Raw genomic sequence first — 60948 nt, forward strand, 5'->3', positions numbered from 1 at the left:
ATCCGTTTTCCCGTGATAGGTGAAGGAGGAACACTAGGGGAGATCGACACTGTGCACGCACGGCTGATCTGGTACGGTGTGTTAGACGACCGTCCGATCGGGTGGGTAACGGTCGTGATGGGTAGAGGGTGACTAGCTTGGATTTTCCACGCATGCGTGTAAAGCTAGCTAGCCTTCATATATACACATGGAATCGCATATGGTACGACGTACGAACTGTCGTGCGCCCATGATGTGGATCGAAGAAGATTCACATCGCATGCACTGATGCACTACGGCCGGTCTCTACACGCTTGCTTGGTTGGAGCGAGCTGGCTGGCTCTGTCTTGTTGTCGTCTTGGCCAAGACGTAGGTGTACGTATACGTCGTTGTATTATTGGAAATTTTGGTAAGAATCCAACAGCTATAGCCATCATGACATTATGTGGTTAAGTCTCTTCTCGAGGAGAAGATTCCTCAAGGGTTGGGTTTAGCAAGCGATCGACCGGACTAAGAAGCAAGAACCACGTATGTTTATGAGAAAAGTATATATCCAATGGAAACACCTTAATTAATTATGAGAGTGATAATCTATAATTAAACAGCACTCAAATTTCATGTTAATTTTTTTCTTAATTTCCTAAGAGAACAAATTATGTCAATATGTTGGATTTTCCTAAGGATCAATCACATGAAGACGTACATGCACACGTCGATCACAAGATTATTTGGGCAAGGCCGTGTAAACTTGTCCATTGATAGATCGATACATATCCATCTCATTTGACGCATCAATTTGTTACATGCCTGCCTTGAACAAGTTAATAATTTGCAGAAAGCTGCTAGATGCTTCCTGATTCAGCAGCAAGATCAGAAACGATGGGGGAAGGGACACTTTCTTTTCCTGATCCACTCACAAGTCACAATATAATTCACAATGTGTTTCTTAGTGAAGATGCAGAAGGTTGTCTCCTGGAGCTAGCAATATGGGTATTTTGTTTTTTTAGGGAAATGACGGTCATTCGATTACTAGGAAAAGCATTGTACAAAAGGGATCAGAGCAATATGGGTATAATTGAAAAAAAAAAACAAGTAACTAACTTTTCCTTCCCGGACACTTCAATATGAGTATTTTGATATGGTCATGATCGACTTTTCCTTCCCGGCCACTTTACTTCACGTATGGTTGGATAATTATCTATGGAATTCGATTTGATCAATCATATCTGCTAGCAAATAAAGGGTTGGAACTTGGAGTTCGCCCTTGGAATTAATTACTTTTGACATGCAGTGCCACTCCTATAGCTGCTCTGCTATGCGATTTTTGCTGGAGTTGCAAATTTATGTTATATATAGCTTACTTTTAGGATACACTAGCTAGTAGTTATATATTTTATACATTTTTTTTGACGAAACATATTTTATACATAATTTGTATCACTTATTTGCCACTTTTATCTTGATTCTTTATATGGATAAAAGAATTCAAGAAAATCTTGGTGCATTGATTGAACCAATGATGTATGGGAGCTCTTGATAATATTCACTTGATGATGGTCGGTACTATTCGCTTTTTGTTTGTTCCACTTTTTCCATTTCTGACTATAGCTTTTCTTTATGTGACTCTAGTTTTGTTGGATATATTCAACTAAAAAAGAGACAAAGTATATTTTCCGTTCCCAGATTATGCATTTTGTCTCTTATCTTTTTTCTAGATGTTTCTTCCTTTAATTGTCAAAACCAGACATTCTTGCACCCACTGAAAACGATATTGGTTTCAACATAGAGCAGTTTTACATGCCTACTGCCTGACCGTCCAGTCATCCACTAGGAAGTGGGAACACATGGGGCACCACACGTTAGCCCCTATGGTTCTCATGGTGCCTGGAGTTCCGTAAGATGATTGATTTTTAATAATATAATGACTGTGTGCAATGATCAATGCAGAGACCGGGGGTGTTCCTTCCGTTTCAAAAAAAAGAGACCAACAACATACTTTAGTTATAGTTTAGGACAAAAATTATACTTTTGTCATAAAAAGTAATATGGTTAATTATGAAATGGCATTGCTGCTAGCCTGCCTAATTTTTGTTTGAAGTGAATTTAATTTTCTCCTTAATTTTGCATGTAGAAAATTGTAATGAAAATATTGTTGGTTCAGAGATACGTAGAATTCCATGTCCAACTTGGAGGAAATAGGTTTTTTCCACAGGTCCGGCGCCCAAACAATTTCATTGCAGGTCAAAAACAAAAGGTACTGGGAGTAAAAGAAATTTTTCCACACGCTAGGGACTATCCATGGAGAAAATAATTAAGTGTGGTAAATTCTGCAAACATGTGGTTAAGTAATTATTCTCGCGTGTTTTGGAAGAATACGTGGTAAAATTAAATTCATGCATGTTGTTGACGCGGTAAAATAAAGTCGTCCTAGATATGAGTTGCTAATCCGTTTATTCTGTACGTGGTATAGAGACCAAAGCTCTTCATTTTGTTTCTATGTGACTGCCATTAATTTACTGAGTAATGTTGTATTAAAATTTTATAAAATTAGGGTCTTCTTTGATCTCAGGATAATGGTCGCGGCCGGCCGGGGCTGGGTTGTCAGGGCCGGCGGGAGCTGGGGGCTCGGGATCCGAAGGAGCAGGGGAGGGGGGCGCCGGCTTCGGGGCCGGAGGAGAGAGGGCTCGGGGCGTCAAGTCCGGCGGAAGGAGGAGGTCGTCCGGCGGCGCCGGTGAGGGGAGATCGGCCGGAGGCCGCGCCGGTGAGGTGAGGTGCGCGACGCTAGAGGCGAGATATTTTGACGGGCTCTCTGTTCGGGATGTGGCGGGGCGAGAAGAAACTAGAAAGTGAACCGTTTTGTGGCATTTGGTACGTAATATGTGAATTGGTGGGAGGGTATTTCGGTACATGGGGCGATTTTGGAGCCCAGCAGCTGCATGAAGCACCCATTCCCCAGCTTCCAATTCGCTGTGTATTGTGTTGGAGCGCTCTATAGGAACGGTTACGAGAATCCGGACGAAATCTGCTGTTTGTTTGGGCTTTGGATTTCACTGGGTATAAGCTGATGGAGCAGCTTCAAGAATCTCAAACAAACGGACCCATAGTCTGCCCTGAAGATGGATTCGCTTTTATCAAAAAACAATACTCCCTTCGAACCATAATAGATAGAAATTTAGTACAAAATTAGTACAAGTACAATTTTTTATCAAATCCCATGCACTTAATATATTACGTCACAAGATGAGAAAATAACCTCCACGTACCAGCATGCAAGTAGGGGCAAACCTAGACGGTTGACTGGGTGGGGCTCGCCACATCAATTGTTTTTTAAATCCTTTTTCGCTAGTAGAAATGATAATGTTAAAAATTCATTAAAAAAAATAGAACCAAAGTATGTCTTTGTCCCACCCAATACTGAAACATACTATTTGTCCCACCCAATATTGAAACACGCTGTTTGTCCGCCACTGCATAGAAGATGCAAAAGCTGTTGTCGACCCTCCGTTTTCCAGTTCTCAGACGTATGATTGATATAGGTTCGTCGCAATCAAGCGATGCTATATAATAGTCGCACCAAACAGATCGAGATCAATGAGCCGGTTACATGTAATGAATCAGACGGACGTGCACAGTTTGGTAAAGGATGGGATGCCCTCTCCAACCCCAGCTGAATTACTAACTAATCTCTGCTTGGACATGAGACATGATCTAAACGAATAACCCAATTAATGATCTCACGGTTGTCATGACCCATCCTTATTGTTGATGGACTATCAGTTTGGACTTTGGACCAATATAGTACTACTAGATGCAGCTGGCCGGACGATGGATGATGGACCATATCATTACTTACTGGTACGTAATTTGTTCCTGTCTATATATCGTTGTTCCGTTAAGTTATAAAGCGACCTGCTACCTCCTCCAGCAACGATTGCACCACCTCCGAATCGCGTACGTGCTACTCAACTGAAGATGGATCCCACTGCTGGATAGGCTACGTCTAGCTAGATATATACTGACAAGAAATAATATGTTTGCACCTGTATCTGTAATTCTGTATGGCACTGATAATAGCAGTACTAATTTCTTTAGATTGCTACGTACTAAAAAAATTAAACGTCTAAAAAGAATGTTGTACTACTATTATTAGTTATTATTTTAGATTTATAATTCATATACATTCTCATTTTGGATGCCAAATCAACCAGTGATACAAAAAATAGTGACGCTGTCCAAAGGTGACACGCCACCCACCACCAATTGTGTTTTTCTTTAGAACAATCTGACATATTTATTTAATAAATTTAGTACAACTGATCGGAAACTTAAGCAATAACAAAGATTCCGGATAAATCGGAAGTTACACCAAATACTTGTAATTCGCACCTCGATATATTTATCCAAATTTCTGATGATAAAACAACAGAACACCAAACTTGCACAATCCGTACTAACCTTGTAAGTTAGTGAATTTTATATTTATCCAAAGTTCCTAGATAAAACCGCAGAATATTAGATTGTGAATGCGCCCTGATTGAGGACGCACCCCTGACCCTCACAAGACATGCTGTCGAATCGTCCTTCTACCGACAAGGTAAAGGACCAAATCTTGAAATTACGACACTAGAGTAGACCATATATGATAGTCACATCAAGACAGGGATAGAAACTTGAAACCATTAATATTACATTTAATATTGTCTCAACCCGTCAACCGTCGGAATGTCACAGTCGGAGACACACAAAACCTTACACTGAAGATATCAAAACTATATCCCAGACAGACATCAATCCATGGTTCGTCCACCTCTCGTCCTCTCGACACCGAATAGGCAATCAGAGACAACAGGAAGTGCAGAGTCTGAAACGGTGAGTTTTTCTCCGGAAGCTAGCTATGGTTTGTCCTCCGTGTACGAACAGAAATGTTTTTTCAGAGAAAAATCAATATTGGTAAGAAAAAAAATCAATATTGTATTTTAAATAAAAACCAAAACCTTGGGGCTTAGTCTACACTAGTCCATCACGTGAGCAGTATTTTTTTTTCAGGGAGGTGAGCAGTATTGCCAGTATATATGACCAAACTGGGCCGTTCAGAAATGTGCCATGACGATACAAGGCTAGTTGGGCTGATTTCTTCTAACATACATGGACTTGGCATAAATAGCTGGTTTTCTTTTATTCCCGCCCTCATGAAAAAGAACAGAAATATCCTCAATTCCTCATTGGTACTCAGAAATTTTCAGATAAGGTACAAAGATGAACTCACAATGCAAAGAACCTGCCAACAGCAGGTGAATAATGAAGTTTAAACTTAAACCGGTTGATAAGTCTCAACTTAAAAGTGAATTGTGTTTATCCATAAGTTCATGTGCTTCTTTCACAAGGGAAGCGAGACTCTTGAAAGGCCTGGATGTCATCGCGCCATCCTCTGTGATGTCGAAAACCATGGAGCCGTCAAGAAGAAACATGCATTTCGAAGCACTGGACAATGCATCCATCAAGCTCTCCAGGTCTTCTTTGACATAGCTGCCTCTGTGTTTCATCATTGATATGAACATCTTACAGGCCAGCTTCACAACTGTCAGGCAGTCAGGCCTCGGGTGCGTGTTTTTTCTTACAAACTCCTTGAGCTTCCTTGGAAAGCTATATTCACCATCTCCAGGGTTAATGGCATCAAACTGATGAGCCAAGTCTTGATCTGCACTGATCAACGCATCACATACTGTTACACAAAAGGATAGCATGTATGGCACTGCAAACTCATTCAGCTCGCAGTCCTGCTGATCAGAGGAAGACGAGTTGTTGCACCAACCATTATATTGTGAATCACCACATTGGTTTTCGACGTCAGTTTCCTGTTTCCTAGACCTGAATTGGTCTACTGCTGTTCCTGTATGTGTTTCTTCTGATGCCCAACAAAATATCTCTCCAAGCACCTACAACGGTAAGAATATTTTCAGTTTGAAGGAGGCAATAATTGAAAGCAGGATCACGGCATATATATTTTTCTGAGAGCATGCAAGAGCATTGCGCATAAGACTGTTAAACGATATTGACCAAAATATTTGTTACATTCTCTAGTTCATTTTTTAATATTGCATTGACTGTCAAGGAGAGTAAATACAAATGGTGGCCCGGATTACCTTTGGAACTGCATCGGTTATAGCTTCCTTTAGCCTTATGCGACTTTCAACATCGTTGGTGTAATGAATACACAGATATTTCAGGATGTTTGCTGCCACTAATCGGTATCTGCTCTTTTTAACAATCATTGTAGTTAGATTAGCAAGAACATTATCATTTGCCTTCAAGATAATCATGGCACTTGTTTCCATTTGAGAAGATAGAGCCAGCAGTGCCTTGGCAGCCACCTCCCATTTTCTCTCCTTGTCCTTGTTATCATCGGTAGCTATGGTATCTAGCAGCATGCCAATAAATTTTTCTCTGCTTGCGGCCGCCAAAATCAAAGATGTATCCTGATATAGGTTTGAGAGAATCCAAATAACTTGTTTCTGCACATTCTCGTCGCATTTGTCACACTCAAGAATCATCTCCATGATGCTGATGGCTTCCTTACTGCTTGAGATTTCACTGCGTAGCTTCTTGCCTGTCTGCCCAGTAGCAAGTGTGAGTTGGCACATCACCTTCAGTGAACCCTCTACTATGCTGTACCATGCACCATGATCGATGTTGTGGAGTAGGTCTGTGGTCACTGGTGCCATGATCTTTCGGAGCAGACATGGGGTGTCGAGCATGACTCTGCAGTTTACATCGTTTTTCGCGAGCTTCCTAAGGATACGAAGGCCTTGACCCACAAGCTCCTTGTAGGAGTTCAGAAGGTCAATGTCACTGTCCTGTCGCTGATCCTCATCACTGTTCTCTTGCTTATCACTATCTGATGATGCCAGATAGAGAGCTAATCTATACCAATTTTGTTCAAATGTCTCGACTACCCAGTTTCGCTGATATGGTTGGAGTAGATGGTATATTTCGAATGTGTCGATGAGGGAAGATATGTAGAAGATCGCCCTTGGGAACTCCTCCAAACGGATGTCAAGAGCAATGTTGGCTACTATCCTCGCGGCACCCTCCCTTGTCTCTCTGTCATATACGCTTATGCGACCCAACGTCTGCAGCAATTTCTGGAGTACACCGGTAGAGGGTGCAGACATGATCAGATGTTTCATGAGTATATGCTCTTGCATGAATCTCTTCAACTCCTTCGGAGAGCATATGGTACTTTTCTCTTCCCAATTCTTGATGACTGTCTCCAGTCGTTTAGCGAATGCATCGAGGGTCCTTACCCCAGAAAGGTAGTCATTAGGTGACTTTGACCCCATCAGGTCCACAGCATACGTGATGAGATTCCTTCCTGTAGCGAACGATGGGTCCTTTTCACATCCAATCGTCATTTTCAGTACGTAATCCGAAATAGGAACACGAGTCCGGTCACTAAATCCTCTATGTTCAATTAGTGCATTCACTACAGATCCCTTTGCACAAGCAAAGATGGCCTTGTAGCAGAAAATCACAGCCTGGAGCAGAGCAAGGGAATAGAGGATTTCCAGAGCTGGCTTCAGGTTTACAACTCCATCAGCATCGCTCCCGTAGTCATGTTTTCTCAGACACCACACTGAAATACCGGCCGAGATTAACAACCCAAACATGTACACAGCTGCCAGAGGGCACAACAGAATCCAAAACACCACTAGTTGAACAGACGTTAGAACATTTTCTAATCCATGGCACTGATGCTGCAAAGTATTGCTTCTCACCATATGTCCAACAGCCCCAATGCCCCAAAATGAATTCCCAATATAGCTCAGCTTTTCAGCCAGAAAGACATCGAAGATCCTATGGTTGGTACCTCCATGTTAGAGACGGACAAGACAAGATTTGACAAGACAAATTACTCCCTCCATCCGGTATGAAGTGTCGCAATTTTGTCTAAATACGCATGTATCTAGATGTGTTTTAGTGTGTAGGTACATGCGTATCTAGAGAAATTGTGACACTTGATACCGGACGGAGGGAGTACTTTGCAAGCAAGAAAGAACAAAGTAAGACCATATACAAATTTGGAAGGTGACTCAGGAGAAGTACGAAGAAGTTAATTAGGCAGTAGTTATGCATGAATACAATGGTAAAAAGACTAACCCAGCTGTTTGCACCAGGGTAATGAATATAAGGCACCAAAAATCTCTCTTCTGCAGTGCAGAGCCGAAGCTACCGAGAAGAACCACGGTGGTCCAAGTAAGCACCAGGAAACCCAGACCCTTGACGGCCATGGACAGGTAACCGATGAACAGGGCATAGTTGTTGGCAAACATTACTTCCGCCCACCCGCTGTCATCAACAAGTTTCGCATGGTGTGTCATTCTTCTGCGCTGATAGAAGAGTCGATGTCAGTTCAATATGATTTAGCATGTGAATGCTCGATCGATCTGCCCTCCAAATTATTGATATAAGGGTCTTGGAAGATGAAGAAGATGATACTCTAGCTAACTATCTAGAACATGACATAAAAGAAAGCGAGAAAAGATGAGAAAATTGTATGCTCCTCATATGCACTGGAGGGAGATCTTACCTGCAATAAGTGGACCTCCTACTTAGGCTGCCACAAGGAGAGGAATATAACTCGAGTTCGACACAACACGAAGGGAACTAAAGAGCAGCTGCAATCCAATATATCAGCGATTTTTATGTCCAATTAACTAGTGTATTCAATGAGCAGAGCCATGAAGAAGCAGCAGCGAAACCGTTTTGGTGGGGCGCTCCTGTATGTTCTCTTGAAATCGGAACGTATGGAAGGAGAGAAACCATTAGCTGGAGGTGGCCTACAAAGCGTATCTCGTAAAGTGTGCTGGCTGGCGTTGAATCCTATTTCTTGACGTAGTCGCTGTTGAGTAGAGTTGTTTTATTTCTCTCTTTCTTCTTGTAGATATTCTGTACTTGGTTTGTTTGATTTCTCCTCAATAAAATGTTAAGAGCGTTTGGCCGTCTGCCGTTCCTTCAAATATATCAAGCTAAACAGGCCATCGATTTCAACTACAAGGCATGGAGCCATTAGAATATATCATTTGGTGTAAGGACAAGATTAGATCTCGACCAACAGCAAGCGAGCTCACCGTTAATTAACTAATACAACAGCCGGCATGCTAAGCCCAACGACAAGCTTGTTCCACTATGCCTGGGAAAGTACACCTTAGTACTAGTACCTTACTTTCTCTTGCTAAATTGACATATCTTACACCGCAACTTCGATAAAAAAATAAAAAAAATGCCCCATCTTAGTATTTTGATCATTTTGGATCTTCTGGTGCACAAACTCAACACGAAATGATCAGCTTACCCCTAACACGTGTCTCCCCATTTCTTCTTCTCGACCTCAGACGCCGGTGAGGTCAGAAGAAGACAACGAAATTGGAGCTACCACCACAAAGCAGCACACAAATTCAACACCCCAAAATGGTTCCTACCAATTCGACGAACTCGTATCTCTAGGCGCAAGAATCGGGCAACAGAAACGCGCTAATCCGAGCTAGATCGGGCAACAGAAACTCGTATCTCGGGTCAATCGAAGCTGCAGCGCACGAACTCGATCCCTCCCTCCCATTGTCATCGAAGTGAGGAGGAGCAGCCAGCTTACCTGGCGACGTTGGAAGCAGCGCGGGGACTCGGCGTCGTAGTCCTCCTTTCATGAAGACAGATGCAGGGGCCAAGCGCGGCGCACCGGGTAAGCTCCCGGAGGCGCGTGGGCGGCGACCGCATCGCCGTCATGGGTTGCGAAGGTGGCGAGGGTGGCCTCACAGGAGGTGACAACAGGACAGGCGGTGGTGGGCTCGCCCGGGGCGACGCGAGGCGGCGGGGGGGGGGGGGGGGGGGGTGTCGGGGGAACCAGGAAGCAGCGACGGATGCGCGGCTAGGGACAAGGGAGGGCGGCGACCGGCGGATATGGTCGCTGGCAGCGGGCTCACCAGCCGTGGACCGGCGGCGGCGGCGGCGGCGCTCCATGGAGAGGGTGTGGCTGGTGCCTGGTGGGGACAGGAAATCTAAAACTGCTTCAACCGGTTCACCCGATTTCAGAAGCATATCATAAGATTTTAAATCTAAAAGTAATTGAAATTCACCATATCAATAAATTTCGATTTAAACTTCGACTCACAACAGTCTCATCCTCTTCATCTTCATCAGAAAGAAAAAAAGGACGAATCATGTATGGGTTGGAAATTTAAAGGTGGTCACCTAATCGTATGCAATTTTTTATCCGAAAACAAAATATTTCCCTGGAGTCAAATTTCATTGAAGAAAATCATACTCCCTCCGATCCTAAATTATTGTCGAAATATTACATGTATCTAGACGTTTTTTAAAAATAGATACATTCATATTTAGACAAATTTGAGTGAAGAATTTAGGATCAGAAGGAGTACATGTCAAGGTTGGAATCCTCTAATCATACGCAATTTTTTTATCCAAAAACATAGTTTTATGCCTGTGCAAGAATCAATAAATTTAGTACACATTTGGGGTAAGATAGTACTACTAGAGAAACCATGGCATTTTTGTGAATTTCTCTTGAAGTTTGGGGCTATAACGCTTCTCTAAACTAAGTACAAATCAAACGTCTCCAAAATAATACGCTAAGGAGTAGTTACAAATAAAATCAAACTTGCTCGAGGCGGATTTACAGGAGTACGTAAACTCGTGTAGAAGGCGGAATTCACAAGCCTAAACCCCCCCGAACCGAAAGGGGCAGAAGCCCTGAAAGCCCTCTTTCCCGGCCACCGGGATGCAGCACCAAATACGGCGATGCGGCGGCGTCGCCTTCGCCGCGCTCCGGCGGGTCGGCCACTTTCCAGCAGCCGCAGCCGCAGCCGCAGCCACTCCGGCGGCATGGAGGCGCCTTACCTCTCCCCGCCTCTACTCCACCGCCGGTGAGCACCTCCCGCATCTCTCCTCGCTCGATTGCTCCATGACTCCATCCATCGCCGCTTCCTCCACGTTTTCCTTTAGCTCCAGATTTGTGTAGGACAGTAGAACCGCGCCGTGTGGTCCGCTACGAATTGGCGAGCTTTATTTTTTAGTTCTCTTGTGACATTTGCGCCGCTGCAGGAGGAGGAGAAATATTCCTCATTATTTCATCCAAGCACTAACATGTTCTGTCCCGATTTTGTACCAGACACGAGCCAGCAGCTTCCTGCGAACTTGGTGCAGATCATGGAGCAGAGGATGAAGTTGATAGAGCAGAGGAGTGCGTACCTCCAGGAGCAAATCAACCAGGTAATTTCGGATGAAAAGCCTCTTGGCCAATCCAGGATTTTTCAGTGGGGTGTAACACCGAAATTTTTCCATAACTAGCATGCAAATAGCTTAATAGTAAGGTCTTACAACATCATAAATTCTATAAGCTTGAAATTTGTAAAAGTTAGAACACAAATAATTCAAAGAGGAAATGGTCTTGCATGAATAGAAAATTACTGCACCAGACTACATTATGCTTTCTCATTGCCATAAGGTCATTCTTATGAAAATAGCATGCTCAATAAATCAGAAAGCAGTTTCAAGAGCTCATCACCAATGCTATTTCTCACCTTATCTTCACTAAACCTATTACAGAAAATACTTTGAACACTCCCATGCCACTGGTAAGATCAATACCATTTTGAGAAGTACACCAAGTCATAAATGACAACCTTTTGTGTCTCAACAAGTTTAGTAGTTGTATGCACCGCTGCCGTGGTGCGTCTCGCCTGCCACCTTGCATTCGGCCAGCAGTTCGCATTGACGTGATCGCTCGCTGTCTGTGCCGCCCAGCTACCGCTATGACCTACTTAAGCCTAGGCCGATGCAGGTGAGGCAGAGTCACACAGAGACCAAAGGAACCAGGGGAAGAGTACATGGAGAGGGAGAGAGTAGCTGAGTGCTGGATCGATCGTTTCGCTCAGGAGAGGCAAGACATGTGGTGGGACATGGCTGGGGTGGTTGTCAGGCTCTTTGTGGGCTAGTTCTTTCTTGGGTTTTCTGTTTTTTTTAATTGGGCTGAACTGCGTCCAAAAATTCTCAAATTGGCTATGACCCCCTTTGGATACGCCCTTGGTGCTTCTTGCACACTTCTGTTTGTTGCTACTGTATTGAAACAAAGTACGATCATCTTGGTTTGATTTGGGTGTGGTGTTAATGAAGTCAGCCGGCCGCCTCACCCGAGGAATATTCGAGGGCTAACAAGGAGTTTCACAAGCTGGAGAGCACCATGGAACTAATCAAGGAGCTGCAGTCAAAGCAGAAGGTGACAATCTCATTATCTTGTATGTTCTTTAACCTATCGTATGAAAGATTTTCAGTAGGCTCTTCATTGTTTGTAGGAAATTGAGGGTTTGAAATCGTTGGTGACAAACTCTGTCGAAGAGAAAGACATGCGTGAAATGGCTGCCGAGGAGCTCCTTGAGGCCATTGAGGAGGAGAAACAACTGCAGCATGGGTTGTTCAGAACGCTTCTTCCAAAAGATGAAGCTGATGAGAGGGACTGTATATTGGAAGTGCGAGCAGGTCAGACAGACTGTCCCATTTTCATCCATTAACATAATCCGTCCTTTTATCTGGCTGCTTCTGCTTTCGTTTTACTGCATCAGGATTTGTTGATGATGATATACTGTTGCAGGAACTGGAGGAGAAGAGGCTTCTTTGTTTGCTATGGATATATTCAAAATGTCTGGTGGATATTCATGTTTCTCTGGAGCAAATGTCTGTGATCGCTGGTCTGTGGTATTAACTAACTTGATTCTTTGATGTTATAGGTATGAGAAGTATTCCCAAAAGAATGGATGGAAATTTGATGTTCTTGACTTAATGGAGTCTGTTTCAAAAGGGTACAAGGTACGAATTTCTCGGTAGTTCCCTGTTATAAAATGCTCGTGGTTTATCATTGTAGCATAACTGTTGTTGTAATACAGATCTCCCCTTTAAGTCCTAACTTGCATTTTTCTGTCTATACAAAGGAAGCTAGCGGGACTATATCAGGCCCTGGGGCATACGGGAAACTTAAGTTTGAGAGTGGTGTTCATAGAGTTCAGGTATGATAACAAGTCATTTTCCGGATATCTATCACATTGCCCGTACTTTCCCTTTCAGTTTTTTACTAAACCCATTCCATGGCAGCGAGTCCCGGTAACTGAGAAATCTGGACGTGTGCATACTAGTGCTGTGTCAGTTGCTGTTCTTCCTCAAGCCGATGAGGTCGGAATTGGATATATCATTTTGATTGCTCTTTTTTTTCATCTCTACATTTATGGCATGACTAGTAGTTCTAAAAAAGGGTTCTGCAAGTGCAGGTTGATGTCCAACTTCGTAATGAGGACTTGAGAATTGATACCTATAGATCAGGTGGATCTGGTGGTCAGTCTGTCAATACGACTGATAGTGCTGTTAGGATAACTCATGTTCCAACTGGAACAGTGGTTGCAATACAAGATGAGAGATCGCAGCATCAGGTTGCAATACACTCTGATTTATTGCCTTTGTTGTAGGATTTCCTTTGAAATCAGAAAATTTATGCTTTAGATGACTCAGTTCTGTATTTTTATTAATGTATTGCCATGGCATTCATTTGTATTTTGTCTGATCTTTATTCACTCAATTCAATAGTTGTTGCCTTTATTTCCAGCAACCCGAGTCCACATCTCATGCTCATCTAGATAAATGAGTCTATGCCATTAATGTTATATTTACCTCTGTATAGAACAAGGCCAAGGCTCTCAAAGTTCTCCGGGCAAGATTATATGAAATGGAAAGGCATAGACTCCACGCTGACCGGTCAAAGCTCCGATCAGAGCAGGTACCCCACTATTTAATTTGCGTATCACATATTATTAATGTGATGATGGGATCTCTAAGCCCTAACTTGCTTGTAGATTGGAAGTGGTGACAGGTCCGAGCGTATCCGGACATACAACTTTCCACAAGGACGTGTCACTGATCACCGTGTCGGGATCACACACCACTCCATAGAGGACGTTATGGAGGGGGAGAGCCTGGACGTATTCATCGACGCACTGCTGCTGCAAGAAGAGATGGATGCAATTGCTTCATTTACATCCTAAGCCCTAATTTTGTGGATTGCTGGAGCAGCAAACCACGTCATACACACAGAATAAACCACTGTGAAGACAGGAAACTTTGGGATCCAATGCCCATTATTTATTTTTCCTGTTCTTGAGTTCAAAAGTTTTTCTGATCATAGTCATCTAGGGTTATGGTTGGTCAGTTGTAAGATCATTGATGTGTTGCCATTGTTCTGAAACCAGCCATGGTTATGATAAATTACATTTTTCTTTGTATTTGTTTCCTCATGCCCAGATTTTTTGCAGTTAGTTCTTGATTCATTTGTGAAGGTCCTCTGAAAGGCTAAATACTGATCAACTAGAACTATACTGTTGGTTAAGGCAATTTCCTGCATAACTGCATGGTACTCCCTCAATTTAGGAACGGAGGAATATGTCCCATGTGGAGAGAAGTCCACGGTACACCCTGAACTAACGCTGGAGTATAAATTTACAACCTCTCAAAATCGTTTAAAACAAGGGTGTACCTATGTCTCCCTCTTCCATCGTTCGTTTGGAATCTTAAAATACAAACCAGATCTTACGATTGAACAATCGACTGATCCCAAAGTTAAAATCGGGCAAGTTGGTCATAGCAAAACTGTTAAAATAAACACCGTCTCCAACTTGTTTTGGCTTAGTTGGTGCCGCGTAATCATGTCCACGTCATTTTTTTCATCTCTTATAGCATTGGCCTAGTTGGTCACGACGTGGCACCACGGCCAAAACAGCCGAGCTATCAAATTCTGAGAGAGGGGATGTGTCATGTATGTGTTGTGTTGGCACGGTACCGGATTAAAACTGGACACAACAGACCAGAAGTAATGGTCTAGTCTACTTTTAAGCCGACTTAGAAATTCTTATTTCCAAATTTGCTCAGATTTTTTGAACAAACGTTGACAAATGAAATTTTGCAGTTACATCTAAAAAACCCCTGCAGAATTAGTTCAACCAAAACCCTCCTGCGGCGTCCTCAACACAGCTCACACGAGCCGTTGGCATCTCTTCTCTCCGGACTCCAGTAGTCTCCCAACGGACCCGACCTAAACTAAACCCTCGTGCGCCGCCCGCCTCCGCCACCTCACCTCCCCTGCTCCCCCGCAAGCAGCTCCCGCCGTCTGACGGCGAGCCATCCTCCCCTTGCCGCCCCACGCGCGGCCCCGTTCCGGCTGCAGCGACGCCATCACCGCCGCCGCCGCCGCCACGCCTGTGCCCGACCTCAGCCGACGCCGTCAGCCTCGTCCCCCGACCTCCGGTGGCCTCGTCGGCCTCGCGACACGCGCCAACAGCCGCCTCCCGCTCTCAAGGTAGACGCCCTAAATACGTTCTTCTCTTCTCATTGAGGTTGAATCGAATTAACAGTACGGGAGATTTGAGCTTCATGCTTAACAAAATACCTCTTTTCTCTCTAGTACATGAGGTTAAATTCGAATTAGTTAGTCTGGGACATGCATGTCACGACCGCATCATAAAAACAACTAGTTAAAAGCATAAATCTAAAGCTGTCATCACATCACAACGTCTCAGGTGCCTGAGGGCAGATTAAGTAAGGTAGGCTGGCTAGGCTTAGATATGAGACTTGTCAAAAAGGTAAGCTTATGTCAACATGATAACAAGTTCAACACGCCCTCTAACGGTTCAACCAAGGACGCTGTTTGGACCTCTGTGCTCTGTTTACCGGAGCAGGGGATGCTGCCACCCACGGTACTAGGTCATACAAAAGAGAGACACGTTTTATGATAATTCCAAACTTGTCTCTGCTTTTGTGGACTTTTGGGAGATTATTTCTTGATTGCTATGTTTGGGAAACCGTTTTCTGAATCATATAAAAGGGACAACAATGGACAAGCTACTAGGTTGATTATCATTCATATCTAAGCATAAGAACTAAACCGGGGTTGCATACTTTTCCGTTTCCTATGGCTTAAGGGCATGGCTCTCTTGGATTTGGAATGCAACTACATTCTTGTTGTATGCAATCACAATTAATTTTAAAAGCCGCAGTTAACTGTAACACACATAGCTCTTTCATCTATACTGTCCTCTTTGAATGGACCTGAACATCTCCATCTATGTGTAAATAGACATGAGCCTCTGTTTTTATTCTTTATTGTTGGTGATTATGTGTATGCAGATGACCAGGTGGGATGAAATTTTGACCCTTCCAGTTCAGAACCCAACCACATTGGAGTTTTCAGCAGCAGAGATCACGTGGTCCATGGTCGAGGGCTGGAAGGACTCCATGGACAGGCTTGCACTCATTCCATTTTCCAGGGTGAACGACTTTGTCAGAGGAGAATCAAACAACAAAGTATGTCCGACGAGATTCCACGTTGAAGCACGGAGAAGGCGTCCTCCGACCATGAATTGCAAACCGAAAGTTGATGGGATACTCGAGTATATCTTGTAAGTAAATGGAGGCATGACTAGTGTTTATACTAAGGCATATTTTTAACCTGTTCATCTTGTCAACTGAAATGTATTCTATCTTTGCAATTGAGATATTCTTAGCAAAGGGCAGTAAGGTCACTGCTGTTTTATTATACTGCATATGTATTGTGTGAGTAGCTGGTTGTTTGTTCCTAGTTTTTTTTACCTTAGCTGTTTCCATTTTGAGATGCTAGAATTTAAACAGAGATGCTAGAGTTTAAACAGAATGTTTAATGGATGCGATGACATCATTGGATGCAGGTATTGGTGTTCTTTTGGCCCAGATGATTATAGAAAGAATGGTGCTGTCCGGCCTAGCAGGTCCTCTTGTGGAAAGAGAAAAACACCTGCTGGTCGCCCTAACACAAAGAGGGGATGTGTTTGTCATTTTATTGTGAAGCGTTTGATTGCTGAACCATCATTGGCTCTTGTGATATATAACCACAATAAGCATGTAGATAAGAAAGGCACACCCTGTCATGGTCCCATGGACAAGATGGCTATAGGGACGAAAGCAATGTTTGCACCTTACATATCTGATGAATTACATCTTGAAGTTATGTCTTTACTCCATGTTGGTATTCCTGTCGAGACTATAATGCAGAGACATAATGAAATGGTTGAAAGGCAAGGAGGACCATCAAATCGTGATGATCTTCTTACTCACAGATATGTTAGGAGGCTGGAAAGGAAAATACGGCGTTCTGTTTATGAACTTGATGATGACGATGCTGTTAGTATTAACATGTGGATTGAAAATCACCAGGAGTATACATTTTTCTATGAAGATTTCTCAGATAAGGATGCTTTTGTCTTGGGCATTCAGACAGATTGGCAGCTACAGCAGATGATTCAGTATGGTAACCGCAGTTTACTGGCTTCCGATTCAAAGTTTGGAACAAACAAGTTAAAGGTTTGTCAATGTCATTTCTCTTGCATTCTTGTTTTTGTAGTATCTCAAAGTTTGATTTGTTTTCATAGTAGCATTGTTGTTCACCATTTTGCAGTATCCTGTACATAGCATCCTTGTTTTCGACCAGCAGAAAAATGCAATTCCTGTTGCTTGGATCATAACTCCCAGTTTTACACATGGTGAAATATATAGATGGATGGGTGCTCTTTATGATCGAGTTCGCTCAAAAGATCCGACATGGCAATTGGGTGGCTTCATTATTGATGATCCCTTAACCGATGTGCGCACTATAAGGTAACTGATGCCTCTCTATTAGTGTACTCTTCCCCAGGGTTGTGTTGCCTGAGTCTGTAGCATGCTGAACAGGGAAGTGTTTCAATGCCCGGTGTTGATTACCTTATGGCGTGTCCGGCACGCTTGGCATAAAAATCTGATGAACAAGTGTTCAGATTTTGAGAAGCGTTCAATGTTGGCTAAACGACTTGGAGAGGTAATATCCAGTATCTGCGGAGGAAATGGTGATATGGAGTTATTTCAAGCCTTCCTGGAAGATTTTGTTGATTGCTCTGGCTTTTTGGACTACTTCAAAGCTATATGGTTTCCAAGACTTGGTTGGTCCATATCCCTTTCATGTACCCTGATTTACTTGCCATATCTGGATTTTACTTGTTAGAGGGTGTTTTATGAGTTCTCTCATTCGACTGTTTAATCTGTTACTGCCAACTGCTCAATGTCTTGCAGGGGCGTGGACAACTGTCTTGAAGGCCACCCCATTGGCTACTGCCGAGGTAGCATCAGCAATTGAGAGTTACCGTCACCTGCTAAAACTCCGGCTGTTGAATGAGGCAGATGAAAGCATCTACCAACGTGCAGATTGGTTGGTACATAAGTTGGGTACAACAGTTCATTCTTACTACTGGTTGGATGAATTTTCTGGGAAGGACAGCTTTTCTCGTTACTGGAGGAGTGAGTGGAAAAATGGCCCAAACCAGTGGCAGCAGGGAATGCAAATTCCAGATTCTGACATTGTCATCGAAGGCAATTGTGCTAGAGTGATCTGCCAGAAAGACAAGGAGAAGTCACATGCCATACTGAACCCAGGTTCTGAGCTTGCGTTGTGCGATTGTAGCTGGTCAAGGAAGGGAAACCTTTGCAAACATGCAATGAAGTCGGCTAAGGTTTGCCGTGACAGGGGATTGGCACCACCATCCTTGGCCCTACTTCGCTATTACCAGGCACTGGCTAATGTCGTTCATTGCCCACCGAGTGACTCTGTGGTTTCTGACCATGCAATAGCAGTGGCTGTTTCTGTTAGAACACAGTTAGATGCATTGTTTGGCGCTGCCAATCGCAGTTCTCCAAATACATCAGCTTTCAAGGATCCCCAGGCAACCAGTGAGCCCAGAGGATGCGGTGTTCTGGAAACCAACATTACAAATGGTGCATTTGTAATTAGTCAGTCTCTAGCTGTGTCAGGTGATGGTGATGAAGTTCCCATTGATGTAGATAGTGATCAGGACAGTCCTGCTTGCAAGAAAAGAAAGTCTGGAGGAGCATTGGATGAAGATGAAGCTGCCACAGCTACGCAGATCATTCAACCTTCTGAAACTGACAACGGTCGATCGACTTGCCAGGAAGGAGAGTGCAGAGACACTTGCAACGGTGATGAAGGAACCACAGCAATGCAAGGTTCTGATGGGGACGAAGAAACTGCAGCGACGCAGATCACGCAACCTTCTGAAACTGAGAACAGTCAAGTGACTTGTGTGCAGGAACCTAATCACCGCCAGGATAGTCCTGCTCACGAGGAAAACGAACACAGAGAATCTCCTGATGGCAATGAAGGAATTACAGCTACACAAGCTTCTGATGGCGACAAAGAAACTGAAGCCACACAAATAGTGCAACTTTCTGAAACTGAGAACAGCCAAGCAACTTGTGTGCCGGAACTCGAGTGCCATCAGGATAACCCTGCTCGTCAGGAAAGAGACTGCAAAGAAACTTGCGATGGTGATGATGGAGCTGCAGCGCGGCAAAGCACTCAGCCTTCTGGAACTGAATGATTCTTCTTTTGAGGCTAGATTAGTTGATGGGATAAGTGCGAGTGACATGACGCCTTAAGCTATTCCTCTTTCTTGTCTGAAACCCCCAGCGTGTTGGGAGGTCTGTATATATTTGTAGCTATCAAAACTTCAGATTACTATGATGCAGCGGTTGAATTTAGTAAGCTGCCGATGTATCTGTTAGGCAAGCATGGAAATCAACCTGTTATGTCCTTATAGTAGATAAGGAAATCATGGTAAATTCTGCACAACACATGCCACATGGAACCCAACACGAATTACAGTTGAACCAAATCTAGGACATCAACAGTTCACTCTAGCCAGTTTTACTTCAATTAACATCATATCAACGTACAGCTTTACATTTTCCCAAACTGGCAGTATCAATTGCCCGAGTTCCACTACTAACAGGAGCAATTGGTACAAGGTTTTCTTGTACGTGATTCACTTCTATGCTGGTTTTAAGAATTTATACAAATTCTAGCTTGTATACATGTCCCTGTATTAGAGCTATCCTCAAATGATGGACACTGGAATGTTCAGTCCATTCTTCTGGTCTGCTGGTTCGTGGTGATGTTAATCCTCTCATCCCGCAGCATGTTCATGCTGGGAGCCAGCAGTCTTGTGTACCGGTCGAAATACAGAAGCTGCTTCATGAGAAGAGCAAACTCCCGGGGAAATTTCAGCCCATACGACTCACTGACCCTCACCTGGGAGATGCAACAACAAAGATGTTAGCTTTATTTTTTTATTTATTCTCCATGAACAATATAACCTGCTCCACAGTTTGCTTGGGGATCAAATCTGTGACTTAAAATCCAAACATTAAACAGCATGTGCATCTCGGCTTAGCATCCAGTTTAAATTTGACCCTTCACAGGGGGAAGCTATGTTTTTTTAGATGTTTCGAAAGAAAAAAAAAACCTAGAAAAGAGCCCATGCCTTCCCAGTTTGCACTGCAAAGCAGAGGGCTATGTAATTACTGAATTTAGTGTATAAACTTATCAGCTAGATACTATGAATAGTTTCTTTTAATTGTTTGTAGTTCTACCATTCTGTGCTCCAGACATGATCAGAAAATCAGGGAAGCTCACCAGATCAAGAAACAGTGCATTCATCTGCCTCTCGTCTACAACAACATTAGCAGATACAGCTGTAGCGTCAGAACCTCTTGCTGTTGCGACTATGATTTCAGTATCCAACTCCTGCTCCGCAAATTAGAATGCATTAGTATTGTTCACTGTGAAACAAACTAGTAACCATAAGATGTCCAGCATTACAGAAATACAAGCCTGGCTACAAACGTTACTGCATACATCTGCCTAAGCCCACACATCCTAATTGAGGTTTTGCAACTGTTCGTTGGGATTTTCAACAGAATGTTGCTGTATGAAAGCACACCATATCCACAATCAACAAGGTCGATCAAGCCATTCAAATATCAAATCAAATATGCTACTGCTGTTGGTGGACATTACCTGTATTGATGAGAATATCTTTTGTAAGTCCCTTGCAAAAGAGTCAACATCTATATCAGTCCCTGTAGCTCCCATTTCAGAAAGGGCGGATGCCATAGCATTGTAATCCTCCGTCGCGAAAGAAGCCAGAAAGATCTCCATAGCAGCCCAAGTCCTTGGGGATATTCTACCAACAATTCCTGTTAAGCATATTAACTAGTATTACTATACTTTGTTGACAAGATGTTATGGCTAATGAGTTAAGCAGCGAGAATGTTTGATATTTAGCGTATGGTAGGTAAGGACTCCAGCTAAATTGTTTAATGTGATGCATGTTCGGCTAAGTTTAACATAATTGACCGTCAACATGGCAATAGTAGGACAATTGTAGGGATGAAGTCAAGTCTTAAAGCATACCAAAATCAATAAATCCAACACGTCCATCACGAAGCAACCATAGGTTTCCTGCATGCACATCAGCATGGAAGGATTCACACGAGATCAAGCTTCCAAACCTGCAAATTATGCACATTTTTCAACATTCTAGTACCGAGACTTGACTAATGGCAAGCACAGCAAAATTATGCAGATTGGTTATTATATCAGAAGATAAACTGGCACAGTTGGTGGAACATACCAGACATTGAGTGCAGTAACTAAAGTCAACTCAGGATCAGGAACAAGAGACCTTATAGAATCAAGGTCAGTGAGCGGAACTCCATACAATCTTTCCAAAGTTAAGACACGCTTTGTGCTACAGTGTTGATACACAAATGGAGCTTTGGCCTGCCTATCAAATCCCATTGCTTCTAGGTATCTCTGGAAAGCCTCGATATTTACAGCCTCTTTTCTAAAATCAACTTCTTCAAGCATCGATTCCTTTATATCTTTGATGATAGCTACCTAAAATTTTAAAAATAGTGCATCTAAAAAACTTGGCAGTGCATCAAAGATTTGTGAATTATATACTTACAATTTGCATTATCTAATTCACTCATTGACACAAATTTCGGAACTCCGGAAAATAGAAAAGCATACTTGAAGATGACTTCCCAAAGCTATATGTGTCATCTTGACAAGCATGAACAAGAAAATGTTCATCTATATGGAGAAAATAATTATATGATGAGTTTGCAGAATCAATTTCCTTCTGGACACAATCCTAATTGTATCTTCCTAAAAAAAATCACCATTGTAATGTTCAGATTAATGGCAGTACTCTAGATCTGTTGGTGTTAAGTGTATTGTTTGATAACACCTAAATGTAATGACGCTACTTTAGTTACCAACTTCACTCTCATACTCAGCTACATGACTGTCAGAAAATAAATTCAAACAAATAGTCTTACAAGCACAAGTATCTTGACTCAGCCACCAAAAAACAAAACAAGCATACGCTCATGGGAGCAAGTTTGTTTATCGCATGTTTTGCAAGCTGCATAATCAAACAAACACTGATTTAGTTTATACCACACAAACAACCTTTACAGGATTTCGTCGGGCCTTTTGTCCAAAAACACACACAACCTTCAGTTTGGTGAAATTTTGCCTCTTGTGCTCCAAGAACCACTTGGTTCAACGATTATTCCACAGAAAAAGATAAGGTCTACACAAGGCTGAATACATACTTAATATTTTACAATGGGGGGTTGATGATTTCCCCCAAACTTGGCTACCCTTTGATAGCATCCCCAAAGTTCATCCGCCAATGACCTTTCCCCCCAGAGGGGGTCTTCTGTGAAATAAAATTATTTCCCATCCCATGTGCATGCCCTATAAGAAAGTTACAATTTGCCCTCGGACCCATTTTCTGTAGCAGTGAACTAGGCTATGTCCTTTGCTCCTGAACAATGCATGTGTTTTGCGTAAGCAAACACCAGCAAAGACCACTGGCACACTCCGGTGGTCAGTGTTTCCTCCAATGATCAGGCAGATAGTTCCCCCCTTTTCTTCTTCTCTCCTAAACCCTAGTTTTCTTGAAGGTAAAACCTGCTGATGCATGCATATGGAATTCATGTATGCATCAGCAGGTTTTACCATCAGGCAAACCATTTTATGAAAAGAATCAAGAGAATAGAGCACTAAAACTGAGAGAAGTAGATCAAGACAGACTGAAGCTCTCTGCTTTTGAGAAAGAGAAAACCAGTGGAGTGAGGCTGGACCAAACCCCATACTCCCCATGCTCACGTTCAGTGGGAACAACGCAACCTGAAGGGCAAAGCTGTAGTTTTGCATGTTCATTAAAGGGTTTCGTGATAAAGAAAAGATCAAAGGCCAACAAACTTTAGGGTTATTATACTCTATTATCAAACGCTAGCCAAGAGTGGGGATATCAAATCTTCAAAAAGAAAGAACCCATATTTCAATAACAAATTTTATGGTTGTGAAAGAGTGAAGAATATCCTTTAATGTGAAAATATATTAGGAGATATCTTACCAGTGATGTCCTCTCTAATTCAGGGTTTAAAAACTCCAAAACACGTGCAACGACATAGATAAAATTCAGATCGGCAACCAAAGTATCTTCAATACCAGGCTTTAAGACTTTAATGACCACATCCTTCTGAGAGCTCTTCAACCTAGCCGCATGAACCTGGATGATAATAAAGTCATTTCAATACTTCGATGCTATGCTGTAGAACTAGAATGTGATTCAGATGTTATAGACAGACACCTGTGCTATTGAAGCAGAGGCTATTGGCACGGGATCGATGTATTCATATACACTATCCAATGGCCGCTGCAACTCCTCACGCAATATTGACTCAATCTCACTATATGGAACAGCTGGTGCTCGGTCAAAGCAGTTCTGGAATTCTTCAACATATTCTGCAGGGAAGAAAGTTGGTGCAGACGCTATGAACTGCACAACCACGAAGTCAGTTAACTATGCGGAATCAACATATGGTTATGAAAACAAAGCATGGAAGACAGACACCCTCTCGGCACCTGCCCAAAACACCACCTCCAAAAGGCTCACATGTTTCTCAAATTTGCATTATGCTCTCCTTCAATGTTCTAATCTTCATTAGGTGGATGAATGGAACAGGGGCTATGCCCTCTTTTTCTAAAAAAAACTTCATTAGGTGTTTAGAAGTTTGGCATGTATATTTTCATTCCCGGTTGTACAATCAAGTAGGTACTACTATGTGCACACTGTCAACTCCAGTAAACCAGAGTCAAGATTTTCTTTTCACCCGCATAGATCACTAGCTAATACTCCCAGTTCCCTGTATAAGACGTTTTGGAAAGGTCTTACAAATAGGACAGAGAAATACATGTGAAGACATGACATTAATTTTGGACGCATAACACAGATTGCAGTTGATGTGACAGTATAATGTACAAACATGTCCATACCTGACCAAGCTTGATATAAGTTGCACCCATGCGTTCAAAAAGCCTTCTGAGGTAAAGAGGAGAAAGCAAACCAAGCCGCATCTGAGCTGGAATTCCGGCTGATGTGTTAGCTGTCTGCATTAGATTATCAGCACAGTATTATGTTTGTGCTGAAACAAAAACCATTGATAAACAACCATATTACTTAACCAACACAAAGCTAACATCATCGTCTTCTAAAAGGATCAAGCTTCACTCCAACCATGCCTTACTAGTTTTCGTTACAGGTTGCAACCTAACCCAACTCAACCCATCAGTATTTCAGCACATGGATGTGATCTTACAAGTCACAATGAACTAACCAGGATCATATGGACTCATCTATATACAGCTTTGTTCCTGATGCATAACAGAGTTACAAGTTATGCCTGTAGGATCAATTTTATGCCACTAAATGCATCAGAAAACGCAGTATATGCATCGGTCTGCAACTGGGTGTATGATCTGTCTTTTTTGGATGTCACAACTCACAGGAGCATTTATATTTTCAGACGCACCAAGATTCACAAAGACAAGAGAAGGATAAAACGAGAAATAACCTTTGAGAAGTCATTTAGCCACTCCCCACCAACCCCAAGGACAGCCTGGATCCCTTGCGCCATCCTAAAGGCACCTCGAGGCCCCGTGCTAATCGACGTCTGGAGAAGATCCTCGACCAATTTAGGCAATTCACCAGCTCTATCTGCACTTACAAAATTTAAAATCGGATGCCCCAAAGGTTAGTTAGTTTCTCATAGATTACTCCGCCCTAAAATCGGCCTTAGAGAACCACTCGTCCACCTTACACCGAGCACTCCACACTCTCAACAGCACAGCACACTATTCCCATTTTTCACAACCACTCGTAGTCGTATGGAAATCACCATTTTCCGCAGGGTGCGAAATAATTATTGGACCAGCGGATTGATTGATTGATTGGATTACCTTGGAGGCGACTGGGGAAGTCCTGGGGTTGGGCCTGGGAGGGGGAGGAGGAGGAGTAGCGCGCGCGAACCCTAACCCCTGCGGCCCGGACCCGTCGTCGTCCGGCGCCCACCCTCAGCAAGCCTCCCCCGACGGCTGGAACCTGCGACAAGGCCAACAAAAACGCCCGCGAATCAATCCACGGCAGGACTCCCTCACGCCGGAAACGCGAGCCCGGGGACGGTGGCGTGAGACGCTCCTGCGGCTAGCTTGCGGGGGGTGAGATGGGGAACGGGAGGGGAGGGGTTGAGCGGGGTACTGACCTGGTGGAGGCTGCGGTGGTGCTGCTGGAGGAGGAGGATGGTGGGCCGTGACAAGGCGGCGCCCCGCGCGGCCGCCATCGGTGACGCGGGATGGGTGGGTGGGCGGCTGCTCGCCGGCGAAGACGGCGGCTATCGGGGTTTGGATTTTGGACCTTGCTGGAGTGGCCTCCTCGACTTGGGGAGCGAGCGCGCGAGATGTGTGAAGTGGGGGAAGAAGCGTGGAAGTCCCAGGTCCCGAGCCTTGACGCGTGTAGGGGCCGAGGGCGCGACACGTGTAGCCGCCAGGGCCTTTTGCTCTGCTAGAACTACACCGACCACCGATCAAACACGAGTTTTTTCTTTTCGGAACTTATATTGGGCGAACGATTTGCTCTTTAGTCTATCGGAACAAACGATCTACTGGTGATTCGATTGAGAAGATTGGGCCTGAGATCGCTCAGAATGGCAACGGGACGGGTCTGGACGGGTCGACCAAATCAGACCCATACCATATCCATCGTCAGACCAACTATCCATCAACGAAAATATCCATGTATGCAAAACAATATCCACGTTCATATCCAGCGGGTAGCCGGCTATCCATGGATTATCCATATCCATGCAATATACTCCCTCCATTCAATATTAAATGACTCAAATTTGTGGCGGACCCAGGATAAATTTTAAGGTGTGGCGGAGTTTGCACGGCAAAAAAATCATATGCATAACTATGCAAAAACTCATTGGATTACTAAATATATATATATATATATTACTTTGTGTTCAACAATAATAATAATAATCAAAAAATAAGATATTGCTGCTCAAAATACCTCAATAGATGAAAGTTATGTGGAGGACCGATCACCGATTTATAATCTATATTAACCGAAAGACCATATAAAATTACGAAGTACTCTCTCCGTCCCGAAATAAGTAATGTGGATTTGTATAAGTTGTACTTTATTGCAGTAACGAAAATACATCTATCGAGTAGTGTATTCACATGTCAGTAATTTATTTATTTTAATAAATACCGGGTACCCATGGATATCCATGGATCAAATATGATATCCGTGCCCACTCCACAAGTTGGCAGGTATCCATGCGTGGATATGCGTGGATCAAATATGATATCCGTGCTCGCTCCACAAGTTGGCGGGTATCCATGCGTGGATATCCATGGATCGAAAAGCCGATCCATATCCGCGATCCATGAGCTGGATATCCATCGATATCCACATTTTAACTATCCATTGCCATCTTGAGAGATCGCGCAACGTGTCTTGTGGGGTCACAACTTCATTTCTTTGGCGTGGCAACTTCTAAGATCGCGCAACGTGTCTTGGGGTCACAACTTCAGTTCTATGGCATAGCAACTTCAACTCTGTAGGCATAACAACTTTGGTCTGTGAGGCTGGTAATGCTAGTTTTGTACGGGTGGCAACTTCACCCCGTCGTGCCAGAAGGCTAGGACGTGGAGTTTAATTCGACGAGGGTGGCAACTTTAGTTTTATAGGGATGGCAACTTTAATTCTGTGTGTAAGACAACATTACACGTCGCGCCAAATGACGAGGGAGCGAACATTCGCCTTCTGTTCCATCCTTTTTTCTTACATGGCTCGTCGATTTATATGTTTCGCTGATCAAACTGATGATCTAGACATGTGCGAGAGCCGTGTGAACTGCCAAAAAAAAGAGTACCAACAAATATGCGTGTCGTGCATCGTGTTTTGGTTTCAAATTCTATGCAACCGTTTTATTTTCCCGCGAGATTCGAGATCGAGTGTCAGACAATCTGTGCCTGCCTTCACCGGCGAAACGAAAGCGAAGGAACAAAGACACATCTCAACAGTTGTACTACTCCGCAATTTGACCGAGCCTCAACTCTCAGTTTTTAATTGCTACTCCCTTCTTCCCATAATTCTTGTCCTAAAACAACGACTTAAAACAAACAACGACAAGAATTATGAAACTGATAGAGTACTATGTTTGCATGGAAGAAAAATGATGATCATGTAGAAGCTAAATGACAATGAGGAGGTCCAGACCTCTGCCCTGAACACTATTGGAGAGGCCCTTAGAATTATTTACAAACAGTCAGTGAGACATGCCCAATCAGAAGCCATGAAGAACCTGATAAAATGTTACAGCAAGATTTTGCATGGCTGAAAGGGTGCTCAAATACAGACAGCATTTGGATGTGCTGCGCAAGGACGTAGAGATCTGTACATGTTCAACCAAGGGCAAATGCAAAAGCCATCAGACCAAGTAATGTTCATAGAGTCGTACTATGCACTGCCTGCCTACTTTTTTTTAATCTCCATTGTGTACTGGAAATGGGGGAAAAGATCACAAAACCACTATGCATTTCCCCAATCTCGGAAAAGAACTTGCACATTCAACAAGGTTTACGCCAGATGACAAAAAAAAGGGAGAAATTGTACGATAGCTCGGAAGAATAACATTTGACTCACAAAGGTTTCTGAATCAGGAAAAAAAAGTTTTATCACCATGTTTTCTCAATCTACAAGTCTGAACACCGGACAATTATCATCTCAAAGAGCAATAATAACGAATATGAGACATGAAGCGAAGCAGCTACATTACATAGATAACAGGATCATATAACATGTCAAGGCTAGAATTTACGGCAAAGACTCTCCAATATGGGGATTCTTATATTCAAGCAGGCATAAACTACCCCAGAAGGCCAGAACTCACGGTTCCTTGTCGGAACGACGGAACGCTTAGCTACAACAAAGATGATTGTGATACCACCCCCAATCTTACGATTGCAATGTCCCAAAGAGCACCTTCGGTTCACCATCCGCTGGAGCATCCACGGAACCTGTAAGAATCATATATATGCTGGTTAATGCAGAGAACTATTGGCTGCTCATTTTGCAATTGTTCAGTGGATATTATTCACCTTGTGTATCATGTTTCGTCTGTTTTTTGTCCTCCCTCGAAGGCATGGAGCTAGCGGCGGCGGCCGCGACGGCGGCGAAGGCCAGCGCGGGCTGCTGCATGGCGTTGAACTTGAGCATCTTGTCCCTGTCCCTGTTGGCCTCGCTGCTCTTGGGAGTCTTCTTCTTGGGCGGGGGCGGGGGCGGAGCCGGGGGTGCGGGGGCAGGCTTGGCTAGCTTGGCGATCTTGGCTTGCTTGGCCTCCTCCTCGAGCGCGCGGAAGGCGGCGTCGAGCATCTCCCGGGAGCGCTTCCTGGCGGCGGCGGCCTCCGCGACGCAGCGGTCGGCCTCGGCGCGGGCGGCGGCGGCGGCGCGGGCGACGGACTCGTGCGCGAGGCGGGCGGCGATTAGGAGCACGCGCGCGGCGCGCTCGTCGAGGACGCGGCGCCCCGCGGGCGCGTAGGAGAAGGGGCGGCCTTCCTCGGCGGCGGCGCAGGGGGCGCAGAGGAAGGAGGCCGGGTCCGGGACGCAGGAGAGGTGGGCGACGGCGAGGCCGCAGCCGGAGCAGGGCGCGGTGGGGCCCGGCGGGGCGAAGGCCGGGTCGGGGCGGGCGGCGGGGTTTGGGTTTGTGGGGGAGAGGAGGTGGAGGCAGGCGGAGCAGAAGGCGGAGGGGTGGTAGAGGAGGACGCAGGAGGAGCAGAGGCGGCAGAAGACGCCGTCGTGGCGGACCTGGTGGAGCGGCCAGGCGTCGCGGCCCGAGGCGCAGTGGTCACCCACGCAGCCGCGGTGCGGGGGCACGGCGGAGGTCGGGGACGGGCGGAAGGGGGGCGTCATGGCGGCGAGAGGGGGAGGAGGAGGAGGGGAAGATTAGGGTTTTCTGATGGGGAAGACAACGCAACGCCGCCCAAACCGAACGGCTCCTGGGATTTCTCTGTTTTCTTTTCTCTCTTTCTTGTCCTTTATGAAATGGAAGAGGAAAAACATTTCCGGTTTTCTGTCTGCGCTTTCGCAGCGGTGGAGACAGGAGACCGAGCGAGTGAGGTATGCTGGGACTAAACAAGCCAAAACATATTCTTTTTCCCTGAATTTGTTTTGTTTTTAAAGAAAAATATAATGGGTGTGTGGCTGGGTTGAGTTTTTTCTTTCCCTGAATTTGTTGTATTTTTAAATCAAGACCGTAATGTTGACTTCTTTCATCTAGACCTGTAAAGCGGTTTGTATGATACGCATGATTTTTAAGTCGTCGAGTCGAGTCACGCCTCAGCAGAGACTAGGAGACTGGACTAATCAACTCAAGTCGAGCTTAGTAATCGGGTGGGATTTAGCAGAGAGTATGAGAGGCAAGGGAGGAGGTTGTGTTGTGGTAGAGGGAGGCTCGATTGCATAGTCACCGAGGTGGTGGAGCCTGAAGGAGAGATCAGGGAGGAAGATGGAAGGTCTGCCATGGCAGGGCCGTCGTCTTGATACCTCGAGGAAGAAGACATCTCGAGGAAGAAGGAGGCGCCGCGCTGGTATGAAGTGTACGGAAGCCATACCCGCCCCATGAAGGCCCCATCTAAAAACCCTAACTTTCATCTAACCATCCATACCGTCCAGCCATCTGGAAGTCATCTAAACCGTCCGTGATGACTTGAGGGTTGTAACGTACTCTCTTCTCTCCAAGTCTCGCAGCCGCCTCTCCACCCTTCTCTCCTCCCCCACGTCTTCTTCTCTTTCACCTCGCAGTCTCGCACCAATGGTCAGCGCCACCACTGCAGCTCTATTCTCTCTCTCCCCCCCTCACCTTATTCTCCAAGTCTAGTCGCGACTCGCTAGTATTGGTGTTCCTAATCGCACGACTGGTCGGAGAAAGTCCCGGTCCTAGCCGACGAATCGGGCGACTTACTCTGCTAATCGGGTCGCAGCAGCAAGCCGCCATCACCGCACCGGCTCGAAGTCGCCGACTCAAAAACCATGATGATAAGCATTGTCGTGCCGGGACAAGGCGGGAGGCCTTGCAGGGATGCTGGCGGTGAAGGTACGATTACGGCTAGGTGTGATGATTAAGAAAAAAATACACGGTGGGTGTTGGATTACTGACGGGTTTGCGGCGGTGATCGCGGTTTCCAGAGGAAGAGACGGAGAGGGGACGGGTGGATTGCATGTGGTGATTTTACATTTGCTAGTAGCCTCTACAACCAACAAGCAATATCGCATCACCGCCCAATTTGACCTATTAACATGAGCACATGATGCGCGTTACAGACCTATCGCCCGCAACCCATCCTCCTCAACCATGGCATCGTGGTTCATCATCCATTCATCTTATTCCTTATCTCTAACCCTTAGTGTCAACCCTGCCAACGAGAATGCAAGAACAAATGTTTTATCGGCTCTATACCACGTTTTGCGATGACAGTTCTATATGTAAAAATATAACCACACAAAAAATCATCATTCTTACGTGGTTATACTGACGTGGCGCCGAGGTGAATAGCAAACCTAAGTAAAAAAGAAAAGATAAATGGCCATATTTGATACTCTGCAAGATAGTACTCACAAAGTATATCAAAGTATCAGACGGCATCGTATAACTGAGAATTACTCCCTCCGATCCATATGAATTGTCTCATATTTACCTAAATATGGATGTATTTACCTAAAAACAAGTCTAGATACATGTAATATTTCGACAATCAATATTAATATGAGCGTCTAAAAACTACTTCCTCCGTTCCATAATACGAGGCACGCACGCATCTCTAGATTCTCAATTTGATTAATTAAATATGTATATTTCTGAACAAGAATTATAACATTAGATTCATTATCGAGAAAATTTTCAATGATAAAATTATTTAATTTATATTTAGACAGTTAAATTAACGATTTAGAGCCTGTACGGAGGGAGTAAAATGGACTGGGCCCTCGATTTTACTCGGTCAAAACTGGCCATTGTTTCTCGGAACAACGCGAAACGCATTGACTGAGGCCGAACCTTCACGCACGCTTCGTGATCTCTCACCGCCGAGTGGGGCTTCACAGCTGGCCCAATTACTCCTGGCCCACTGCCCAGCCGGCGGACAGCCACGTGCCTCGCGAAAATTTTGGAATTTGCCGCGCGCTGACACGGCGGGGCCCACGCGTCAGCTTCCGTTTTCAAACCCCCCTTCAGCCGCAGCCTGCTGGCTGGCTTCCCAACCATTTCTCTCCTGTCTCCTCGTCTCTTTCCTCGCTTCTCTCTCTCTCTCCCTCCCCTCATCAATCTCGTGACGTCGCCTCCCCCAACGGAAACGCGAGAGAAATCAGGGAGAAACCTTCCGCCCTTGGCGGCGTAGCCATGGAGCAGTGAGATCCCCTCTGCCGCGGGCGGGGGCAGAAAGAGGAGGGGCCGCTCTCGTGTGTGGTTGGGAAGGGATCCGGCGGCGGCGGCGGCGGCGGAGAAGAAGGTGAGAGATTAAATCCCTTCCTCGCCCTGCTGGTTGGTCTTCTGTGAGTCTATGCTCCCTCGAGTGATGCTGGATGTGATTTGTGAAGTCGCATTAAATTCCGCTGTATAGTTATTATTGCGCCGAGTTACTCTTCTGTGCGGCGATGGTTATTGCGAGCCCGTAGATTTTGACCCGGCGGGTACCCGTGGTTCTATCTTCCCCCCTGCCTGGTTTTGTTTCTTCACGGGACATCTTTGGAATCTGGCGGCGTTTCTTGAGATGGTGGTGGTTTCCCTTCCCCCTGTTTGAATTATTTCAAATGTGTTTGTATCGTACTCCTACCTGGAGGAAAACCTCGATTTTTTTTTTGCTCAGCAATCTGCGAAAGTTGAGTATTTCCCGCATGAGAATCCTCGGAAAGAAACCGCAGAATTTTTGTTGCCTCTGGTGTGAGACTGAATTAAATAGTACAGGTCTCTGCCGGATTCTTCGCCACATTTGAAAATTTGCAGATGCGCAATTTCTTTTTTGTCCTCGTCTCGTTGGAATCTCGGCGGAAGATGCTTTTGTTTTATCCTATAATTTTTTTCCTCCTCAAGGCCTGGTCTCTTAACATAAAAATATTGTTTTTTGACACAGCAGTAGAGAAAACAAAACCTATACTGCGGAACAGGTTGACTTGAAGAACCACCGCCAAGAACGTGCTAAAGTTGACTAACTAGATGCGTGATTTGATCCCTCGTTTCGACGACATGAACAAGTCACTTGTACTATGAACAACATTTTCTTACTTTGCTTTGCTTTCCATCAATTGCCAATATACAAAAACTAGGTCGACTGCTGAAAGCTACATTTCTGTCACTTGCTTGCCAAGTGTCTGACACCACAAGATCCAAAGGAAAAAACGGATGCGTTTGGATCGGTAACTTAAGCGGCGCAGCGCGTTGCATGTAGCAAGCATCATTATCTTTTCTGCCCCTAAAACTTGTCTTGTTGTTTTTTTGCAGTGAAAGCTACCGGTTGGCTCCTACTTGACCTGTGAAAGAGGGTGTGTTGTGAGGCAGCCAGGGAGTTTGGTTTGGTCAAGAAGAGCTCCCAGTTCCCTTCCTTTTGTCTTGTACATGTCATGCTTGCTGTGAGCTGTCCTGTTTGTTCATCAAGAGGATAGAACGGTGTTCCCAGGATCTGTGTTCTGCCCTTTTGGGTGTAGTCTTGCCTTTTTGTTCTGGGCTTGGCTATGTCAGTTTCGGAGAAGGCGGTGCGGTCATGCTCGGCGTCTTCGTCGGATTTGGATCCGCTGTTGAAGGATCTTACAGAGAAGAAGTTGAGCTTTAGAAGAAACGTGGCGTCTTTGGCATCTGAGCTCAAGGATGTGAGAAACAAGCTTGCTTCGCAGGAGCAGTTGTTTACCAGGGAATCCCAAACTAGGAAGGTTAGCTAGTTTCTAACTCTTTTTAATTGCCGCCTTCAGCATCGCTTACAAGTTTGTTCTGACTGGTGAGAGAACTTCGCAGGTTGCAGAGACGAAGGCAAGGACCATGGAGGAGGAAGTGAGTAAGCTGCAAAAGTGCTTACTGGACAAAGATGAGCAACTTCTTGCGACAATTGGTAGCACTGAAAAGGTGAGGAGCTCCCTCTATTCTCCATTTTAGGATTGTGTATTTCATTTCTGCTCCATGGTCCTTGCCTGATTATTTGCTAACAGTTTTATTCGGCATCAACTCCTACTAGTATGTTGTACTCTGGAGTCCAAACATTTTGGTTAACTTCAGTTCAATGCAATAGAACATAGGGGGTGTTGATCTACTTGCAATTCAAATGCACTTCATCAATAACTCTGTAATTATGTAATAATATGCAGTACCTCCACGATTTGGATGATCTTAGATCACAACTGTCAGTTACCCAAGCTACAGCAGAAGCTAGCGCTGCATCATCCAAGTCAGCTCAGTCACAATGCCTTTCATTGTTGAAAGAGCTGAATGAGAAGGACCGCTCGCTGAAAGAACATGAGCTTCGAGTTAATAAGCTTGGCGAGCAGCTAGGTCTTCTCCAGAAGGACCTTCAGGCAAGAGAGCTCTCACAGAGGCAACTTAAGGACGAAGTTTTAAGAATCGAGACCGATATCATGGATACAGTTGTCAAAGCTGGGTCTAACAAAGATAATGAGCTTCTGAAGATCTTATCTGATGTTTCACCAAGGAATATCGAGAATATTAGCAAGCATTTGAATGCTAAGGATGCAGAGATTGCCAGGCTGAGAGATGAAATCAGGATATTGTCTGCTCACTGGACAAATAAAACAAAGGAACTAGAGTCACAAGTAAGTCATCTTCCTTGACCCACAAAAATACAAAATGTAAGCCAAAGCGCTATAATTTTGCTTGACATATGTTTTGTGTTGGACAGTTGGAGAAGCAGCGCAGAACTGACCAGGAGCTGAAAAAGAGGGTTCTTAAACTTGAGTTCTGCCTTCAAGAATCACGATCTCAGATCCGAAAACTTCAGAGGGTATGTACATCTCTATCCTTGTTCCTTTAACAAGTGAAGAACGAAACATGACTTCTCTTTCGCCTGCTCTTTTAGCATCATTATCCATATCCATTTATGGCCTACTTGAATTGGGGATGGGGCACTTGAGATTAAATACATATGCCACCTTATCCCTGAACATCAAAGAAAGCTCTACAGTAGTTAAAATTAACAAATCAAATAACCAGTACCATGTGAATGGAGCATCCCTGCTACTGCAGTTGGCCATAATTATGTGTGGAAAATGTTCAGGTCAAAGTCAAACTGATCGCTGATTCATGCGTTCTGGAAAACCCTATTCTTTATTATCAGTGATCTCATCCTCTCCGGTACCAACTAAACTATGCATATGTGCAACCTTTTTATATGTCAAAAAAATCAAACACTCCTGGCCTCTACATTGAATGATGCACACCGAACTGTCGAACTAACGGCAAGTAACAGCTGCCGAAATCTTGAAAATATTTTCGGAGTGCTCATTGATAAGTTGGGACTTGGAAGCACATCTTACTAACTGATTGGCTTCATCATTTGCAGGCGGGGGAAAAGAGGGACAAACAACTCAAGGAGCTCAAGGATCAGGTGGCCGTGAAGCAGCCCAACGGCCCTCGTCACGATGATGGTGACGACAGGCACAACTTCTGGGAGAGCCAGAGCTTCAAGTTCGTCGCATCCATGTCGATGCTGGCCCTGGTGATCCTCACCAAGCGTTGAGAAAAGGAATAACATCGCATGGTCCCGTGTAGAGAACTTTGAGAGGAGGTTCCAGATGTTAGGAGAGCACCTAGCTCGCTGCTCTGTAGTTTATAAGAAGCCAGCCATGCTACTCAAGTAGCGTTTCTAAAAGTTAGGTGTAGACTGTAGACTGCACCTCCATGTAGATGATCAGATGTTTAGAAACTGAAATTTGCCGACATCCAAGTTTATGTAGTCCTCTAGACTGTAGTGCAGCTGTTAGTTCATGTAAGGTAATAATAGTAGAATTCTGTAGTTAATTTCACTCTGCTTTGCTTATAATCTGTAGCGTCTATACATGGCTAATATCAGCTTCTTGGGTCCAGTATGTGATTTTCTTCATGGTTTGTGATTGTGGGTCTTTTTTTTTTCACCATTGTGTTTATGTACGAAATGAGATGATTCCTGTGGAATCTTTGCAAGATTCATGCTCCAAACAAGGCAGGAAAAAATGGTTGATTGATTACCAGCCTGGAATCTGAATCATCACAAAGATACGCTAAGCAATGCACGATTCTTTCATTCGTTTTCTCTGTATGATTGAAGTGTACCATGTAGATATATGCTAAGTAACCATTAGGTATGCCTGTCTTGCATCCGATACAAAAGAATCAAATACTTTTTGGTACTAATGAATCTTGATGGTTACAACTTAAGAATAGTAATCACAAATGTACACACACTGCCTCCTGACACCACGCCCCCGAAAGAACAACAATTGATGGCTCATTTTCCTTATCTATATCATACAAAAGGTTGGGAGGGCAGCTTAATGCCCAGCATGTTCACCAGCATGGGGTGCTCGTGCGTTCAGCAAGGGCTGGAGCGCCTTGACGACAATGCTCATGTTTGGCCGGAAATCGGCTTCATACTGCACGCACAATGCGGCGACGGCTGCAAACTGTTTCAAACAACATACAGAGAAACAAATGGTGTTACAAGTGTCTTCTCCGAAGAATACCTGACTTTTAGTTATGGCAGGCAGATGAAATCAAGCATGCTTGAAGAATGAAGTTAGATACAGTAGCAGGATATTTTATGAGCAGAAGGCCGGCTATAGATGTTCTAAGTTTCTAACCATGTATGACTACAAACACAGTTTCTGGAAAGGAACATCTAGTTAAGTTTTAAATTTGTTCTACACGAAATGGCAAGTTTCCAAAGTTCCGGTGCAATTTGCTTTGCATTCCTCACTTTTTACTATGTCAAAATACTGATATCTGATACAGCCCTACTTTATATATCATGCATAGTTTCAAACAGAAGAAAGGTTATCTATGATACCTTTGCAACAGCTTTAGGAGGATAGTCCCCTCCAAGTCTTGAGTCAACACATTGCCTAACTTTATCTTCACTCAGCCTTGGAGTGGCCTGCCAATGTTGAACAAACCATTTTCAAAATTCCATCCACCAAACAGAACACATCCAAACAATCTCATGGGGGTAAACAGAGCACGAGTAGAAAAGGTTACCCATGTGACAAGGCTCTGCTGCCCCCTCGGTAACGTATGGTCGACAGGTTTCCTTCCAGTCAATAGCTCCAGAAGAACAACTCCGAAACTGTACACATCACTCTTAGAGCTAAGTTGTCCAGTCATTGCATACCTGATCCAAAAGTTTAAACGATGTTAAGTTTGGCATGGTTCCGAAGCTTTACAGAGCAACTGAAAGAAAACCAGAGCATACTCAGGTGCATGATATCCGAACGTTCCGAGAACCCTAGTTGAGTGAAGCCGAGCTGCCATGTCAGGAGCTTGGTTTGACAAATCAAAATCAGCTATTTTAGCTACATCATCGTCAAAAAGAAGAACATTGCTGGACTTGATGTCCCTGTGTATGATATGAGGCTGTGCTTTCTCGTGAAGATACTCTAGGCCTTTCGCTGCACCAACAGCTATCTTCACCCGCTGTGCCCATGATAATACTGGACCGGGTTGAGCTCCTTTGACACCTTTCCTTCCTGTAAACAGTTAAAGTAAAGGTTTATCTTACAAGAAAACATAACTGCGCCAAGTGATCAATAAGAAGTGCGAGTATGTTCAAGATTTCAATCAGTACAGAACCGTACCATGAAGCATATCATGAAGAGAACCCATAGTTGCAAATTCATACGCAAGGACACGGATGCTCCCATCAACACAGTAACCAAGCAACTCAACAACGTTTTCATGCTTAAGCCTTGACACCATAGACACCTGTGGATGTATTTTGTGAGACAGAAGACTATAGTAGATGCAGAGTTCCTAAACTGAGACAAGAACGGACCTGTGCCAACAATTCTTGGTCGGGTTGCTTACTAGAATCCAACTTTTTGACTGCAGCACTTCTACCATTTCTTAGAACACCGAAGTATACTCTGCCAAAGGAGCCCTCACCAATCAAAGCTTCATCACCAAAACCCTTAGTCACCTCCCTAATTTCATCCATGGGAATGGTGGGGACTGCAATTGGTTGCACTTTCGCAGGTTGAGGACCTCTGGGAGTTGGATCTGCAGTGCGATATGCATCATTCCCTGCAGATCAGTAGCAATTCATTAAATAACTACTATCGAGCAACAGAAGTAAAATACAGTATGAGAAATCGGTCTATGTATATCATTAGGATAAAAGAGCTCAAAGCTATTACTTGCTGGATGGCTTCCTGGGTATGGATTCCTGTTGTCTGGTGCTCCTTGAGTATCTTCATCACCACAGCATCCAAAGCACGACATACTCTATCCAAAAACAAGTCCTGAACCAAGCATCCTTTCATTAGAACCAGGCATTAATGCATACAGATTACAGCGAGCTAGGCCAGTCATTCAAAAAACAAATGAATGAGCACTCAGTTGGAAACATAAGCAGAACTGAAGGGAGAACTTAAAGATCTATAACTAAATTCACAATGCAGATGGCGTAAAGGCCTAAAGGGAAAGCAAAAAAAAAATGAACTTTGAAATAAGTGAAGGAAGTGCTTAAAAGATGTACAACTAAATTTCTCCTTCTTGTTCATTTTATCCCACTACATTGCTTCAATTTTTGTGTTACTTTCTCTGCTTTGTATCTATCCAAAATGGAGAAATTAATCCTATAAGGGATTGTTGATGCACTTGCTACTGCAACGTATTCATTGCATGTGGAGCTACAGAAATCATTAATATGAACTCTCTGCTGCACCTCTTCTCCCATGCTGTTCCACATTCTCCTTCACTTATAAACCGAAATTTGGACCAGCCCATCAAGTTCATGTGCAAACAATCTCCGACAAGTAAAACCCCTAAATTATGGTGTCATTCCTCTGTGCTTTATTGTTTCGCATCTGCCCAGGTAGATTGGAGTCTGCATGAAAGGCTGGAACTAACAACCACCACTTGCTATTATATAGCTGATCAAAAGACAGCTCATTCTGCATCGACATCCTTGATACTTCTCAATATCCTACAGGTTCATACCACATTAGTCCAAACCCCAATAATGCACAGCAGTTGGAAGCGTGTATAGATTATTCATCAATCCACCAGTAGTTGGCCCACTGCACCAGACGAATTCTTGCAAATTATGAGGTCTTGTTCTTAAAAAAAAAACACACCAGACGGTTGCGAAGTAACTACGATAGGCTGAGACTACATTACTTCCACCTTGTCTATAGATCTTAATCATAACTACTTCAAACTTCTGTACTCAACTAGACCGAAATTACACGGAGAAATGATGGCAACAAACTCAGGTCTTCTTCACTCACTCAGCCACTCCTGCCCACAGCTCATCCAGTCATGTAATTCCCAGAACACACTAAATAAGGCCAATCCAAAATGTGAATCACAATCGACAACCCCCATGATCAGATAGCTGATTCACCCCTAAATCTCCAACTCCTACACGAAACATCATCATACAGCTGTACCACTGATTCATCATGCTGACGCAAAATCGTGCAAATTTCTGATGACGAGATGCTGCCAATTGCCGTCCAAATACATGCAGTTAACTGCTCACAGACGCAAGAACCGATTATAACGCTACAGCGTTTCTTCACACTGAAGAAAAGGGAAACGGAAAGGGGAACTACACACACAAAAAAAAAAACTGTCGTTCTTTTCCCCTTTCCACCAAGCTCAAGTCAAGTCGTCTACGAATTTCGCGGCAAGTCAGACGAATAGCTTGAGAAAATCGAATCGAAAGAACTGAAATCAAAGAAACGCGATAGACACAGCGACCAAATCAAAGAAAGAAAGGGGGGACCGGCCCGGTTCGTCGAGATTCAGAGCTCGAAGACCACCAACCAAACCAGCCAAATCACCCGTCCCCCCAAAACTCGAACCACAGATCACGGCAGAATAGATCCCACAATAAAACCCCGCAGATCAGAGCAAGAAGGTGGTGGGGTGGAGGAAAAGGGTAGCCGAATCCGGCGTCAAGATCGCACCTTGGGCGTGTGTCCCGGCGACAACGTAGGCGGCGGCGGCGGCGGCGGCGGCGCAGGGGAGGACGAAGAGAAGGAAGGAAGCTAAGCAAGAAGAAGAAGAAGAAGAAGAAGGGCGACTGTGAGCTGTCGTCCGGTCAGCCGCGGCGGCGAGCTTATGTACTAGTAGTACTCGCACTGGGGAAGCAAGAGCGAAGCGGCTGCTGCTGGTCTACCGGTCGCAGCTACGTCGTCTCCGCGTGTTCGTCAGAACGCGTGGGCCGTTGAACAGGCAAAAACAGCCAAATAAATAAGTATTTCCCCATAATAAAAATAGAAGAAGCGTTCTCTATGGGTTTTCCTCTCCTTTCCTTTTTTATTATTGTAAAATCCCATTACCGTTATGATGCGGCAAAATTATTTACTCTGTCATGCGTTTATTTATCAAGAATACTTCTTCCATCCACAAATAATTGTATTTTTAGGTTTGTCATAAGTTAAACTTTTCTAGGGTAACAACATATATTACATCAAATTGGGATATTATGAAATTACATTTCAAAATGGATATAATGATACTAATTTAGTGTCATAAATGTTGATACATTTTTCAAACAAATTGGTCAAAGTTTAATATCTTTGACTTAGGACAAACCTAGATGGACGGGAGCAGTACAGTAGAATACACTGTATGCATTGAGACTTTTGTCCAACAAAATAAAAAGATTGGGTTCCGGAAGTAATCAAGTTTCGAGTGGTACGTTGGACCTGGACACTTGGTCTTGATAGAACCATGTAGTAATAACTATGGACTTTGTCAAAACAAAAATTCGGGACCACCAACAGCGTTGACTCGGCGGAGGCTTTAGACCAGCATCTAAGCTTAAGCCTTAAGTTGTGACGAATCGGTGGGCAAATTCCGGTGCCTTTTTGGATGTGAACGAGAGCAAGTTCCAAGCATAAACGACCGAATTGACCTCCTGATCATAACGACGAGAGGTACAGATCGTATGAACCGACAAGAAAATACCACCGTCAGTATCTGGCAAAAGAGAGTATCTCCTTTAAACAGTGGCGAAGGACCACATAGCCATTTAGCAAAATCAGTACAGATTCGTGAGAAAAATCATAAAACAGAATAATTTTTTCACATAAGAGTGTATTTGCAGGATTAGTGTTTATACACATAGTGCATTCTTCTTAATTCATAGCAAGGTGTGCTTAGTATCTACTCCTGGTAGTACAATAATTGGTGTGGTGAAATTGAAAACTAGCAAGAAGAGCCGCGAGAAAGAAGGCACGCATTCACACATCCAAATATGATTTTTTTGGGGTAAAGATCGAAAGGGACGGTGTTCCGAAAGAAGAATTATATAGTATGTGTGTAACTTGTTGTCTTCTTCAAACACGAGGTGGCCTATTAATTAATTAATTAAACATACAAAGACCCAAAGCAGGGAGATCATTTTTCTTTCTTTTTGCTAGAACCTAGAGATATCTTGTAGAAGCTGTCAACCTACAAACTAGAGACACCAAATATCTCTAGATTTAGATATATTGGTGGTCTCAATCATGCATATGCATATGCAAGGTTTGGATCTTCTGAGCTGGCTTTGAGGTTGGTACTGATTGGAGGCAGGCGCTGAGCTGGCAATCAGGTTTTTCATTTGGCTCACCAGACGCGCCGTCAGGTCAGCTCAGCTCAGCTTTGGTTGGTTTGGTAACCTTGATTTGTGTCTATACTTGTCATTGTTGACTTTGACTCATTATGTTCCTATTTTTTTCCCCTAAAGATTAAAAATCCTACACAAATAACTTTTAAATTACCGAAACGTTTCAAATTATGATAACTACGGCATGCACAACGATTTGACACCGGGATAACATTAACATGGGTATATATATGACTGTACCCAAGCAGGGCATAGTATACTTGTACAATACGAAAATAGTAATCATGAACCAGACTTTTCAAACACCAACTTACAGCTATAAAGTATAAAGTTAAAGTAACTGCTAAAACCATCGTCTACTCTGCTTTCAGCTGACACTGTCCAAAGCTAGCAAAGCTAGCGTTTTTCATCATCTCTAGTCCCAATTGCTAAACATTGTTTTCAGCTCAAACCTTCATATGAACAAAATGATAATCATAAAAATCGGTGTCTTGCATCATTCCCACATTCCATCTACTACATACAGCAGGCACCACCAAAAGCCTCTATCTATCTCTTTCACCACACTAGGCCTCGAAGCGAACCTGCAATGGTCAGAAACATGTTGTCTCAGATCACAAACAGGGAGGTTGGATGGGAACAAAGAACAACAGCCAGAATTCTTTTTCATCAGTATGACCCTACATGCTACCAGCGGAAAGTAGTTAGTTCAGCAGTATGACTCTGCCACAAGAAAAAAGAAATGGTGTGCCAGCAAATAGTGTGTTTTACTTCCAAGAAAATGTACTGGTTAGTATCTCACGGCGTTCAAATTCGAGAAATCAAATTAATTTCATCAAATAGTGTTGATAAATGTTATTTGTAAATTTCCATTCCCTCTGAAACCTAGGACATGGCTTTCTAGGTGACAGAATAAACTTGATCAAATACTACAAACTCTACCATTCGGTCCCTCTGACTATCCCCTCGGTCTAACTCCAATAGCATTTAAAATGTGCACCCTCAACGATCAAAACTGTTCAAAGTGGGATGCGGGCAGTTACGTTTGTGGCGTGGCTGAAAAATATCAGTTTTGCCACCTCATCCCATAAAGATAAAAGGCAGCAGAGTCACTGGCAAAAAGAATAAAAAATTCCCGTCTACATTACACGGTATGGGGATACGAATACGGAGATACTGGAAAACGGCATTTTCTAAAAATACACTTATGGGGATACACGAGTATACATATAAAAAGATAAAAAATAAACATCAGTTATACTACAATACTATAGATGTGAAAATTGAGAATCGAGTCAATTTCCATCCTATCGAGTAGGCTTCCCAATGGCCGTGGATCGATTACTAACAGGCCTAGTGAAATATCTCGTGCACATCCAAGCTGTTTTTCTTTTTGTTTCTTTTTTTAATTCGGGAAAAGGGGCTGGCACGGGACACAAGTATCCCAGCCGTATTGGTGTGTATCCCCGTCCCGGGCCATTTTCTACACCGATACGGCAGGCCTCTGGGGTATCCCTGCATCGTAGACTCCCGTCCTCTCCACATGAACACTTCACTGCCACCTTCCCTCCACGTGGACGGCAACGGCTAGCCATAGATCGGGCCAGTCTCACTCATCCACGGCCATTGGAGTAGGCGGCTAGCTTGACAGTAACGAGGAGCACGGAGAGTAGAGCAAGTCCTTATCATCCGTTTGAGAGAGAGAGGGGGGAAAGGAGAGGAAGCCATCTAGGAGTACACGGTGGACAGAACCACTTCAAGTTGGACCAGGGGGTACAGACGTACAGTATTCTGGTTCTAGGAGTTCAGGGTGCAAGTTAAACAACATTAGAATTGGGGTCAAAACTAAACCAAGAAAAAAGTTGAGCGACCAAATAAAGCAGACTTTCTCCTATCAATTTTTTTTCTATGAAAAGCAATCGTACTCGACATAGATGTATGGGTCGACGCAAAGCTCATTTAACTGAACATTAATCATTTGAGACGACATTGAAAATTTTGATTCACAATTTAAGATGTCAAATTTCCAGCAAGATTGTCAAATTCAAACATGGCATATTCCTAACTTGATTAATCAAGGAAAGAGGTTATCTTATTGGACAAAATGCAGGACAAAAGATAGGCTATACCTGCTATACATACTGGAGATGAAGGGTTTGCTTTGTCTACAAAATAGCTTCACACGTTGCCTTATTGTGGCCTACTTGTTTGCACCTGCTACAGAGCCGTATAAGAGTAGTTGTCTTGTTGGGGTTAATCCTCTTCCTTCTCGGTTTATCTGATGTCCGTGGCTTGGGAGGTGGGATCGTTGCCCCAGCAGTAAAATCAAAGCTATCCATGTCAGGAATTGGAAAGATTGTTCCTGAGTATGTCAAATGGTAGCTCTCTATTCTGAAAAACTTTGAGCAGTAGTCATAGAAAGATCGCCCAATCCTATTGAACACAGCAACAGCATGCATACAAGGGAGGCCAGAAAGTTGCCACCTTCGGCAGGTGCATTCCCAATTTGCAAGATTAACAACAAAAATACCACTGCCCCGTACTTCAAACACAGTCTCAGATGAGCACAGCACGATCAGCTTACCGGCCTTCGCCATCTCGTCCTGTGCTTTGTAATCCATGGAAGGTGTTAAAGGCCCTGACCATGACATGCAGGCTTCACGCCTCGCTTCTATTGTCTCCGTTATTTTTATTCTCAGCGAGTCCATCATCAGAACCATCGAACCCTCCTTCTTTGTTGGTATCCAGTTATTAAACGCATCAACAATGTTCGAGGAGAAATGGTCATACCGACAGCCTGCGAAGATGGCGTCTGACCAGTGCTCCGGCTTACTTGCGATGATCCAGTCGGCAGCTTCAGTGGATATATTCCTTATGCTCTCAATTGATGCATTAAAATCATCAATGCTGCATGCTTGGGCTGCACGAGTAAAATCCTCAACCATCGCATCTCTTATCTGTTGTGACCATGGTCCCTTCTTCAGTTCTCCTTTGAATTCCTCCATGATATGATGCAAACAGAAGGCGTGGTGGCTGCCTTCAAACACATGAGGGACAGCAGCATCCAGACCCTTTTGCCCATTGGACAAGAATGTCATAACATTTAATGGGTAGTTATGATGTTCGAGAGCAAACCTCAGATTTGTCAAGAACGAAACCCAGCTATCGAAATTTTCATCTTCAACCACATTAAATGCCACTGGAAAGACACCATCATCTGCATCAACTGCAGCAGCGACCAGCAACTTGTACTCATTTGTTGCTTTGAGTGGAACCTTGTCAAGAAATAGGAGAGGCCTGCACCCATTTGCAAATCCATACAAAGAAGCATGGAATGCAAAGAAAAAGCGGCGGAATTTTGTATCTGCCAGACCAGACAAGTCGAGTATACTCCCTGGGTTGGTCTGCAAAAGCCTCTCCTTATACCAGGGCAAATGGCCGAACGTTTCCCTGACAACATGAAACATCTCCTTCTGTGCCACTTCTCTACCTCGCCAAACCTGTGAATAGGTTAGCAGGACTCCATATCCTTCATATATTTCATTGACGAGGTCCTTTGGTTTCAGAAGTGAGTTCTTGCTCAATTTCTCCTTAATGACGGTAGTCAGCCACTGCCTTGTTGCTCGCCGCTGACCTTCTCCATCTCCTCCTCCACATGTATGTTCACCAGTCATTTTCTTGATAACAAATTTCTTGTTACGAGATGACTCGGATGCATGCAATCGCCAGGTGCAGCCATCCCCAACACACTTAACAGTAACACGAGTAGTTTCATTCTTAATGAATCGGTACACAAATCCTTTCCCGATGGCATACTTGCACAACTGAGCACGGAAATCCTTCACGTTATCAAACTCTTGACCGACACCTTTGATAATGTCATCCCAAGATACAGTAGGATTATCGTTAAATTCCTGTGGAGGATCTATTATGATCTCAGAACCATCATATGCATTGATTGCATCATCAAAAAGCCCAACCGGGTCCCTGCAAAATCCATGCCAGCATCTGTGAAACTTATCAATTTTACAAACTTTGCAGTGTACAAAATTCAGAAACTGAATAAATAAACTACCTTGGTGTGTTATCAACAAGAGCAAGCTTCTCCTGATTCAGAACATCCGGAGCAGAGGAAACAGCTTCAGCTGTGGTGGCTAAGGCAACATCATGCCCAAATTCCAGTTGAAAATCCCTAGTTTCATCATGGAAAATAGAAATTATAATAATTGGACAGTATGGTATCACCAAATAGAATTATTGACCCTTCCAATCCAAAAGTAAAGTAATAGTTCAAGAGAGTTCAAATAAAGGAAAACCATACATGTATCATGTCACAGTAAGAGAGACATCTAGGATGAACTAACACGTGTTCATTGTGCATGAACTGATAGCACTGAGTAGGGTTCATACAAGGAAATCTACAATTCCTTGAAATGACAAAGGAATAAGTAAAGTAGTAGTAACAACAAAATTTACACAGCTGAAAAAGATCACGCATATTATAGGCATGTCTTGTAGGCATATTATAAGTGAAAATCATAGTCAATGTCAGGCATTTGGAGACCGTAAAAGTCAAGCACGCTTTATATTCTGGGAAGGAGTATGATTAAAAAACCTAGTAAAAGAAATATTAAAAAGGTATTTTTTTAAAGAGAGATATGCACATACGATTTTCACACCTTCAATAAAAACTTTAAAATATTGGTGATCAAAGTTCTACAAGTTTGACAAAAACTATGTCCAAAATGCTGTGTTTCCATTGTCTGGAGGGAGTAGTAGGTACTCCCTCCTTCCGTTCGGGTATATAGCCACTCTCAGAAAACGCTGTAACCAAGACTGGGCGAGCCATCGGGGCAGAAAATTTTGCTGGTCAACAATCGCGTGCCAGCTATTCCTCGATCTGTGCATGTCTTGGCGATTCTGTTGGCCTTCCCCTTCCTTAAATGCGTCCCTGATCGATCTCTACCGCAACAGAAGAGGCGGCTTTCCCCTTCCTTAAATGGATTAACCCTCTGATTACTCCAATTAATGCCATTGTTTCCAATTGGCAGGCCTCCAGATGCAATCAAACCCCGAGCCGGCGTGCGGAGCGGTATCTAGCGAAAGCAGCCTTGTTAATCCAAATCGCGATTTTTCTAGAGAGGACCTATATTTTTCTAGAGTGGACCTATTTTCACTAAATATGAATTAATGAAAACATCTGGCACAACTAAGAGCTCAAGCACATAAGGTACGTAAAATTTTATATGAGAACCATGATGGGGGAACAAACTGCTCCTCTTGGAAGCTGGCATGTTTTTTAATTGACTGCAGAAAAGGCTACTTTTGGGGGACAAACATGACGGCTCTAAATTTGCTGCTTTACATCTTGAAGGGCACAATATATAGTAACCAAGGTACATCCAGATCAGAGAAAGAATGCAAAGATGTAGCAATTATAGAAAATTTGGTTCTGTACCCGTTGTAGTCATTCAAAGTAACAACCGGTCTTGGTTGATTCACATCATTAGTATTAGCTTGAACTGCAGTGGCTGTAGCAGTGGGGGTATTCGTATTACTTTTGGATGCCCTGGAGAGAGAAAGAGAGAGAACATTCACTGTAAAACGGAAGAGCAATACATTAGATAAAGACAACTGCACAATACCACCTACTTCTTTTTCGGAGATGGCCTTTTCCTTTTGTCACCATTTGCACTAGATCCAGGTTTAACAGTCAAAGCTCCAGAGTATGTTACAATACTCCTAGTAGTTAACAAGTATAAGAAAATTTTCCATCATATCAGGAAATGTCTAACATTAGCTCTTGCAATCTTAAGGTTACAAGAAAAGGTGGAACGAGATATACCTGTTCTCCACTCTACTTATCACAAAAACATCTGCTTGTGCAGCACTAGCAGTAAAATCTACCATCCGTTGCAAATCTTTATCACATGATATTGTGATGAGTGTTCTGTTATTGTTCGGAAGAAAGTACTTGAACGACATATCAGTGACATCGACATGGAACACCTTGGACACCTCATCCTTGAAGCTGTCCAGTGACATCTCCCGAGAGACATCAACAGCATGCGCTTCTCCTCCTTTGTAGATCAAATTACCATTGGGGCCCGAAGTGAACTCCCCGCCATATTGGCAAATGGCTACCACAATACCACCCTCTGCCATGCTCCTGAGTGGTTCTGCAATGACACTATAATTTAGAAGATGTTACATCAAATTTAACTCCACAGATGTAATTATTTTCGCTTAACCAAGAACACAAGAAAAACAAAATGCAAACCAAATTCCTGGTTAACAAGAATACGAACTCTAGAACACAGCTTAAGTTGAACATGGAAGTTCACACAGCTCATCAATTGTATAACAAGTAGACAAAGAATACTCATTTATGGACCAACACCAGCCAAAGCAAAAAACCCAACACGACAACTAGTCCATCCATCATGATCAGAAACAAGATCATCAGATGTACTACAAATTATAGAGCTTAGGCTCCACACAAACAAGAAGCAAATAGTGCAATGTACATCAGTGATTCCTGTCAAACTCCCATGCGCTTCAAAACATAGTTTTCCGTTTCTATAAAACTCAACTTTACAAAAGGTCATGGAGTAGTGGCAATGCCAGGACGAAAATGGAGGGGAGGCCCCCATTGTCAATTTGTGCTAAACCCTTGGCTAGGGGCAGGGCAAAGTTTTGAGTCTGGAACAGTTATCCGAAGCTGGTTACTTCACCACTGCAAATCTATAGGGAGAACAATTGTGATTGTGAATGCCACTTCCAGTGAGATGGTAATACCAATTCCACGAATCGTCTCTATGCTACTACTACAAGGCTAGAACAGCATCTCTCCTGCTCCCCTCCCCCCCAATTCAGCAACACGCATAGATGCACTGCACCGCCTTGCCCCCGCAAACCAGAGACCACAAACCACGCCGTTGCCAGACCTCCGCTCGCTCGCCGTTGCCATGGCCTCCGCCGGACCGCCGCTGAAGGTCTCTCTTCCTTCCTACTCGCGGGGCCGCGACGACAATACCCAACAAAAGCAAGGTAAGAACTAAAAAAGAAGAAAAAAAATCGTTTTTGCGCAGGAATCCCCTGAAACTTACGCAAATCACACGAGCAACAGCGGCCAAAAAGCAAATAGACCACACCCCAAACAGAAAACTCGGCCCCTACCTCTGTCGAAAGAGCAAAATTCTGCAAGAACCGATTTGGTGGAGACCCCCTTCCCCCAACCCACACGCACAGATTCCTACCACACGCGACGAGAACTCGAGAAAAACCACCGCACGAACCATACGCCTGAATTGGGAACGAGGGGAGAGTTTTGACCTCAAATCGGGCAGCGGGGAGAGGAAATCCGGGTTGGGACGAACCAATTCGGTGGCTGATGGCCGCCGCCGTCGCCAGAGGAAGGAGGAGGGGATTAGGGCTCGGGGGTAGTTTGGAGATTCCGCGGGGCTGTTTTCGCGAATGAGATCTATTTAGGCCGAGGTCCTGGATGGGAAAACTTGTGGCTGGGCCTTTTCGACAATTGAGGTTCGGTGGGCCGTTCTACAATTAGGTTTACACTCAGGATTAGGGATGGAAACGGCCAAGGTTTTTTACCCGAAGATCCTGACCGGCAAGGAAAACGATTACCTGTCCAAAAGATTTTACTAGTACCAGCAGTAAAACATAAGTTGTAACTTAGGTCAAGGAATTTTTCTTCCTCGCCTCACCTGGCCGTGTCGTCGCAATGCTTCAGAACACACGTATAGGTTTAGAAAGTCTGGCCGCCAGAACCGTAGTTAGAAATGAAAGAACATACTTCCTTCGGTTGGCGACACTTATTATGGATCGTAGGACGTATGTAGACTTTTCAATCACACTGCATTTTTCTGATTGTGTTTCTGAAATCCTGCAAATCCAGGAGAATGTGAGGCGCTGTACCAAGAAAGTGAGTAAGCATATGCAAATTAAGCTGTCAGATGAGATTAGCACGCTGGGACGGGTGTCTCGTCAGGTAATAAGCGGTGCCAAAGCAAAACTTCTCTCTTTTTTTTGAACGTAGCCTTCTTTTGTTCATCTCATCTGTCTTGCCTTGTTGCTATTCCGTGTACCTACTTGTTGATTTTTATTTTGTTGGGTTCGGTATTACCGTATTAGCCAAGTCCCTCAATGGGAAGCTTCAATCCATTTGACCATATCTCGATGACATTACTGTATACTTCCAACCAATGCAACTCATTGCACCTTATTTAGCACGAGCTGATTCCGATTGAGCATTAGCCAAAGGGTCTAATTATTCAGTAGTTTCTGTTTCTCGACCAATATCCAGTAGTTTTTCTTGAAATTATGAACTTAAGGCACTGATGAACAGTGTCGAAACCTGTGGCACCTGACCAATCAGGAGTGGTGGCACCCTACATTGCAATAGTAGGGTTGCATTTGCAAATTTCACGGGCTTTGATACATAATTCAAAATCTTTATGGTGACCCATGAGTCAACCGCACTCATACTCAAGGATGTAATATGTGAATCGACGCAGTTTATATTAAACAAACAAACTTGTAGTATGCACTGCATATATGTTTCTCACCAACATACACATGAAAAATTAATGAAGAAGAGACATGAAAATGAAGGAACAGTATGTATCTGTATATCATTTCCCCCAACATACAACATCGCTAGTTCACCTTGGAGCAGTTGAGCCTGATCTCCCCCTTGCTGCCGGTGAGCACTGCCATCTCGCTCACCTTCACCATGGCGGCGGCGAAGCGCCGGAGCCAGTAAGCAGTTGGCTTCGCAGCGTAGCGCTCCACCATCGCCGCCGTCTCGGGGCTCTCCAACAGCGCCATGTCGGAGCCGAACGCCACCGTGCCAGCCAACACGTTCTTGTAGTATTGATTGTCCATGGCGAACGGTGTCACGTCGTCCAACTGCACCATCGTAGGGTCATCATGTGCCGATGTCACGGGTGGACACTTTTTCTTGAGGCCTGCCGCGTATGCCACTGGCATCCCCGGGTCCGTGCCGTACACGCCATCATGGTAATAGTCGTAGAGACGGTCCGTGAATGACGAGCAGTGCGAGGTGCCGATGGTGTGTGCCCCTGAAAGCGTTACCATCTCTTCCAGCGTGAAACCTGAACATGCGGCTTGAACATGGTATGAGAGCTCTGTTTCGTACAAACTAATAGGCACATGCATGCATATACTGTTTTTGGACAATTTTCAAATTTCTGAATATATATACTAGCTAGCTAACATTTTTACAAATATGTCTACCGGATACTTGAAAATGATATGCCTAGGAATTTGTCTTAAATATATATAACTAGTGGTCACACTTGTGCTTTGGAGACTGTAAATATCGAAAATGACATCTTTTATGCACGGAAGGGGAGGAAGTATATACGAATCATGGATGCTTGTTTTACCTTTTGCGGTGAAGTTTCCTACAAGTTCATCATGGTTGAAGTCGGCGTGAGGGACATTGGGGAGAACATCTTCCTCCTTGGAGACGAGGCCATCACGGCGGCCCGTGGGGATGGCGTAGTCAAACCCGCCGGCAAGGTAGGCTCCATCACGGGCGGCAAGCGCAAGGATGTCGGCGCAGGAGACGGTGCTTGGGCACAACTTCTCCAGGAGCTCCTTGGCGTCGGCGATGACCTCAAAGCCGTCTAGGCTAGGGTTGTTCGGCTTCGAGTCCCTCTCCGCCATGCTCCCCGGCATGGACTCCAAAAGTACCGATGCATCACAACCCTAACAAACATATACATGTAACACATCTCTATAAATACTTGCACGTCCAACTATATAATATCAATACCACTATGCAATTAACAATTGAGGTCTGATTCGATACGCCCCCCCCCCCCCTACCCCCCTTTCTCAACAAAGAGTACCGTGGTCTTTTTCAATTGGCCACGAAGCAGGTGCAGCGTTCCAACGCCGATTTTGCCATGTTCGACGTCACCTACCAAGACACCCACACCTGCCACCAGATCAAGCGTCGCGACCCCTCACCCTCCTCCTTCCGCCGCGTACGACGGAGCATCCATTCGCCTCCTCCGCCACCGCCATCACAGTAGGGGGACCCGGCCAACCTGCAGCTGCTCGCGAGTTTCAAGGATGACCTGAAGCTGCTCGCGACTTTCAAGGCCGCCATCGCAGCAGGGAGACCGGCGGGCCATCTCTTTCCAGTTCCACGGCCTTCACCAAGGCATCTCCTTCTCCTCCTTCCCCTACGCAGCGGGCGGCGCTGGGCGGTTGCCAGCTTGCGGGAGGGGGCAGTTTCTCCTATCCCTGGCTTGCGTCTCGTCGGGGCACGCGACGGCATCGGCGACCGGGTCAACGAGGTCGTCTCCGCGTCGACATCATCAGCGGCGGCGGATCCCGTCGGCGGGTCTGACTACCCCGTTGTTCCAGTACGAGACTACGAGTATCACCGACTGCACCAACATGATCGATCCGTGCCTGCAGTTTGCGCCCATGTTTGGCCACTTCTGCCTCCGCTTCCCCTGGCCCAACGCAGAGACACGCACGCGCGATGTAGGAAATAAATAAAATTGCAGGGATCTAATTAGTTTTTACAAATTGCAAATTGACAATCATGTCCTCCTTATCGAAGAGTTATGATGGGATCTGAGCCGTCCTTCTGTTTGAGTTCGATAAAGGGATGCATTGAATTAGAACTGTTAACAATTTTCGCATATGTACATTGACACTATATCTTTGTACATAGTGTGTAGTTAAGCAGCTCCAAGGATGAACAGAAACTTACACGGACGAAACAGTCGTGGAAGAAGAGGCGGATGATGTCGGCGGGGGTGCCGGGCTCCTTCTTGAAGGCCTTGGCCATGATTCTTCTGACCACCTTCTCCGCCTTGGGGCATGACTCCCTGTAGAACCCCACCGACAGTCCGGACCCTGCCGTCGCCGCCACCGGCCACCACACCGCCAGCAACAGCACGAGGAGGACAAAGCTGAACGCCGACGACGAGCCGGCCATCGCCGGAGAAAATGTGATCGATCTAGCTAGCGTAGGAGCTAGCTAATTAAGTTGGCCAGTGTGCTTAGCTAGCTAGTGCCGCCAAGGCAGAAACGCCAAGGAGGGGTGTTATATAGAAACAAAAGCGAAAGACCTAATCCGATCTCAAGCTTGTAGCAGAAATGTACGTGTACGTAGTACTAGAACTGTATACTGTAGTAGTGGTGGTGCCGCCATTGATGGGTGGGTCAGTGGGTGGCGCGAGCTTGTCGACGACGATCGACGCTGATCTCGATTTCGATTAATTTCGTTTTCGTGCACACCAACACGGCATGGTCTAGTTGTTTTAATCAATCATATTAGCTTGATCGTATATGTGTGTTTTTTCCTGGTTGGTTGGTGATCCACGGCCGTCGTACCTTGCTTTGCGTTCCCGCCTTGCAGGGGTGATATCCATCGTCGATCGGTCGGTGCAGATATCGATTGCCCGCGTGATCACATTAAGGAGTCAAGCTGTACGTTCTTCCGTTTGCAAGAGGAAATATTAGCATCTAGGTAGGTTGATTGATTAGATTGGATTTTTTATCGGCACAATGAACAGTGTTTTTTCCTCTTTTGTCCATCCGTAGTGATTAGGCCACTCGCATTGCTAATCTCTTAGAGTCATCTTAGCCATTTTGCTGACATGTCAATCTCTTAATGATGAGCCTGTCTCTTATGTTAGCGATCGTTTCTTCACGCAAACCAACACAAAGTCATTAATTCTCTCTCGCAAAGTATTAAATAATTGCTATTTTAGATACCACCTTAAAAGACGATGCATCGGGAATATGGTTTCTTAGCATTTATTATGGGTTAAAAGACAGCACCCATTGGACGATGCATTGGGAGTGACCTTAATTCATATTACCTCTGTTTATAAGAAGTTTTATCTTTGTCTTAAGTCAAACTTCTTAAAATTTAATTTGTCTTGAGCCTTCTTAAGTCAAACTTTTCAAAGTTTAATTAGCATATATACCCAACATGTATATACGTGCAGTCATGTTGCATGATGACATTAATTGTGGACGTGTTCATGGCAATTTTTAGTCCCGTTTCCCACTAATCAACCAGATTCATGAGAGATGGGGCAAAGTTGTCACTGGCCAGGGGCGGTCCATCAATTAATTTCTGTTTGTAAAATCGACAATGCCTCTCAAAAAGCAGGTCGATCTTGATTGAGCCAAGCCAATGCGTGCATATTTTCGCAGAAGCTACGGTAGTACCTTGCACCGTACACTTAGAAACTGCCAACACGGCTTCTTGTTATAATCTGACAATGCATCTAACAAGCAATCAAAGAAGAAGAGAAAATGATACATCACTGATCGGGGCCAACGAGAGAGGACAAGGATGGCTCATCACCTTTTGCGAGAAAAAGAACAAGTCGATCTCCACATACATACGTATATATATATATATAAACCTTGATGGACGGCTTTACCTTCCAAGTAGTAGTACGCATGAATGCATGATTACACGTGTAAGCAAGTACCTGCCCAAATGGCATCTTCTTCCAACCTGACACAAGGTCACCGAGTTGTTGTTCAAAGTTGGAAGCTTCCCCCTGCAGAAGCAAAATGGCTTGGAGTTTCTGACGGACGAGATCCTGCCCCTCTTGCCATCCAAGTATCCAACGGCGCAGACAGACGACACGCACCGCGCAGCCGGCCGGTGGTCATCATGATCTAGCTAGCTTTGATGTCAAGGCAAAAGCACTTAATTTGGTGCGGTGCGTGGATGATTGATGCCATGTAATAGTCCACGTTTTCCATGTCGTCAAGGGCATAATCAACAGGGTCGAGCTAGCTGCTAGCATGAAGGTGCAAAATTATAGATCCACGCTTATGTGAAATGTACGTGCCCTCATAAAATGCATCAGCCAGGACAAAGTTTGGTGTAGTTTGAGCTAGCACAAGAAGGCCAGCTGCTGGTTATTCATGTACATTTGGTCTCATTGTCTTTTTTTTTAAGGCTAATTTGGTCTCATTGTCTGCCTAGACTAGATAGCATGCACCTTCCACGATGCACAGTACTCACTCTGTTCCATTTTATAAGGCGTATGACTTGTTTTGCTAGTACTAAGAAGGCTTCCCGTGCATAAATTTTGGACCATTTTATAGCTGGCTAGAGCTAGCTTCAGAAGCTTCAGAGAGGCAGGGTCAAGTGTACCACCTGCTCAGTTGTCATCTTCTTAATTTCCAACTGACATGACGTTACGGGCCGGTGACAAGTACACAAGCAAAATCTAGTCCAAGTGTAAAGCTTCCAAAGAGCAGAAAAATTAATTAAGGACAAGCATGCACATGCATCCTCGCACGGCCCATGGACGGCTAAGATCGCCCCAGCCAGCCTGCCATCCAACGGCACGGAGGCCAGGTCGCCATCGGTCAGCTAAAGCTTAATTTGGGCTCAAAGCAAACGCGGTGGCCCGTAGCTTTCGAGGTCGTGTGTTGTGTGAGGCCAGCTGACCGCGTTTTCCATGCTGTGTGTGTCACTGCTGACACGAACATTTTTTTTACGGAAAGCTTTAGGCCACAAGGCCTATTGCATATATAATTAAAAAGGGAAAATGTACATGGAAGTTACATGAAATTATCAATCCAGGCCTTTCTAGCTCTATGAAAAACAAGATTGAGTTCGTCTTTAAAAGTTCTTCTACAGCGATATAAGGATGGAGTAATCCCATTAAAGATGCAGTCGTTTCTCGTCTTCCAAATGCTCCATGTAGCCAGTGTAATGATCTACATGGCGAAAGGAACGTGAAGTTCTTGCTCGAGAGTTTCCCACTGACACGAACATTAACCAAAGAAAGACTATCCCTGGACTGGAAATGCAGCAATCAGTTTTGGTCGGTCAGGTTTCCCCACGCACACGCAAATCACAAGGACCTGGTCAGTCAAAAAATTTCACAATCTTAAAAGATGAGACAAGCTTTTTTGATTGTTTGTCGCCATAGCAGCATAAGTGCTCAAGCACCCGTCTTCCGCGTAACTAGATGCACACTGCATAGACGTACGAGTAAGCATTTTTCGTATGTAATGTGATATCGAATTAAAAGCAAAATACACGCCTGAGATGGTCGATCGATGATCCGGAGATCAAACCGCCATCTATGTTGGGTGAACACGCCACAATGACCACTCGCTCCACCCGTCAAACACTACAAGGAACTCAGAGATTAGTGACGACGGTGATTTATTTTCGTGTAACGCCGTCCGCTTCTGCAAGTTGGGAGATGAGAACACCTCTTTCTTCCACGCCCGCGCCTCGGTCAGGTTTCGCAAGAACAAAATTCAGGTCCTGCATGATGGTGCTCGCCCCGTTTTCAACCATGATGACAAAGAGCGTCTGCTCTCCGACTTCTACTCCGATCTCTTGGGATCCTCTGCTCCTCCCAGGTTCGCCTTTAACCTCGGGGAGCTGTATGATCTGGTCGCGGGCTTGTCGCAGCTTGAGGCGCCATTCTCGGTGGACGAAGTCCACCAGGCGGTGCTTCGTATGCGCTCCGACGCCGCTCCCGGCCCCGACGGCTTTGGTCCGGCCTTCTTCAAAACCTTCTGTCCGCTTGTGAAGGGTGACCTTATGGACTTCATCTCTGCTTTCCGCGATGGTGGTGTCTCCCCCGCGCCGCTAAATCAGGCTTACATCACCCTGCTCCATAAGAAGCCGGACGTCGTCACAGCCGACGGGTTCTGGCCTATCTCCCTTCAGGGGTGCGCTCTCAAGATTTTGTGCAAAGTGCTGACGAACCGGATTCAACCCCGCATTCCCGATCTGGTTACGCTGGACCAGTCTGGGTTCATCCGCGGGAGGAACATCGCCGACAATTTTGCCTACGCGGCCGAGCTAATCCAGTGCTGCCAAAAACGTCGCACCGCTGCCATGGTGCTGAAACTTGACTTTCGGAAAGCTTTCGACACCGTGGAGTGGGCTGCCCTGGACGCCATCCTCGCCGCTCGTGGCTTCGGTGAACGCTGGCGGGCCTGGATGGCCTGCATCCTTGCCTTCGGACGCGCCTCCGTCCTCTTGAATGGTGTCCCAGGCCGCTGGAGCAACTACAAGCGTGGGCTCCGCCAGGGCGATCCTCTCCCGCCGTATCTCTTCATCATCATTGCCGACCTCCTTCAACGTTTGGTTGCCGCCGGGCGCGGTGATCCCCGGCTCCTCCACCCCCTCGCGTGGCCTGGTCGCGTGCCTGTCGGGCGCGCTCCGATGGTGGCCTGGGTCTCAAGGACCTGGCTGTCCAGAACGACTGCCTCCTCGCGAAGTTCATCTTCAGGCTCCTCGCCGGAGACGATCCCCCCTAGGCGCGCTGGGTTACGCGGTGGTACGGTGATTATGGGATCGCCGATCCGGCTGTGGCGTCGGACACTCCCTTCTGGCGCGCGCTCAAGTCCGTGTTCCCCCGTGTGCGGGATCTCTCCGTTGTCCACGTCGGCGATGGTGAGCGCGCGTCATTCTGGCTCGACCGCTGGGTCCGTGGCGGCGCCCTTGCTCTCAGGTTTCCCGCCCTCTTCTCCCAGTGCTTGGCCTCTGCTGCGAGCGTGGCCTCTTCGATCGGCCCTAGTGGCCTGATTCTCTCGTTGCGCCCCCGCCTAACCTCCACGGCTAGCGCCGCGCTCGCCGATCTCCGTCGCTTAAGGCTTCCCCTGCTCTCCGCGGTTTCGGCTGTTCGGCTCCTGCCCAATGGTGCGAAGCCCTCTACTCGGCGTCTGTACAAGCTTCTTCACCCACCTGCGTCTCATGTGCCGCATGGTGACATCAACTAGGACAACTTTGCCCCAAAGAAGGTCCAGATCTTCTTCTGGGTTGCCCGGCATGGAAACACCAGGATGAGGGTGGTGCTGCACCGTCACAGCTTGCTCCCCACCCCCTCCTACCCCTTCTGCCCCGTCAACGTCGACGAAGATCTGCTCCACCTCCTGGCGGGATGTCCGCGGCTGTTCTCCTTGTGGCAGGCGCTGGGTGTCCCCATTGCCGCTGCTGTGGGCGCCCTGAACTTGTGTGGCCTGTGTGATGCACAGCGGCACTCCATGGGCTTCGCCCCTCTCAAGCGAACACGTTCATGCTCTTGCTATTTTGGGCGATCTGGAAGAGTAGGAACCGGCGTGTGTTCGATGGCATCCCCCACTCCGACTTGCTCTTGGCGAGCTCTATCCGTGATCTGGTTGCTCTCTGGTCCTCCTGGGCTCCCCGGTCGATCCCCCCCCCTAGCCCTTTGTAGATCTTGGTTCTTCCCTGCGCCTTGCGTTGTATTCTGCCTCCTCCCCCTCCCCTTCCTTGTAAACTCTTCCCTTTTTTTTTCAATAAAGAAGTTTGATTCAGGCCTTCCCCACCGTTGATGTTTCAATTTTTTTTTCTTTTTCGTGTCGGTTTTTGGACTATTTTTGACGGTTCTGCACCGTTACTAAACTCTGAGATCCTGGTAGTGCAACATGCCGCCTTATTCATCTATGCGTTCCACATTCCGTTGATATGCACAGATCTTGGCCACGCAAGTCGACATTCTGTGGTCTTTGGTCGCCAGCGATTTGGTTGGGCATGATGGTTAATGGAAATTCTCATAATTGGCAAATTTGCGGGTAAATGGAAATCCTTTTCCATGTAAAAAAAAGTCGCCTAGGAGCTGGGTTTCAACTTCAATGGTCCAGTTCTCTGGTCCGAATTATTAAAATGGGCTAGATTAGCCTGTCAGTCGTTGATCACTTGATACTTGAAATTGCAGGCGGGAAATTTCTAGCTGACGCCGTGGGTGCCTGCCTAGATTATCCACACCGTCGCCTGTATAGGGATCCGAGCCATGTTAGGTGGCCGATCAGGATTTACAGTCACATTAACTGAACACGGTCCATAGGGGTGGTAGGGCACTGCAGGGCGCATCACGTAGGTCTGCTTTTAGCAGAGACTGACAGACCCTTGCAGCAAGTTTTCCACTGTAGCGCTTGCTCCATGACTCACTCGGAGTACCAGTAGTCTGAATAGTACTAGTCTTGATAGCAGTAATATTGGGGGGCATAGGAGTAATGAGGAGCTTTGCTTAAAGATGTGAGCAATATTGGGAAGCTTTGCTTAAAGATGTTTTACTGTGCATGGCAAACATTGTTTTTTCCAATGTTTTTCTAGTTTGGACGTCAGAACATTGTTTTTCCCAATGTTTTGTAGTGTCCTCGGCCAAACAATGTTTTTTCTAGTGTTTCGTTGATGTCAAAAGCATCTCTGAAACTCTGAATAACACATGCATTTGTTCATAGATATTTTTTTCGTGTGTTTCAATGCTTTAAGCACCATGAGTACGCATGTGAATCGCATGAAGAAAACTCAGTCGTTCCTGTGAAAATACAAACCGAGTAGCAGTCCTTACGGTCAGTTTGACCACTGCACAATCCTAAAGTTATCTTGTCCAACTTCACGTGAGCTAGCGGAGTAATTTTGAAGTCGAAAGTCTAGACCCTCCGGCTCCAGGTGGGTCCCTAGTGAACAGAAGCCTGCTATCCTTGTGCCTTTTGTGGGATGGGACAAAAAGAAGAAATGACTGGAGAGAAAACAGTGCTGGAAAATATAAAATACAAGAAAATCAGTAGAGAGAGCGCAATACTCGAAGAGATAGAAGAAACAGTAGTCATGGGAACTACAGTGACTTTGGCAATATCACCTACAGTATCCTACGATATGAACAAGAGGCTGCGTCAGATATTTAGTTGTCGATGGCCATAATGACTTTCCTTAAAACCTGATTCTGGCGCAAATCCCGAGGAATGAAATACTGCTCCGATGGACAGGACAGGCGGGGTACTCACCTACGTGGTCAGAAAAATCACTCCCAATTGCAGGCCCAACCAGTGTTTCTAAAAGCCCATCTAGCTTTATTCCTTTGACGATGTTCTCAAAATTGCACGCTCTCAAGAGAAAATCTGCTCGCTCGTGCTAACGAAGCACCAGAAATTTCTGGTCTGATCTGCACACAAGATTGTTTCTTTCTTAATTACTCCTTTCTTGACACAAACGAACAACAACAATTCACATTGGGAAATGAACTCACAAGAAACTGAAGGACCAACATGAACACACATGTGTACTGCACTGAAATTTGGATTAACAGATATTGGAAGCCTGCGAGTGGCTTAGTAGCGTCTGTTGACGGCGAAGCATTTCTCCCTGATCTCGCCCTGGTCGCCGGTGAGCACACCGACGTTGCCCATCCTGACCATCGACACCGCAAACTTGGCCCGCCACGCCTTCTCCACAGCGGCGTGGAAGACAACAATCCCGGCGGTGCGCTTGCAGGTGAGCAGCGTCTGGTCCGACGTGAGCGGCACCTTATGCGCCAGCACGTTCTTGAAGTACTGGTTATCAAACTGCACCGGCGTCACGACGTCAAGCGGCACGACGGTGGGGTTGTTCATGTCGTTCGTCTCCGGCGGGCACCTCCGTTTGAGCTCCGCCGCGTAGTACGGCTCGATGGAAGGGTCGGTGCGTCCTCGGACACCGGTGAAGTTGTGGAGCCGCTGCGTGAAGGAGGAGCAGTGGGAACGGCCGATGGTGTGCGCGCCGGAGAGCGTGACCATGTCGTCGGCGCTGAGCCCCTTGCGTGCGAAGGAGGCGATGAGGGCGCCGACCTCGTCGGTGGGCGGCGGCACGTTGTTATCGAGCACCTCGGATTCCCGGGAGACGAGGCCGTCGCGGCGGCCGGAGGGGACGGCGTAGGCGATGTCCCCGGCGAGGAGAGTGCTGTCGCGGGCGGCGAAGGCGAGGATGTCGGCGCAGGAGACCGTGCGCGGGCACACGGATTCCAGGATGGCCTTGGCGTCGTCGATCACCTCGAAGCCTCGAAGGCTCGGGGTGTTGGCCACCGAGTCCTTCTCCGCCCGGTTGCCCGGGGTCGAGTTGATCAGCACGGATCCATCGCAGCCCTGTATTTGTACATACACGTGGCAAAGTCAACGGTCAGATCATAGTCAACGACAACCAACAAGACCAGATTCATGCATGCAAAGCTCTTCTTCTTTGCTTACCCTGACGAAGCAGTCATGGAAGTGCATGCGGATGAGGCCGGGGGCGAAGCCGGGGTTACGGGCGATGGCACGGCGAACGGCGTCGCGCACTATGGCCTCCGCCTGCGGGCAGGAGTGCTCGTAGAACCCAACCTTCAAAGAGTTGGACGGCGGCGGATATGCCGTGACCGATGAGACGGACACGGCGAGAGCCGCCGCCGCAAGAACCAACCACGGCGACCTCATGACCGGCCGGAGCTTCTGATGACAAGCTAGCTCGAGAAATGTTGGAACTGGATTGAGATGTGAGGATGAGTTGAATAGTAGAGTTGATGGCTCAAGGGATTAATGGGGGCATGTTTATGTAGTACAAGCATGCACCGACGCGCCTACGTAGCGGTTGAGAAAAAGTTGGCCAGCGGGCCAGTGTTGCAACACCAAGTCAAAAACTAGACCCGATCATCGATCGTTAATAGTATGAATGCTACATATTTATTACAGGTCACCTGCTCTGGCTGCTGCTTCCCTCCATCCACCTTACATAGGCAGCAACTAAATTAGTACAGTAATGACTAAGCTAATTTGCTTACCCCCCAGCAAACTATACGATGATCATTGATCAAAGAGTGTACTACGTACGCATACAGTAATGATCATTGCTTCCCTTCGGAACCTTGTCCCTGGTCAACGCGTCACCACCAGCTGTGCATATCTCGAGGCAGCAATGGACGGCGTCTGATGGGCAGGGC

The 60948-nt window shown here is 45.2% G+C and overlaps 10 protein-coding genes and 1 long non-coding RNA gene across 22 annotated transcripts; 3 read left to right on the forward strand and 8 right to left on the reverse strand.

The window, feature by feature from the left end:
* Positions 1-5130: 5130 nt before the first annotated feature.
* Positions 5131-10039, reverse strand: LOC100828184. 6 transcript variants are annotated; one of them, XM_010233448.3, is made up of 5 exons: positions 9629-10039; positions 8137-8361; positions 6123-7833; positions 5792-5915; positions 5131-5682 (listed from the first exon to the last, which is right to left on the reverse strand). In XM_010233448.3, exons 1-5 carry the CDS (start codon positions 9991-9993, stop codon positions 5594-5596), a joined length of 2514 nt encoding a protein of 837 aa, XP_010231750.2. In that variant the 5' UTR covers positions 9994-10039; the 3' UTR covers positions 5131-5593. The 6 variants fall into 6 exon arrangements, with proteins under 6 accessions (XP_010231750.2, XP_010231747.2, XP_010231746.2 ...); XM_010233445.3 differs by having other exon boundaries at positions 5131-5677; positions 9629-10038; XM_010233444.3 differs by having other exon boundaries at positions 5131-5915.
* Positions 10040-10731: 692 nt separating this feature from the next.
* LOC100841223 (peptide chain release factor 1) lies at positions 10732-14327 on the forward strand. 2 transcript variants are annotated; one of them, XM_003568937.4, is made up of 11 exons: positions 10732-10916; positions 11162-11262; positions 12170-12268; positions 12345-12528; positions 12641-12689; positions 12777-12855; positions 12978-13052; positions 13138-13215; positions 13311-13469; positions 13718-13813; positions 13890-14327. In XM_003568937.4, exons 1-11 carry the CDS (start codon positions 10772-10774, stop codon positions 14076-14078), a joined length of 1254 nt encoding a protein of 417 aa, XP_003568985.1. In that variant the 5' UTR covers positions 10732-10771; the 3' UTR covers positions 14079-14327. The 2 variants fall into 2 exon arrangements, with proteins under 2 accessions (XP_003568985.1, XP_024314348.1); XM_024458580.1 differs by lacking the exon at positions 10732-10916 and having other exon boundaries at positions 12166-12268.
* Positions 14328-15057: 730 nt separating this feature from the next.
* Positions 15058-19700, forward strand: LOC100828484. The gene is made up of 6 exons (XM_003566557.4): positions 15058-15385; positions 16213-16484; positions 16770-17421; positions 17516-17715; positions 17788-18032; positions 18163-19700. The coding sequence occupies exons 2-6, from the start codon at positions 16213-16215 to the stop codon at positions 19482-19484; spliced, it is 2691 nt and encodes an 896-aa protein (XP_003566605.1). The 5' UTR covers positions 15058-15385; the 3' UTR covers positions 19485-19700.
* An 80-nt stretch (positions 19701-19780) lies between these two features.
* On the reverse strand, positions 19781-25748 carry LOC100828784 (uncharacterized aarF domain-containing protein kinase At5g05200, chloroplastic). The gene is made up of 11 exons (XM_003566558.4): positions 25567-25748; positions 25265-25406; positions 24880-25022; positions 24302-24415; positions 23616-23804; positions 23379-23534; positions 21579-21844; positions 21359-21456; positions 20963-21141; positions 20579-20689; positions 19781-20194 (listed from the first exon to the last, which is right to left on the reverse strand). Exons 1-11 carry the CDS (start codon positions 25642-25644, stop codon positions 20024-20026), a joined length of 1647 nt encoding a protein of 548 aa, XP_003566606.1. The 5' UTR covers positions 25645-25748; the 3' UTR covers positions 19781-20023.
* LOC106866113 lies at positions 22068-23372 on the reverse strand. The gene is made up of 2 exons (XR_001406047.2): positions 22991-23372; positions 22068-22930 (listed from the first exon to the last, which is right to left on the reverse strand). It is a non-coding gene; the product is annotated as an uncharacterized LOC106866113 (long non-coding RNA).
* A 2253-nt stretch (positions 25749-28001) lies between the features above and the next one.
* On the reverse strand, positions 28002-29405 carry LOC100829087 (uncharacterized abhydrolase domain-containing protein DDB_G0269086). The gene is made up of 2 exons (XM_010233451.3): positions 28478-29405; positions 28002-28396 (listed from the first exon to the last, which is right to left on the reverse strand). The coding sequence occupies exons 1-2, from the start codon at positions 29286-29288 to the stop codon at positions 28335-28337; spliced, it is 873 nt and encodes a 290-aa protein (XP_010231753.1). The 5' UTR covers positions 29289-29405; the 3' UTR covers positions 28002-28334.
* A 2221-nt stretch (positions 29406-31626) lies between these two features.
* On the forward strand, positions 31627-35473 carry LOC100841838 (nuclear envelope-associated protein 2). The gene is made up of 6 exons (XM_003568939.4): positions 31627-31882; positions 32872-33296; positions 33379-33486; positions 33726-34187; positions 34274-34375; positions 34934-35473. The coding sequence occupies exons 2-6, from the start codon at positions 33102-33104 to the stop codon at positions 35108-35110; spliced, it is 1044 nt and encodes a 347-aa protein (XP_003568987.1). The 5' UTR covers positions 31627-31882; positions 32872-33101; the 3' UTR covers positions 35111-35473.
* Positions 35474-35668: 195 nt separating this feature from the next.
* Positions 35669-39776, reverse strand: LOC100841529 (pto-interacting protein 1). Of its 2 annotated transcripts, XM_003568938.3 has the most exons (8): positions 39537-39776; positions 37758-37862; positions 37397-37644; positions 37200-37326; positions 36818-37091; positions 36604-36736; positions 36416-36502; positions 35669-36032 (listed from the first exon to the last, which is right to left on the reverse strand). In XM_003568938.3, exons 2-8 carry the CDS (start codon positions 37840-37842, stop codon positions 35901-35903), a joined length of 1086 nt encoding a protein of 361 aa, XP_003568986.1. In that variant the 5' UTR covers positions 37843-37862; positions 39537-39776; the 3' UTR covers positions 35669-35900. The 2 variants fall into 2 exon arrangements, with proteins under 2 accessions (XP_003568986.1, XP_014754321.1); XM_014898835.1 differs by lacking the exons at positions 37758-37862; positions 39537-39776 and having other exon boundaries at positions 37200-37309; positions 37397-37464.
* A 1617-nt stretch (positions 39777-41393) lies between these two features.
* Positions 41394-48702, reverse strand: LOC100842134. 5 transcript variants are annotated; one of them, XM_024458234.1, is made up of 7 exons: positions 48521-48702; positions 47031-47364; positions 46838-46927; positions 46644-46754; positions 45261-45377; positions 43315-45193; positions 41394-41769 (listed from the first exon to the last, which is right to left on the reverse strand). In XM_024458234.1, the coding sequence occupies exons 2-6, from the start codon at positions 47348-47350 to the stop codon at positions 43351-43353; spliced, it is 2481 nt and encodes an 826-aa protein (XP_024314002.1). In that variant the 5' UTR covers positions 47351-47364; positions 48521-48702; the 3' UTR covers positions 41394-41769; positions 43315-43350. The 5 variants fall into 5 exon arrangements, with proteins under 5 accessions (XP_024314002.1, XP_024314003.1, XP_024314001.1 ...); XM_024458235.1 differs by having other exon boundaries at positions 47031-47375; XM_024458233.1 differs by lacking the exon at positions 48521-48702 and adding an exon at positions 48365-48514 and having other exon boundaries at positions 43315-45172; positions 47031-47375.
* Positions 48703-49699: 997 nt separating this feature from the next.
* Positions 49700-52291, reverse strand: LOC100842443 (peroxidase 5). The gene is made up of 3 exons (XM_003568941.4): positions 51960-52291; positions 50614-50938; positions 49700-50319 (listed from the first exon to the last, which is right to left on the reverse strand). Exons 1-3 carry the CDS (start codon positions 52185-52187, stop codon positions 49862-49864), a joined length of 1011 nt encoding a protein of 336 aa, XP_003568989.1. The 5' UTR covers positions 52188-52291; the 3' UTR covers positions 49700-49861.
* A 6818-nt stretch (positions 52292-59109) lies between these two features.
* Positions 59110-60545, reverse strand: LOC100842750 (peroxidase 5). The gene is made up of 2 exons (XM_003568942.4): positions 60221-60545; positions 59110-60118 (listed from the first exon to the last, which is right to left on the reverse strand). The coding sequence occupies exons 1-2, from the start codon at positions 60443-60445 to the stop codon at positions 59330-59332; spliced, it is 1014 nt and encodes a 337-aa protein (XP_003568990.1). The 5' UTR covers positions 60446-60545; the 3' UTR covers positions 59110-59329.
* Positions 60546-60948: the final 403 nt, after the last annotated feature.

Source organism: Brachypodium distachyon, chromosome 2 (assembly GCF_000005505.3).
Source record: "Brachypodium distachyon strain Bd21 chromosome 2, Brachypodium_distachyon_v3.0, whole genome shotgun sequence".
NCBI lineage: Eukaryota > Viridiplantae > Streptophyta > Magnoliopsida > Poales > Poaceae > Brachypodium > Brachypodium distachyon.

Bases quoted from the DNA above. Each gene is read 5' to 3' on its own strand.
- LOC100828184 (XM_010233444.3), bottom strand. From the start codon at position 9,993: ATGGAGCGCCGCCGCCGCCGCCGCCGGTCCACGGCTGGTGAGCCCGCT. The intron at 8,362-9,628 runs GTAAGCTGGCTG...CTATCAGCGCAG, and splicing joins GCTGCTTCCAACGTCGCCAG to AAGAATGACACACCATGCGA. The intron at 5,916-6,122 runs GTAATCCGGGCC...TTACCGTTGTAG, and splicing joins TAACCGATGCAGTTCCAAAG to GTGCTTGGAGAGATATTTTG.
- LOC100841223 (XM_003568937.4), top strand. From the start codon at position 10,772: ATGCAGCACCAAATACGGCGATGCGGCGGCGTCGCCTTCGCCGCGCTC. The intron at 13,216-13,310 runs GTCGGAATTGGA...CTGCAAGTGCAG, and splicing joins TTCTTCCTCAAGCCGATGAG to GTTGATGTCCAACTTCGTAA. The intron at 13,470-13,717 runs GTTGCAATACAC...ACCTCTGTATAG, and splicing joins ATGAGAGATCGCAGCATCAG to AACAAGGCCAAGGCTCTCAA.
- LOC100828484 (XM_003566557.4), top strand. From the start codon at position 16,213: ATGACCAGGTGGGATGAAATTTTGACCCTTCCAGTTCAGAACCCAACC. The intron at 16,485-16,769 runs GTAAGTAAATGG...CATTGGATGCAG, and splicing joins GGGATACTCGAGTATATCTT to GTATTGGTGTTCTTTTGGCC. The intron at 17,422-17,515 runs GTTTGTCAATGT...ACCATTTTGCAG, and splicing joins TTGGAACAAACAAGTTAAAG to TATCCTGTACATAGCATCCT.
- LOC100828784 (XM_003566558.4), bottom strand. From the start codon at position 25,644: ATGGCGGCCGCGCGGGGCGCCGCCTTGTCACGGCCCACCATCCTCCTC. The intron at 23,805-24,301 runs GTATGGACATGT...GTGGTTGTGCAG, and splicing joins CTTATATCAAGCTTGGTCAG to TTCATAGCGTCTGCACCAAC. The intron at 21,142-21,358 runs GTATGCTTTAAG...TATGCTTAACAG, and splicing joins TGTTGGATTTATTGATTTTG to GAATTGTTGGTAGAATATCC.
- LOC100829087 (XM_010233451.3), bottom strand. From the start codon at position 29,288: ATGACGCCCCCCTTCCGCCCGTCCCCGACCTCCGCCGTGCCCCCGCAC. The intron at 28,397-28,477 runs GTGAATAATATC...TGATTCTTACAG, and splicing joins GACGAAACATGATACACAAG to GTTCCGTGGATGCTCCAGCG.
- LOC100841838 (XM_003568939.4), top strand. From the start codon at position 33,102: ATGTCAGTTTCGGAGAAGGCGGTGCGGTCATGCTCGGCGTCTTCGTCG. The intron at 33,487-33,725 runs GTGAGGAGCTCC...AATAATATGCAG, and splicing joins CAATTGGTAGCACTGAAAAG to TACCTCCACGATTTGGATGA. The intron at 34,376-34,933 runs GTATGTACATCT...CATCATTTGCAG, and splicing joins AGATCCGAAAACTTCAGAGG to GCGGGGGAAAAGAGGGACAA.
- LOC100841529 (XM_003568938.3), bottom strand. From the start codon at position 37,842: ATGTCGTGCTTTGGATGCTGTGGTGATGAAGATACTCAAGGAGCACCA. The intron at 37,645-37,757 runs GTAATAGCTTTG...ACTGATCTGCAG, and splicing joins CCCAGGAAGCCATCCAGCAA to GGAATGATGCATATCGCACT. The intron at 37,327-37,396 runs GTCCGTTCTTGT...ATACATCCACAG, and splicing joins ACCAAGAATTGTTGGCACAG to GTGTCTATGGTGTCAAGGCT.
- LOC100842134 (XM_024458232.1), bottom strand. From the start codon at position 48,486: ATGGTTCGTGCGGTGGTTTTTCTCGAGTTCTCGTCGCGTGTGGTAGGA. The intron at 46,755-46,837 runs GTAGGTGGTATT...TTCTCTCTCCAG, and splicing joins AGGCCATCTCCGAAAAAGAA to GGCATCCAAAAGTAATACGA. The intron at 45,194-45,260 runs GTAGTTTATTTA...TAAGTTTCACAG, and splicing joins CTTGTTGATAACACACCAAG to ATGCTGGCATGGATTTTGCA.
- LOC100842443 (XM_003568941.4), bottom strand. From the start codon at position 52,187: ATGGCCGGCTCGTCGTCGGCGTTCAGCTTTGTCCTCCTCGTGCTGTTG. The intron at 50,939-51,959 runs GTAAGTTTCTGT...TATGTTTGTTAG, and splicing joins TCCACGACTGTTTCGTCCGT to GGTTGTGATGCATCGGTACT. The intron at 50,320-50,613 runs GTAAAACAAGCA...CCGCATGTTCAG, and splicing joins AGGAAACTTCACCGCAAAAG to GTTTCACGCTGGAAGAGATG.
- LOC100842750 (XM_003568942.4), bottom strand. From the start codon at position 60,445: ATGAGGTCGCCGTGGTTGGTTCTTGCGGCGGCGGCTCTCGCCGTGTCC. The intron at 60,119-60,220 runs GTAAGCAAAGAA...GTACAAATACAG, and splicing joins TCCATGACTGCTTCGTCAGG to GGCTGCGATGGATCCGTGCT.